Source organism: Oratosquilla oratoria, chromosome 4 (assembly GCF_046742065.1).
Source record: "Oratosquilla oratoria isolate Oo_2021 chromosome 4, ASM4674206v1, whole genome shotgun sequence".
NCBI lineage: Eukaryota > Metazoa > Arthropoda > Malacostraca > Stomatopoda > Squillidae > Oratosquilla > Oratosquilla oratoria.
The window spans coordinates 28,712,781-28,784,869 of NC_134780.1; the positions used below are offsets into that span (position 1 = coordinate 28,712,781).

A 72,089-nucleotide genomic window follows, 5' to 3' on the forward strand; every position below is an offset into this window, starting at 1 on the left:
TAGGCTGATTTTCTTTTTTAAAGTTAGTTTCTTTCTCTCGGCTCTGAAATTGAATTTAGCTGTGCAACCTACCATTCTATGATCACTACCTGTGTTGAATTTATTTATGACCGTAACATTGCTAACGTTCTTGCTCTCATCTCCTAATATGAAGTCTACTTCGTTCTTTGTTGTTTCATTTGGACTTCTCCAGGTCCATTTACGACCTACGCGCTTTTGGAAGAAAGTGTTCATTATCCTCATGTTGTAGTTCTCTTCAAAATTTACTAACATCTCGCCTCTGTCATTTCTTTCGCCTACTCCAAACTTACCAATGCACGTCTCGTCTCCCATCTTCATTCCAACTTTAGCATTAAAGTCGCCTATTACCAACGTGTACTTACTTTTTCTTGATCCATTACCTGACTTAAATCCTCATAGAAGGATTCAATTTCATCGTCTGTACTCTGTGAAGTTGGTGCATAAATCTGAACTATTTTTAGAGTGTATATTTTACATAGCCTAATCACAATCTAGGCTACCCTGTCTGATAAACTACTGAACTTGACTACGTGACCAGCAACTTCTTGGTTGATCAAGAATCCTACTCCACTAGATCTTTCTTTGTCCTTACCTCTATGTAGAACAGGTGGTGACCATCTTGTAATTGTGTCAGCTTTTCTTCCGTTCCTTGGACTTCGCTCAGTCCTACGATGTCCCACTTCATGTTGTCTAGTTCTTCTACTAGACTCTCCAGCCTGTGGTCTTCTGAGAGAGTTCTTATATTGTAAGTATAGATCTTCATTTTCTTCATGCTGTTTAATACCTAAGACTTGGATCTGCTTGGACAGTGCTTACTCACATTCGGTGGCACACTGTCCGTAAGCACATGAGGCAATGCGGTTGGACCTTTGGGAAACGATGATCCAACAGGAACGCCCGGTTTGTTTTCATGGTTGCTATGAAGGGCTTTTTTTTTTGCAGTATATATATACATACATATATATATATATATATATATATATATATATATATATATATATATATATATATATATATATTCAATAAGTTTATTGTTGATGTACAACAAAGGAGAGAGTTGGGTCTTGCCAACTAACCCCTATACATTTTATGTTTAATTTGTTTATTACAGTTTTATCAAAATAAATGTTTACATCAATTATATTACAATATCACAGTGTTGTATTTAACATTTGAAAGCAAACACACACACACACACACACACACCTCTCATGGCGCTGTGGTTAGAACTCTGGCCTGCCACTACGGAGGTCCGGGTTCGATCCTCGCCCGGGGCTGAAATAATATCAGTATCGCAGCGCTGAGGGGTGTTACTCCAACTCTCGTGGGCGGGGAGTTGGGGGTGTGTGTGTGTGCAAGGTCATACATAGCATTACCCATAGATCGGACCTACGAGCTCTGAGCTCTCTTCCAGGAGGGAAATAGCTGTCGATCACGAGTTGAACACGTGATCCAAAAGACCAAGTGAATACACACACACACACACACACATATATATATATATATATATATATATATATATATATCACAGGTGAGAAATGTAGTAACACATTTATAAATCACAACTAACACCACAGTCGGACGAAAGAAAGAGTTGCGTAAAAAAAGGAGTGTAGCTTCGGGACTTTTTCTCCGAGCCTTTAGGATTTGTAGCCCCCAATTTTTAGAACACGAATTAACTTCCATCAAGTCCCAATTAACAAAATTAGCCTACCCTCATTGGTTTCTGGATAAAGCCCTTAGTCAAGCCAGAGCAAGTTTTTTCAAACACCCTTCCACTAAGTTAAAGAAAGAGAGACAAAATCCCCTAGTCATCCCCTTCTCAGAGTCCATCAGTCAATTGTCCAAGTTTCTTCCCAAAGAGAAAGTAAATTTAATTCATAACTACCCTAACACTATTAATAAAAAAGTTGTTAATGTTCACCAGAGGTTGAAGGAAGAACATATCCCAGGTGTTTACTCCCTTCCATGTAAAGATTGTGACCTTTCATACATTGGCCAGACGGGAAGAGACCTACCGACAAGATTAAATGAACACAAAAGGTCGATTAGATATGGCCAAATAAATTCAGCAGTGTTTCAACACGTTGATAAATTTAATCACCGGATGGACTGGGAGAAATCTGATCTCATTTACAAATCGGGGTGTGGGTTCAGAAGGAAAATGGTGGAATCAACATTAATTGATTATCTGCCCACGATGAATATTTCCAAGGGTCAATGGACCCCAGACATCATTTCAGGACTATTCATCACCAAGAATATTGTCAACAAGCTTCCTCCCCCTCCCCCTGACCCGACCTCGTGTCAGCCTCAGGTCAACTAGGGCTGGGGCAGTGATGTTCTGTATTTTCTCGTGTTCCCTTTCTTTTGTAAGAGGTTGCTACTTAAGATAGCCTCCTCCCTGCCACTTTGTACTACTGAAGAGGATTGCAGGTAGCAATCGAAATATATAGTTCCGCTTACGCAACTCTTTCTTTCGTCCGACTGTGGTGTTAGTTGTGATATATATATATATATATACAATATATATATACATGTATATATATATATATATATACAATATATATATATATATACATGTATATATATATATATATATATATGTATAATATGTATATATACATATAATATATATATATATATATATATATATATATATATATATATATATATGTATATATATATATATATATATATATATATATAATAAACTGTAAATATATAATATATATATATATATATATGTAAGTATATATATATATATATATATATATATATATATGTATATATATATATATATATATATATATATATATATATATATAATCACAATATATAATTTTTGCTGTTTTTCATATACGATATCATTATTACTATTACTATTTTTTTTTTCTAACTCGAATTCTCAATTGAGCAGGTCCGACAACAACAACAGAAAACAGACGACAAGACACATGAGTGGATGGTTGCCATTTGCCACAGGTAGCAGAAACAAAGTTTGGTGGTGGTATATATTTTAAATAATTTAGGTAAGAAAAGACATCCAACTACTATGATAATATACTATAGGTCACATGAGACACATCTTTTATATTTTTTAGATGTGTCAAGCAGTTATATCTAATTAAATTGTGATGTAACCAATGGCTCCGAGCAAAGTAGAAAGATAACAGCCAACAGGTGAACATATTTTGAAACAGTAAACTGCATTTAATAACGTGGTCGATGGCAGAGAACAGTAAATATTGAATGAACGAATTGAATAATATGGAGTGGAATCATTGTTTATGTATCTTCAAATTTTATTTGAATTTTCATTTTTACACTCGTATTGCTGTTTTGATTAGACATGACCAACGTTCATAGATTCATTACAATGAAGCTAGTAGTAGTATAGGTTTATTCAACAATATTACTGTAAATATAAATAAAGAAAAAAATATAAGTTGTATAGAAATATTCTAGTTAATATTATTATTATACCAGGGCCTGGCAATTGGTATTCAAGAATCTTGAAGGAAATGAAAATACAAGATTGTAACATTGTTGTTTCATTAAAAATTATATAAAAAAATTGCGTGACTAACCTACTTAAATTCTACAACACAGTTATCTCAAATTATGACAAAAGAAAGAGTGTAGATTTACTATATCTGGGCTTTGTGAAGGCTTTTTTGATACTATACTGACCTGTACGAAAGACTACTTGCTAAATTTAAAATTAGCTTCTCACGGAATAAGTTGTAACTTATTCTGGACTAGTAATTGATTATACAGTTGTAAATAGAGAATTGTTCTAAATGGCAAAATTTCTAGATTGAAAAATATTATGAGTAGAGTTCATCAGGGTTTCATTCTTGAGCCACATCTATTCATATTACAATTAAATTATTATTATATGTAAGTGACCATGGACTGACATCTATTGTGTCCAAATTTGCTGATGAAACAAAGCTGTGTGGAATGGCAAATGGTCACTTAACCAATTAGATATTCAAGAAGATTTAGATGAACTATAGCAGTAGTCTGAAAAGTGGCTAATGAAATTTAACCCAAGCATTTACCTTGCATTCACCTAATTGTATTTATGTATTCTTTAATTCTAATATACCTAGACACCAAGTAAGTAGATGTAAGGTTATGCACATAGGTAGAAATAACAGTATGATTATAAGGTATTTGAAAATTCATTAACAAAAGTGGATAGTGAAAAGGATCTGAGCACAATTATCAGTAATGATTTGAAGTCATCTAAGCAGTGTATTTTCACCTCAGAGAAAGCAAACTAGATTCTAAGACTGTACAATCTTTTGAATTTAAAAATCCATCTGTCATTAACAAGCTATGTAAATCATTAGGATGTTCACATTTGGAATATACCACCATTTCCATACGGTCACTGAATCTCTTTAAAGACATTGGCAGATTGAAAAAAGTACAATGGTGAGCCACAAAACGGATTCCAAATATCAGAAATAAATCATGTGAAAATTTACCAAAAAATGTGAATCTATTTTCCTAAAAAAAAAAGCACAGACTTAGGGATGATTTGATACAGGTCTTGAAGAATCTAAAGGGAATTGACAATCAAAAGTGACAAAATTTTCATATTGAGTGTAAATCAGACAAGAAATCTCAAACTGTCAGGAAGTATATTTAATTTGGAAGTGGGTAGAAACAACTTTGCCAATTGAGCTTAGACTCTTCCAGAAGACTACTGTGAGATACTGTAAAAAGATTCATTCAGGTAAACACCTAAGCAATATACTGTAATCCCTGCCAGTAAGAGGAAGATGGGCAGAGTATTTTAGGGAGTTCCTAATGCAAAGGAGGATAGGGAGGGAAAGGTAGTTGCAGTGGGAAGCACTGATGAGTGAGGAAAATGGAGGAGAAATAAGGAAAGATGACATGAAGGCAGTTATTAAGATGATGAGAGCAGGTAAGGCACCTGGGTTTGATGGATGTCATGCAGAATATCTGAAAAAAGGAGGCACAGTGATGGTGGACTGGCTGGTGACGTTATTTAATGTTTGTTCGAGAGAGGGTAGAGTGTCAGAGGACTGGAGGAGTATGTGTATAGTTCTACTTTACAAGGGAAAAGGGGACAAATATGAATGTAGTAGTTTCAGAGGGATCGGCTTGTCAAGTGTAGTTGGGAAGGCTTATGGAAGGATCTTGATTGAGAGGAACAGAGGGAGTAATTGATGAGGAACAGTGTGGTTTTAGGACAGTTAGGGGTTGTGTGGATCAGATTTTTGTGGTAAGACACAGAGATGCCATTTTGTGGGAATTTTCCACAAATTCATGTGAGAAATTTGCTCACATGGGATGTTTTGTGAGCAAATTATACTGTATGTTGCAATGAATTTATTTGTGTATATAATAATTCTTTCTTTTCGTGGGAAAAAATGTCTCCAGATTTCCTTGTGGGAATTTTGTGGAAAAAATCTCGCTTGTTTGTGGGCACTGGCATAGATCACAGTGAGAAAGCTTTAGGAAAAGTTAAGGGTGTTTTTTGGGCTTTTATGGATTTGGTAAAGGCTTATGACAGGGTAGACAGGAAGGCACTATGGGAGGTATTGCAGATACATGAGATAGGAGGAAAGCTTTTAAGAGCATTCAAGAGTTTTTACGAGAGTAGTAGAGCTTGTGTTAGGATTAGAAATGGAGAGAGTGAGTGGTTTGAGGTAAAGGTGGGACTGTAAGGGATATGTTATGTCACCTTGACTGTTCAATTTATACATGGATGAGGAGGTGCAAGAGATAAATGCAAGGGTAGTGGGTCAGGGATTGGAGATGGTTAAAGAAAATGGAGAAAAGTGGGAGATAAGCAAGTTGTTGTTTGATGATGACACTGCACTTGTAGCAGGATCAGAGGAGGGATTAAGGAAGTCAGTGGCAGAGTTTGCGAAGGTGTGTGAAAGAAGGAAGTTGAAGATAAATGTGGGTAAAAGTAAGGTGATGAGATGTACAAGGGGAGAAAGTGGAGACTGTATGAAGGAGTCATTGTACCAACAGTACTGTATGGGGCAGAAACATGGAACATGAGAGAGAAGGAGTTTGAATGTGTTTGAGATGAGGTGCCTGAGAAGTATGGTATGAGTTATTAAGCTGGATAGAGTGAGAAACGAGGAGGTGAGGACGAGAATGGGGATGGAAAGGGAGTTGGGAGAAAGGGTTGATGAAAGAGTATTGGGATAGTTTGGACATATGGAAAGAATGAGTGAAGAAAGATTAGTAAAAGAGGTATGGAAAACAGAGGTGGAAGGAGTGAACATGCAGGACAACCTAGGATGAGATGGATGGATGGGGTAAAAGGGGTATTGGGAAAGATGGGAATACCTGTTGAGGGAGGATGGAAGATAGGGGTGAATGGAAAATGGTTGTGTATGGATGATACTGTGATGCATGAGGGGGAGTGGGTGGGGTATGAGGGAGTATGTGTGAAAAATAAATTGATGCAGCCTAAAGGGATTTCTCCCTGTCTTCTCCTTTTCTGTATGAGGGGATGGAGAGGGGGGGGTTGTCAATTTAATGAAGCTGCCTTTGCTGTGGATGTACTGTGCCTTGCTACACTGCTTCCGACCCAGGGCAGTGGGTGAGATGCGAGGATGACCCGTCATCCAGGAAGTGCCAAGATAAGAGGGAGTGAAGGGGGTAGATGGGAGTGGAGTATGTTTGGACAACAGAAGCAAACTTTAATTACAATTTTCAAACAGTTCATATGCATGGTTCCCAGGAATCACCAAAACCCACACCTAAAAACTAAAATCCTCCCACATGAAATATCATATGAAAGTGGGTACACTGTTTTATGCTAGAGTTCTCAACTTAAACCCACTAGTCTCATTATGTTACAAAGGCACCATCGGTTGAATGTGTGTGTTTGTATTTATGTATATATATATATATATGTATGTATATACAATTTATACATCCAGGGCTTCTTCCCTCTTTTAAGGGGATAGCCAAGTCATAGGCACACACCCATTCGTATCCACCACCCTTGTTTTCCTCTTATCTTAATTCCTTGTGGATGAAGGGTCATCCTTGTCTCCTGCCCACTGGCTGGGTCAGAAACAATACAGCAAGACACAGCACATACACAGCAGGGTTACTTCACTTATGTGGCAACCCCCTCCCTGTCTTCTCATATGGAAAATAGATAAGATGGGGAGAAATCCCTTTGAGCTGTGTCAAAATATCATCTGTACACAGCCATTTTCCACTTACCCCTATCCCCTTCCTAATTTATATACCTATACATATATATATATTTATATACGCACACACACCACGAGCATAGCTCCCCTTCCTGTAAAAATACAACTACAACTACTGGTAGGTAAATACACACACCATCCAGCCCAAAGACAATATCAAGGCAGGATAGGCCTGAACACAGGGTCGAATTGCCTTTAATGCAATCATCACACAGAAGACACTGAACATATCATACAGTGTCCTACTTTAACAATCCCAAGACAGCAATGCTGTACTGTATTTCTTTCCTGAGTGACCCATGGGCCAGCCTAACGGCCACTGCTTGCTACCTGGGAGTTGTGGTTCCCCTGCTAGAGAGACCTGAGGGCAATGAATTGATTGGTTGGTTGATTTTTTCTTATTGCTTACTTATTTTGTAATGTCTCAATTTAGTTGTTGTAGCTGTTCCTTCTCTTGTTCTATGAATTTCACATTTTTGGTTTGGGAAAATACTTGTACATATAGTCTCACTTATTCTTATCTTTTACAGAATGACCATTCTTCAGAAGATCCTTGGGTGTTCTCTCCAACGTCATCAATCCCTAGTGCCACTGGTCCGTAGGATGTGTTCCTCAGGTCCTGATGTATTATTAGAAGATATTGGAAACAAGGGGTTGATTACTTTAAATCGTCCCAAGGCTTTGAATGCTCTCAACCTTGGGATGGTTCGCACTATTTACCCCAAGCTGCAAGAATGGGAAAACAATAAATCACTGGTAATAATTAAAGGTAATTAGCAAGTTCCTAAACTACTGTATGTATTGATAAATTGTTTTAATAAGTAGGAGATGCTGGGAAGTTTCATTTTAGAGTTGAGGGTGTTGATATTGATCATACACTGTGGGGCTGTAGGTTTCCAGTCAGTGAAACTTAAGGCAACAGTTATTGTCATTCCAAGAATGAGACTAGCATGACTCCTGTCAGGCAGTGCACCCTTTGGTAAAACAACACCAATATAAAATTGGCCTAGCACCAGACGCCAAATGCCCAAGATACAACTGACACAGAACACTTAATACTATATTGTCCCTTACTCACACCCTACATAGAACAGTAAAAGAATTCCTCACTGAGTGACTTGCAGGCTGAATTAGTGGCCATAACCAGCTACCTAGGGACCATGGGTCTCCTACAAAAGAAGGGTAATGGATCAATTGATTATTTCTCAAGAATAAATACTCTGCATGGACAAGCACAGAGTGATTAATGTAATCTTTATTCTTCTTGACTTTCAGGTGTTGGAGAAAAGGCCTTTTGTGCTGGTGGTGATGTGCGTTCCATAACAGAAGGTGGGAAGAAAGGAGACCCAATAACCAAAGATTTCTTCCGGGAAGAATATTATTTGAATTGTCTCATTGGTACTCTGGAGATCCCATATATAGCATTACTTGATGGTAAGGAATGGAGAGTACCTGACTGAAAATACAATTTATTTGGATGATAATGGAGGTGTAATACATTAGCATTTATCAAAGTTAAAATTGAAGGATTAGCTACATGTCATGTTCAGGTAATTTCTTCAGAAATATAAGTTGAATGAAATTAGTGTTGTATTCTGGATGTAGACCTGCAATATGTAACATTTAGAAGTCAATAATATGCTGTCTCTGAATTTTTAACCTAGGTGTTTTAATTTTCTTGGATTATATATGAGTTTTAGATTGATAATTACCGATCTTTTCTGTTGCAATGTATATTTGATATTTAAGGATACTTTGTTATTACAGGCATAACAATGGGAGGTGGTGTTGGGTTATCCGTCCATGGTATGTTCAGAATCGCCACTGAACGATCATTGTTTGCCATGCCCGAAACTGCTATTGGCCTCTTCCCAGATGTTGGGGGATCACATTTCCTGCCAAGAATAGGGGGTAATTTGGGCATGTACTTGGCTCTAACAGGTCAGTAAATTTTATTGTCATTTTGGAATTTTGGAGGTTTATTTTGTAGAAATTTCATTCTGTCTAATTATATGATGAAACTAAAACCCGTCACATTTGTTTTTGTATGGTCTAAAAACCTTATTAACCCCTTCCATACGGTGCCGCACACGTAGGCGTCATGGACTTAGATCTCGGTGGCAGCAACCAATGCCAGCCGTACGACGTGTCGTAATAATACTCGCATCATAAAATATAGTCACCGCTTATATCGATCGTTCTCTCTTCACCTGTGAATTTTGATAACCATAGAAAATGCGATTACAAAAGAATTAGAAATAATGTCATTATGGAGGGGCGACTACAATAAATATAATCAAGACGCCGATATGGCAGCCTCACGAATACACTCGCTCCCCATGACGCCTACGTGTGCGGCACCGTATGGAAGGGGTTAAAGGTAATGACAGATTGGAAAATATTTAGCAAGGAAATCCTAATAGATACCAAATATTGGAAAGAAGTTGTAAGAAAACTCCCAAAAATATAATACCTGTAGTATATTTTCTGTAAAATGGGACAATTTACTCAAAAATTGATGTCACAAACTCCTTGCAAATAGGGTAATGATGCTACCTGATGGAGGGGTTTTTGAAAAGAAGAAATTAATGTAGTATGCCCTTATCACTTTCTATTAGTATCAGATTTTATACAGGTCTTGAATTTTTTTTTAGTAGATGATAATATCAGAATTGAGAATACTTTCATACAGGATGCAAACTAGACAAGAAACAAGGGCAGACATATACTAAAACATTTTTTCCCCCTTATAGTGGGGCTTGGCCAAGTTAAACCATATGACCACCCAACATTCATCCCACCCCCATCCATACTGTATATATATATATATATATATATATATATATATATATATATATATATATATATATATATACAGTGATGGTGGACTGGCTGGTGAGGTTATTTAATGTTTGCTGGAGAGAGGGTAGAGTGCTGGAGGACTGGAGGAGTGCCTGTATAGTTCCTCTTTACAAGGGAAAAGGGGACAAGTGTGAATGTAGTAGTTTCAGAGGGATTAGCTTGTTAAGTGTAGTTGGGAAGGCTTATGGGAGGATCTTGATTGAGAGGATTAGGAGAGGAACAGAAGGAGTAATTGGTGAGGAACAGTATGGATTTAGGACAGGTAGAGGTTGTGTAGATCAGATCTTTGTGGTAAGACAGATATGTGAGAAAGCTATAGGAAAGGGGAAGGATGTTTTTTGGGCTTTTATAGATCTGGAAAAGGCTTATGATAGGGTAGACAGGAAGGCACTGTGGGAGGTTATGCAGATATACGGGATAGGAGGAAAGCTTCTGGGAGCTGTCAAGAGTTTTTATGAGAGTAGTAGAGCTTGTGTCAGGATTGGAAATGGAGAGAGTGAGTGGTTCGAGGTAAAGGTGGGACTTCGTCAAGGATGCATTATGTTGCCCTGGCTGTTCAACTTATACATGGATGGGGTGGTGCGAGAGGTAAATGCAAGAGTAGTGGGCAAGGGATTGGAGATGGTTAAAGAAAATGGAGAAAAGTGGGAGGTGAGCCAGCTGTTGTTTGCGGACGACACTGCGCTTGTGGCAGGATCGGAGGAGGGATTGAGGAAGTTGGTGGCAGAGTTTGGGAGAGTATGTGATAGAAGAAAGCTAAAGATAAATGTGGGTAAAAGTAAGGTGATGAGATGTACAAAGGGTGAAAGTGGCAGTAGACTGGAAGTGAGCATTAAGGGAGAGCGACTGGAGGAAGTGGATAGTTTTAGATACTTGGGTGCAAATGTGGCAGGAAAAGGTGGAGGTAGAATGTAGATTGAGAGAAGTGAGTAAATGCCTTGGTGGATTAAAGTGTAATGAGAAATAGACATTTGGGAATGGATGCTAAGAGGAGACTGTATGAAGGAGTGATTGTGCCAACAGCACTGTATGGAGCAGAAACATGGAACATAAGAGAAGAAGAGAGAAGGAGTTTGAATGTGTTTGAGATGAGGTATCTGAGAAGTATGATGGGGGTTACTAGGCTAGATAGAGTGAGAAATGAGGAGGTGAGGAGGAGAACAGGGGTGGAAAAGGAGCTGGGAGATAGGGTTGATGAAAGAATATTAGGATGGTTTGGACACATGGAAAGAATGAGTGAAGAAAGACTAGTAAAAGAGGTATGGAAGGCAGATGTGGAGGGAGTGAACATGAGGGGACGTCCTAGGATGAGGTGGATGGATGGGGTGAAGGGGGCTTTGGGGAAGAGGGGAATGTCTGTTGAGGAAGGATGGGAGAGAACAGAAGACAGGGGTGAATGGTTGTATATGGATGATGTGATTGCATGAGGTGGAATGGGCGGGTGGATGGGGGGGTGAGGTAGTATGTGTGAGCAAAATTTGACACAGCTCGAAGGGATTTCTACCCATCCTCTCCTTTTATGCAATGGGGGGACGGAGAGGGGGGGTCGCCGATTTAATAAAGCGGCCTTGCTGTGGATGTGCTGTGTCTTGCGACACTGCTTCTGACCCAGGGCAGTGGACAAGGTGCAGGGATGACCTGTCATCCAGGAGGTGCTCAGATAAGAGGGAGGGTGGAGGGGTGTGGAGTGTATTCAGGGATGGAATGGGTGGAAATGATTTTATGCCTTTTCCTTTTTGGCTACCTCCCTTGTAAGGGGGAAAAAGCCTTGGTATATGTATGTATATATATGCCTCACAGCATCATCCATATACAACCATTCTCCATTCACTCCTCTCCCGTCCTTTCTCAACAGACATTCCCTCTTCCCCAATGCCCCTTTCACTCCATCCATCCATCTCATCCTAAGTTGCCCCCTCGTGTTCACTCCTTCCACACCTCTTTTACTAATCTTTCTTCATTCATTCTTTCCATGTGTCCAAACCATCCCAATACTCTTTCATCAACCCTATCTCCCAACTCCCTTTCCTCCCCTGTTCTTCTCCTCACCTCCTCATTTCTCACTCTATCCAGCCTAGTAACCCCCATCATACTTCTCAGACACCTCATCTCAAACACATTCAAACTCCTTCTCTCTTCCTCTCTTATGTTCCATGTTTCTGCTCCATACAGTGCTGTTGGCACAATCACTCCTTCATACAATCTCTTCTTAGCATCCTCTTAGCATTTACTCACTTCTCTCAATCTACATTCTACGTCCACCTCCACTCCTCCCTTTCCTGCCACATTCGCACCCAAGTATCTAAAACTATCCACTTTCTCCAGTCGCTCTCCCTTAATGCTCACTTCCAGTCTGCTGCCACTTTCACCCCTTGTACATCTCATCACCTTACATTTACCCACATTTATCTTCAACTTTCTTCTTTCACACACACTCCCAATCTCAGTCACTAACTTCCTCAATCCTGCTACAAGTGCAGTGTCGTCCACAAACAACAGCTTGGTCACCTCCCACTTTTCTCCATAACACATCCCACCTTTACCTCGAACCACTCACTCTCTCCATTTCTAATCCTGACACATGCTCTACTACTCTCATAAAAACTCCAGACAGCGCCTAAAAGCTTTCCTCCTATCCCGTATATCTGCAAAACCTCCCACAGTGCCTTTCTGTCTACCCTGTTATATATATATATATATATACATACATACATATACCAAGGCTTCTTTCCCCCTTACCAGGGGGGTAGCCAAAAAGGACAAGGCACAAAAACATTCCCACCCATTTCATCCCCGAAAACACTCCACACCCCTCCACCCTCCCTCCCATCTTAGCACCTCCTAGATGACGGGTCATCCCTGCACCCTGTCCACTGCCCTGGGTCAGAAGCAGTGTCGCAGGACACAGCACATCCACAGCAAGGCCGCTTCATTAAATCGGTGACCCCCCCTCTCCGTCCCCCCATATAAAGGAGAGGACGGGGAGAAATCCCTTCGGGCTGCGTCAAAAATTTTTGCTCACACACACTACCTCACCCCCTTTCCCCCGTCCAATCCACCTCATGCATCACAACATTTTCCATATACAACCATTCTCCATTCACCCCTGTCTTCTGTCCTCTCCCGTCCTTCCTCAACCGACATTCCCCTCTTCCCCAAAGCCCCCTTCACCCCATCCATCCATCTCATCCTAGGACGTCCCCTCATGTTCACTCCCTCCACATCTGCCTTCCATACCTCCTTTACTAGTCTTTCTTCACTCATTCTTTCCATGTGTCCAAACCATCCTAATACTCTTTCATCCACCCTATCTCCCAGCTCCCTTTCCACCCCTGTTCTCCTCCTCACTTCCTCATTTCTCACTCTATCTAGCCTAGTAACCCCCATCATACTTCTCAGACACTTCATCTCAAACACATTCAAGTTCCTTCTCTCTTCCTCTCTCATGTTCCATGTTTCTGCTCCATACAGTGCTGTTGGCACAATCACTCCTTCATACAGTCTCCTCTTAGCATCCATTCCCAGATTCCTATTCCTCATTACACTTTTTAAACCACCAAGGCATTTACTCGCTTCTCTCAATCTACATTCTACCTCCACCTTCACTCCACCCTTTCCTGCCACATATGCACCCAAATATCTAAAACTATCCACTTCCTCCAGTTGCTCTCCCTTAATGCTCACTTCCAGATTACTACCACTTTCACCCTTTGTACATCTCATCACCTTACTTTTACCCACATTTATCTTCAGCTTTCTTCTATCACACACTCTCTCAAACTCTGTCACCAGCTTCCTCAATGCCTCCTCCGATCCTGCCACAAGCGCAGTGTCGTCCGCAAACAACAGCTGGCTCACCTCCCACTTTTCTCCATATATATATATATATATGTGTGCTAATAAGAACACAGGTACGTGTGTTCACTTATGCAAAGTAGACCACTTGGAAAAAGTGGTCTACTTTTTCCAAGTTGTCTACTTTGCATATATAGATTATATTTAGATATGTGAAGTTGCTGTAAAATAAATTATTGTGTTTTTGGTTTCATTCCTGGAAGGGCACCGCCTTAAGGGTCGCGATGTTCTGAAGGCTGGGGTGGCTACACATGTATGTGATGCAGTCAAGTTGCCAGAACTTGAAGATACACTTCTGAAGTTAGAGAACCCCTACCCCGAGGATGTGTCAGAGGTCCTCAATGACTTCCACAATGCTGCCACTTTTGAAAAAGATAAAGACTTCTCCCTCAAGCCTTTCCTTCCACAGATTGAGGAATGTTTCTCAGCTGATTCTGTGGAAGGCATCATAGATCGCTTGCAGAAGGTGAGTCAGGATATATAAGTTAAAAGGGAAGTATGTTAAGATTAAAATTTTTAGACCATATATATATATATATATATATATACACGGTAGAAGCCCGATTTAACGAACTAATTCAGCCAAGGTCCAGTCCGCTAAAGTGAATTTTCCGTTAAATTGAGCGAGTGAGCGTTGGTGTAACAGTGTTGCCAGAGCGGATTGTAAAAATGATACTTACCTAAAAATTCCCTAGTGTACACACACACATACAGTATATATATTATTGTAAGTGAATTATAGGCAGCACAATCGTGAATTGCAAACGAACAGCAACATGCAGTAATTTGTTGCAACGTTTGTGTGTGTGTGTGTGTCATGTAACAGTGATATGAGCTGTCTGTGAATTTCGGGAAATATTAGTCATAGCTTCGTGTTTGGTTCGATGTACATAATTCTAGCAATTAATAGGAATGGGCAGTTGGCTTTTGGATAGTGAGCGTTATTGTTGTGTTGTTGCAGAAAACGTAGTTCGTTGTTATAGAAGTGTTTTTCGTGGTGATTACTCTCGCGTACTGATTTTGAATTTTCCCATCAACTTACTGTTTCATCATTTTGTTTTCCTATTATACCGTCTATTTCTACTTGAATATATTTCTGCTACAATTATACTTTATACATATACTGAATTATATATTATTGTATATATATTATAGATAGTATATACAGGTAAACGTCGACTTACGATGGTCGCGACTTACGATTGTTCGACTTTACGATGACGACGACGACGACGACGATATGATAATTTAACCCCTTCCATACGGTGCCGCACACGTAGGCGTCTTGATTATATTTATTGTAGTCGCCCCTGTGTTTTTACATTCTCTCAAATGATTCATTCTCTGTGGTTTTCAAAATTCGCGGGTGAAAGAGAGAACGATCGATATAAGCGGTGACTATATTTTATGATGCGAGTATTATTACGTCACGTCGTACGGCTGGCATTGGCTGCTGCCCGCGAGATTTAAGTCCGTACTGAAAATACATATTATAGTGTTTGAATATGGTAAAAAGGATAAAAATAATTAAATAAACTACTGTACATGTTTAATAGGCTATATTCAGTATCTCTGGTGGTTAATATACAGGTAGGCTAGGTACAGTGACCACGGAACAGAGTGGGGATCGACTTACGATGAGATCGTCTTACGATGGCTCTATCGAAACCTAATGCCATCGTAAGTCGACGTTTACCTGTATATATATATATTTATATACCTCCAAAATACTAAATTATAAATTTTTCCTTGACTCCACCACCACAATCTGGTAACATCTGGTAACATTGGACTCTGAGACACGCATGTGGCCAGTTGACGGAAAATGCTCAACTTAGCGGACCGTTCCCGCTAAATTGAGCTATTTCCGTAGACGCGCGTCTGGCCAGCTAGCGGAAAATGGTCAACTTAGCGGACCATTTCCGCTAAGTTGAGCATTTTCGTTATTGCTATTTGCAGTTTGCTAATTTGAGCTTCCACTAAATTGATATCCGTTAAATCGGGCTTCTACTGTATATATATATATATATATGTATATATATATATATATATTTATGTGTGTGTGTGCATGAGAAATCACATCAACTTATGATTCTAAATATGCAGAAAAACCAAGGAAAATAATAAATTGATGACAGAGTGCTTTCATATATTTAGACATCCTCAGGGTACATCAAGTACCTTGTAGGATGTCTAAATAGACAAAAGTGCTTGGTCATCAATTTATTATTTTCCCTGGTGGTTTTTCTTCATATATATATATATATATATATATATATAATATATATATATGTATATATATATATGTATATATATATATATGTATATATATATATATATATGTATATATATATATATATATGTATATATATATATATATATACAAACATACATATATATATATATACATATATATATATATATATATACTATAATAAAGTAGTAGCCTCTGTCTGTCTGTTTGTTCACGAACTCCTCCTAGGGTTTTGGAGATAGACCCCCATAACCATATATTCTGATATTTTATCACTCCAAGTACTTGGATAACTATATTTCATTTAAAAAAAAAAAAAATTATTTTGGTTAGGGTTAAGGGTTAAAGTTAGGTGTGGTATGGTGTGATAACACGCCACTACTGTAGTCTCCCCTTGACGCATGTAGCATTTTTGTGACAAAAATTAATATGATTAAACAAACCATTGTATGTATCCATATTATTTATATTTGTGAAACTAATGTTGCCACAAACCATGATAGGCTTTGTAAGGAGAAAGCATGTAAATATAAAATGATTGTATGATTTTACCAAATGTTGAAATATTGGTTATTTTGATTTGATTTTATCGCGGACGGAAATGCAATAAGCGATTCCAAAAATATATAAAGTTTGTTTCAATTCTTCTCTTACGGCCAAGTACCGTTCATCATGTAGTGTTAACAATCCACTACAATGGTTAGGTTAAAGATTATTCACAAACTCCTCCTAGGTTTTTGCAGATAAACCCCTATAACCATATATATTCTGAAACCTTATAACCCAAGGTACTTGGATAAGTGTAATGAGGAATAGGAATCTGGGAATGGATGCTATGAGGAGACTGTATGAAGGAGTGATTGTGCCAACAGCACTGTATGGAGCAGAAACATGGAACATGAGAGAGGAAGAGAGAAGGAACTTGAATGTGTTTGAGATGAAGTGTCTTGGAAGTATGATGGGGGTTACTAGGCTAGATAGAGTGAGAAATGAGGAAGTGAGGAGGAAAACAGGGGTGGAAAGGGAGCTGGAAGATAGGGTGGATGAAAGAGTATTAGGATGGTTTGGACACATGGAAAGAATGAGTGAAGAAAGACTAGTAAAGGAGGTATGGAAGGCAGATGTGGAGGGAGTGAACATGAGGGGACGTCCTAGGATGAGATGGATGGATGGGGTGAAGGGGGCTTTGGGGAAGAGGGGAATGTCGGTTGAGGAAGGATGGGAGAGGACAGAAGACAGGGGTGAATGGAGAATGGTTGTATATGGAAAATGTTGTGATGCATGAGGTGGATTGGACGGGGGAAAGGGGGTGAGGTAGTGTGTGTAAGCAAAAATTTTTGACACAGGCCGAAGGGATTTCTCCCCGTCCTCTCCTTTATATGGGGGGATGGAGAGGGGGGGTCGCCGATTTAATGAAGCGGCCTTGCTGTGGATGTGCTGTGTCCTGCGACACTGCTTCTGACCCAGGGCAGTGGACAGGGTGCAGGGATGACCCGTCATCTAGGAGGTGCTAAGATGGGAGGGAGGGTGGAGGGGTGTGGAGTGTTTTCGGGGATGAAATGGGTGGGAATGTTTTTGTGCCTTGTCCTTTTTGGCTACCCCCCCTGGTAAGGGGGAAAAAGCCTTGGTATATGTATGTATGTACTTGGATAACTATCATTCATTTGTCTGTTTGTTTGTGTGTTTACGAACTCCTAGAGTTTTGGAGACAGACCCCCATAACCATATATTCTGATACCCTATCACTACAGGTATATTTCATTTCCAAAAAAAAAAAAAAAAAAAAATTTGGTTAGTGTTAAGGGTTAAAGTTAGGTGGGGTATGGTTAGGTCAGGGATTATTCATGAACTCACAGAAATGCGTGGGTAATTTGGCTAGTATATATCTTTTTCCACCTTCCCATTGCTTAATCCCTTTTCTTCATCTTCCCTGGTCTCCCACTTCATCCTTCTTCCCTACTATCTGTCCTTTGTCTTCCCCTTTCTTCTCTTGTCTCACCCTCCAGTTATGTAATGCTATCCTCTATTCCTCTTGTTCCATTTCCCCTTCTCACTTTTTCCCTCTCTTACTCCCTTTTATTTACCTAAAACTTTTCCCTTTCCTTATCTCCTTCTTGAAGATTGATAGAATATTTTGAAGATGTTGAAAAGGAGTTTTTGGAGGAAATCAACAGCTGTAGATACAGTGTCACTGCATCTGAAGGGAAGTTTATGTATTTACAGGTGTTTGTTTATTTAGAGTTGGAAGGCAGAAAGGAGGAGCCTAAATTTGTGTGAGATTAAGTGATAAGAAGTTATGGGGTCACAGGGAAGGATAGAGTGAGAAATGCGGAAGTAATATGGAAAGTTGGAGGTGGAAAGAAAGCTGTCAGAGAAAGTTGATAAGAAAAAGGTCACAGGGAAGGATAGAGTGAGAAATGCGGAAGTAAGGTGGAAAGTTGGAGGTGGGAAGAAAGCTGTCAGATAAAGTTGATAAGGAAAAAAAAAAAGCTGAAACAAGTTGAGCATGTAGAAAGAATGGCCGAAGCCAAATGAGCAAAAATGTGGCAAGCAGAAAGAGGTAGGGAACTAAAATTGAAGCCCAAGAATGAGGAGGATGGACAAGGTGAAAGGATTTGATGCAGTAATAATGTCTGTTGAGTAAGGGAGAGAGATAGGAGTACATGGATTAGGATATGATGCATTCAAAGGTATGTTTTTCTTGTGTTCTTAAATTTCTCAAATGGATGAAGGGGGAAGGTTACCATGATGAAGTAGAGGGGATAACCCAGCTTCAGCTGTCAGGCCCTGATGTGGAAGTGCTGTGTCTTGCTACATTGCCTCTGACTAGTGGTGTTGTTAGGGACAGATGACCCTTCATCGATGAGGTACCAAGAAGAGGGAAAGTGAATGGGTTTTTTGATGTGTGTATAGGGTTGGTGCATGTGTTGATTTGGCTACCCCCTTGTAAGGAGGAAAATTACTTTCTTAAGATATTTATTTTTGTTTATTATTGTTTCTTTTATTAGGATGGATCGGAATGGGCCTTGAAGAATCTGTCAATCCTCAGTAAAATGTCACCCACATCCCTCAAAGTGACTCACGAGCAAATCACCCGAGGTGCTGACCTCACACTGCAGGAGTGTTTGGCCATGGAGTATCGTCTCACACAGAGGTGTTGTGAAGATCATGACTTTTATGAAGGTAAATGCTCTTGGCTCTTTACTTCATACTGGAAGTTAAAAAGTGGCCTAATCTAGATTTAATAGCATGTGGAATAGACATATAGGAAGTAGTTTTTAAAAATTTTATGTATTTAGTAAGACAATAGTATTGCGAGCTCATTAATACCAGCTGTCAATTCTGTTGTGGTGGTGTATTTTTTTTTATAGGCTTTGTTTTGACTAATACCAATTCATTGTATTTAGAGAAGGAACAGCACAAGGATAAAGGAGTTGATATTAAATTTTGTTTCTCCCAATCATTTTCTTATATAGACTTAAATAAGGAGCTGATATGAGAAGGAGGAAAGGGTGGTGGATGGGTCTGGAATAGATGAGAGTGGGTGTGTGCTTTTTGACTTGGCTACCTCCCCTAAAAAAGGAAAAAGCCCTTGGTATATAGATATTCTTTTTTGTTTATACTGTCTTGGGTTTGTATTACACAGCTGTTCATGTTCTAAGCCACTGGGTCCAGCCCTAGCTTTCAGGCCCTAACCTCTTTGGCTGTAAGAGAATCCTATAAAGATTACAAAAATAGCCCAGGAACTAAAATGAAAGGAAGAGTTAACAAAGTCAGAAGTGGCACAGTTGAACAATGTTAATTCTAGTAGTCACATTTTTATTCTGTTGCAGGAAACACCATCACCCAAAAGGTGCTTGTTTAGCTTGTTCAGAAATGGTGGCATATATTATTCTTGTCAATACCAAGTGATTCTGTTCATCCACAGGAAATGCCCTTTCAGAACTTAAGGACTTAAACAGGATAACATATGCAAACATATCAAAATGCCTTTTCTATTTAAGGGATATGGCTAAATCAAAGGACACATCCACTCTGCTTAAGATAGAACACCAGCACAATGGTTTACCTGTACCACCCAGTACATCCACACAAGGGCATATTTGCACCCAAATCACAAAACAAGCTTTTCAAGATTGAGCACTGTTCCCCTAACCATACCAGTGACATCATTCCCACAGAAAGATGCTTCCCAAGAGAAACAAGAACCACACTACACACATTGTTCAGGGCACCATCCATCACAAAGACATCCCAGCACAGAATAGGTCTGCACTAGATGCAACCATCACACAGAGGACACTGAATACTTCACCTTACCCTGCCCCATACTAATTATTCATAGATGATAACACAATATTTCTTCCTTGAGTGACCTATGGGCCTGTCCAGTGGCTGTTGCTGGGAGCATGAGAGACCTGGAGCAACAGATTAATAGATTGATTGAGATTGCTAACTTGATACTTGAAGAATGCAGAGATCATTTAGCAGACAAGATTCACAGTTTGTGAGTTCACTTATAGAAGCATTGCTGCACAGGTGGAAGAGGACTAACATAGTACTGATCTATAAAGGAGGAAGTAAAGAGAAACTACTGATTGATGTACTGCAAGAGAGAGAGGCCTGGGTTGATTGTGTGTACTTTCTAGAGAAGGCCTTTGATGAACTACTTCACAATCAACTACTATGGAAATTGGAACTTATTGATGGACTAAAGAGATAGACTTTTTGAATGGAGGGAAGGTTTCCTGAGGTCAGTAATAAAAAATAAGATGTCAGGATGGAAGAAAGTGACTAACAGGATCCCACAAAGGACAGTACTAACTCCTGTTATGTTTATTATCTATTTATATGACATGATGGAAGGTACATTAAGCTACACTAACATGTTTGCAAATGATGTGAAGATTACAAGAAAAGTTAGATACAATGAGGACTGTAGTTTGTTGCAAAAAATTTTAGATAACATGTATGCTTGTTGCCAAGAGTTGAAAGTTAATCTCACTGCTAGAGAATGCAAAACAAAGTAGTAATAGAAATGGGAAATAGCTAAAAAAAAAAAAAAAAAAAAAAAAAATCAGCATTGAATTCCATGGGAAGTGAGATCTTGGAGTATTGATAAGGGATAAGCTACCACCTAACAAACAAATTGCTAAGAATGTTACAGAGATGTATGGGTTGGTGTGGAATATAAAATGGTGAAAAAATCTGAAACTCTAATCCAGCCTAGATTGGAATATACAGCAGTGGTATAGTCCCTTACAAAGTGGTAGATATAAGCCAGATTGAGAAATTACAGAGAGCAACAACAAAAATGACAAGAAACGGTTAACAAATTTCTTAGCTGGTAGAATACAGAGTATCCAAAAACAACCAACTATCAGGAACCAAAAGATTGTACAATAGAGTTCAATAAGATGCAATACATGAATTTGAGGCTAGGTATGATAAATTGGAGAGGACTGGATCCAACTAACATTGCTCCTTTCCTGTATACAGTACTACAATTAGGTAAATACCGTCACATGCATTGTTTAACCTCTTCACGAGTGACCCCCCTTCTTCATATCCAGAGAATAACTTCAAAGCTACTACATACGCAGTAGTAGCACAGTACAGTTACTATAAAACAGCTCCAATCATATCTGAAGAATATAAAAGTGCCTGATACAGAAGAGAAAACCAGCCTCCCCTTAGAAATCATCAGTGACATTACTTGCCTCAGATTATCATGAACCAAAGAATCGTTTAATAGTTATATTGAATGGCAAGCTTATACTATTGGGTAAAAGCCCTAATATTGTGGATCGCATATTTGATGCACATATTCTTCGGTTAGTACTCATACGTCAAGAACATAACAGTAGACATCAACAAGAAAATAAACATACCAAGATTAATAGTAAGCATAGGGTTTGGCTGTCAAGAAGAATTGCTTATTAGTACACAAACTGCTCCTAAAAGCATCATTCAACTATCTCCACAGCATGGTTCCTTACAGTAAGAAAAGATATCATACAAACAACACAAAAAAAAACCATTAAGATGCACTAAAACCACCCCAATAAAACATCTTCATTCAGAAAACTTATCCTGATAGTGGAATACATGAAAATGAATGGCACAAGATTCTACTCAAAAGCCTTCAATCCCACCCATCCCTCTCACAACATAATGCTAACACAATAAAAAAAAGCAAGACACTACTTAAACATTGATGTATAAACAAGAACTTGTACTTCGAAATACACAAAGTATATGCACAGATCACAAAACAAGCACTTCAAGACTGATCCTCAAATTGTACTGCATTGGACTTTCCCAGACATAAGTCCACCTGAGAAATCCTTCCTATGACAAGCAAAAACCACACTGGCATGACTGCAATTAGGCCACCCCATCCAGCATTAAAACATTTCCAACACAGAATAAAGTTACTCACAGACTCAGACTGCCCCAGATGTAATCATCACACAAAAAACACAGTAGGGCAATGTAAGATGTGTTCTATTACCATATTTAGACAACACAGTATCTATTCCATAAGTGACTCATGGGCCATTCCAGTGCCTGTTACTATCTGGGAGTTCTGGGTCACCTTTATGAGAGAGCTGGGAGATTGATTGAGCAGTGTCATGGTTTGACACATATCAAATTAAATGTAGATATGCATTATGTTCATTTATGATGCTTCATTCAGGAGGTGCTAAGATAAGAGGGAGGGTGGAGGGGTGTGGAGTGTATTCAGGGATGGAATGGGTGAGAGTGATTTTGTGCCTTTTTCTTTTTGGCTACCCCCCTTGTAAGGGGGAAAAAGCCATGGTATATGTATATGTATGTTGCTTCAGAAATTGGTCAGTTATATCCACAAGGTGTAAAGTGAATGAGCTTTGTATCTTATAGCATTACCACATAACTACATGAAATGGTTTCACAATAATATATAAATTTCTTTCAGTGTAATGATTTTCATGAATGTATTTTTTGGTCATGAACTGTCATTTACGTGATGACTGTTAATCCTTTAAAGGTGTGAGGGCCACTCTCATAGATAAGGACAATTCTCCTCACTGGCAGCCAGCAATCTTGGCAGATGTGACAAAAGAGAAGCTGGCACATTACTTCTCACCACTAGCTGCAGACAGAGAATTAACTTTATGAAAGTAGTTTGATATCTGTTGGACCTCTTAGAGGTAAAATGTGACCATCAGATTTGCACTTGAAGTCTGGCTTGATATCAATGTTGCTAAGTTGTGGTTGCATAATGGCATTTAGCTTGCAGATTGTACTGACCATGAAATTGCTTTTGGTATCTACACACTGCTAACAAAATCTTTCCTATTAACATACAAGTTTTCAAATTGTATGGCGTCATTACCAGCAGCATTTACTCAAGAGATAATAAAAATATCTTGCTGCATTGCTTCTGACCTGAGCAGTGGGTGGGCAGGAGCCAGGGATGACCCTCCATCCATGAGGAGCTAAGATAAAGAGGGAAATAAGCTTGGATGCCTTCACTTGGTTACTCTCCTTATAAGAGGGGAAGAAGTTCATGGTATATAATGATAGCGACTGTTCCCTTTGAGTTTCACTGGCTGGAAACCCTGTACAGGGTATTGACTGCATAACTTTAGTGCAGTCAATATTTTAGGGGTATTAAGGACATCCCCTATGGACCAGAGTCATGCAGCATTCCTTTATGGTTGGAGACTCCACCCAAAAAAGAATGCTACACTTTTTGTTTCTACTGCCCTTCTTAAATCTCTCCTTTACCATCTCTTTGGTACAATATTGTGCTCAAGGATAGAAGTACTGATTATTGACCATAAATTACCAAATACCACTGACTGGAAACCTGCATTCCCAATAGTCTTTCAGTCCTCTATTAGGTCTTTCTTTGGAGAAACATTGGTGTGTTGTTAGTGTTGGACTGTTTATGTTACTTCCTTTTAATAGTAGGAGATGGAGCAGTCACCAGCTGTCTGCTATGTGTACGAAAAGTAAGACAAGATACAGTCAAATTTATTAAAAAATCATGGATCCAGTCCAGAGACAGAATAGCCTTCCTTTAGGCCTCCACCTCCAGTTGGAGGAGAAGGTGTTGATGGACTTTGAAGATAGGCAGCGGGGAGATGATTTCTCCATGTATATGGCATTGCTACTTGCAACAGAGGTTGAGGTGACAGTGGTGTAAACCTTGCCATGAGTGGATTAGACCAAGAGCATGTTTAAATTAATTCTGCATTACAAAGTCCTCTGTTAGGGGCACCATCCTAGCCTCCTGATATGGGAGTTCATGACATTAAATGGAATCATCATCTGTCTCACAGTACCATTACATGCTTGTACAAATTGTTATTTTTATGTACATTTAAATGAATATGCAATATGGTATTTTTTTTTTTTAATAACCAGTACCTCCATCCCTGGCAATGATATGACTACAAAAAAGTGGAGCCATAGAGGTGGTAAAGTATAGGTCTCCAAATATACTGAACAAGGTGGCAGAGAGGTGTAGTTATGGTCACACACACTCATAGCAAGCTTGGTAAAGTATGAAATACAGCTAAATGCCAAAGTAATTAATGTATTATTAATACTAATACTGAAGCAAACAAGTGAAGAATACAGGGACGAGGGAAATATTCCTGTACCAGGATGTTGACTGGATAGTCAATACTTCTTTTTTACAGAACCAATATTTGTGAAACCTAATCAGTACAACATTGAGTTTCAGACAATATCAAATATTTGTTTTTAATTCCCACACTCGCAGTTCCTATTTTTAGAATTTTATAGACTACTAAATGGTATTTTAGTTCGCTGCACTCGCATTCAAATGCTTGTACTACCTACTTAACATTGCGAGGCCAAAAATAAGAATTATATCTTGCCTAATTTTTACATAAGATTGAAGATTACAATTTTACAGCCCAGAAAATGTATTCATGTCAAAGTATCACTAATAGAAAATAATCTCAATCCTTTTCTAATTATGCCTATTCTTCACTATGTTCAATTGTACTTTTATTGTTATAGTACTAACACTCGTTCCAACCAGTTGATTTTGAGGTAGGTCTGTCTCATCAACCAGCCAGAATCTAGTTCTTATAGGACAATTTAGAGGAATGTTACATAAGAGGTGCCATGTACTACAAGACCTCTACTTTGTAAACTTTAGGAGTGTGTGCTTTACAAAGAGACAGTCCACCCTCATGGAATCCAAAGTCATTACCAGAAGTCACAGCAGAGAAATTGCTGTATTATTTCTCACCTTTACCCATAGAGGAAGAACTAACATTGTAGACTCTAATGTGCTTCCTGTTGAGGTATTAGTGGTAGTTTTGATGGAGTTGTTCGAGTGAACCATTCTGTATCGTCATTGTTTCGTGATTGTCTAATGATGATTGGTATGTTTTGTGTGCATTTTTTACAATTAAGACATTGAAAACTGGAGTTTTTTCTTTTCTGTTCTTCCCAATAAGACCAAGAATTTTTTATTATTTCATCCTTGGACTTATCATCAGAGCTTGATAAAGATCATTAACTTGATGTGCAAGTTCTCAGTTTGTTTCTATTAACATTAACTAAATAGTTCCTTGTCCTATGCTTTATGAATACTAAAGGCATGATAAGACAGACATTATTAGACATTTCCACAGTTTCTACTTTGTTTACAGTTGTTTATACTTTTCAGGGGTTAGAGCTGTACTTGTTGACAAGGATCAGAAACCATCCTGGAACCCTGCAAACCTTGAAGGTGTTGATACCAAGACGATCGAGAGATATTTTTCACCTTTACCTCCTGATATGGAACTTAAATTTTAATTAGAGTTTCTTTTAGTATTGTAAAGGCAGGTGTGTTGTTCTCAAGCATGTAAAATATTTTTGATATTTGAATGGATTCATGAAGAGATGTAAATATGTATAGTGACCCCTTTTATAAGAATGGGTACATTTTATTTATATAAATAATGACAAGCTATTTCATGCATCTGTGTAGTACCCAATCAGAAGTGAAGGAGGCAGACCTCCCTCACATAGCACTTTCCATATGGAAGGATGTCATTTCATTCTGGCAAATGCTAAAAAAAAATTTTGACCTCGGTGACATCCCTTTGGGAGCGTAGCGGCTCACCAGCTTCAGGTTGATTCCCAACAGTGTAAGGGTGGTCTATTAACTTAAAGGAAATGGGAAGATGGACATAATCAAAGCTGGTGTACAGCTCTGAAAAAAATAGAGTCTGAAGTGGAGTAGACTACTAAAGCAGGAATGCCAGAAGGTTGATTTATGAAAATTTTGGCTTGAAGGCCAAGCGCCGGACCCGGTAGGCCATTCAGTGCAGGAATGCGAGAAGGGAAGTGGTGATGGTGGGCAGTATTAAAGATTTTTCTAGTGGAGGTTGTTGACACACCATAGCAAGTTATCCTATTGTTACTGGTATCTGGTGTTATATTTTCTCTGTCTTCGTCTGTCTCATGCTATGTCTGTTCATCTCGCTATATATGCCTGTCTATCTCTCTTCCTCCTCTGTCTGTTTCTTTCTCTCTATGTCTCGGTCTCTTTCCTTGCTACAGTTGACTCATGCTGTCAAAGTACATAGCTCAAATGTGATGGCTTTGGCCTACAGCCAAGTACCTGTAATTCTCACTCTTAAAACAAATGGGGCTGTTCTTAAAAAAAAAAAAAAAAAAATTAGGTACCTTCCAATTTTGCTAGAGTTTGTTTATTAAATTTTACTGTTAATCATGGCAATGGAAATTTCTAACACCCAAAACTACTTGTTCAATAATTTTGTCTGATTGATATTCAACAAAATTAATATATATTTGAATTTTACTAATTTCAAATGGGGGTTTTGAAATTAAATAGTAATGTAGTTTTTTAAAATGGGAATGATTCTTATTAAATGAAAAGATGTTTTTTATAGGACTTGCAATAAAGACTTTCAATCAGTTTTGCATTTAATTTTCCTTGGCTAATGGCAGCAAATTGGAGTAGAGTAAAGAGACAGGAGGAATTGGATAGCTTTAGAGATTTGGGTGCGAATGTGGCGGGAAAGGGAGGAATGGACCTGGAATGTTGATTAAGAGAACCAAGTACGGCCCCTTTCACACTAGGCAATTAGTTACTGTCACTAGTTGCCTAGTGTGAAAGTCTCGGGCAACTGCAAGCAACCAGTGACTGTCACCGAGTTGTGGAATCCTCTCTCATTATCTAATTAGTTGAAAGAATGGCATCAATGGAGGTGGTGTTTCTGTTGGCTTTGCAACTCCCAGTGACTGTCACTGGTTACCGGAGCGGGCAGCAGCCATAGCCTGTTGCACAACTGGGCAACCGCAGTGAAGTAGTGCGAAAGGCTCAATTTAAAATAATGGTAGGCAACTAGTGACAGTCAGTAGTTGCTTAGTGTGAAAGGGCCCTAAATGCCTTGGGTGATTAAAAAGTATAAAGAGAAAAACTTTTGGGAATGAATGTTTAGGAGATTGCATGAAGGATTGTGCCAACAGCACTGTATGGGGCAGAAACATAGAACATAAGAGAGGAGGAGTTTGAACAAGTTTGAGATGAGGTGCCTGAGAAGTACGATAGGGGTTACCAGGCTGGATAGAGCAAGAAACATTACAAACCAACCTACAGCCTTCCACCCTCAAATTATGATTTTTATATCCATTGACCTATCTCCAGCTCCACAAAAACTAGACTATGGTCAATAGTACCATACCTACAATAGCCACCATAAGCATGGACGCGATAATGCAGACATCAATACTTAGGCTACAAATTGGAAGTCCCTCGCCCTCAATATCCCAAGCGAACCAGAGATTTTTTTTTGTATGCTTGGCAGTGAGACCAAGGTTGGCTACCACCAGGTCATGCAGGGTTTCCAGGCTCTGTGCCGTTTGAATTTCAACAGGGGGAGGATCACTTTCTTGGAGCTCCACACTTTGCCTTCGATTTTACAAATTCTCAGTGGTTTGGCATATGTGTTGCTGGCTATGGGTAGTGGACGTGAAATCGAATGTGACAAGATTGCTGCTGTAGTGACCCTGTTTAAGCCAAGACATTCTGTGAAGAAAATCTCTAAAAATTCAGGAGTTTCAGTGCAACGCTGGTTGTTTCAAGGATGGTGGGGGGGGGGGGCTTCACCACCTACCTCGCATTATCGCTGTGGCAGACCCAGGAAACTTGCACCAAGTACTTTAAATATTAACCCCTTCCATACGGTGCCGCGATATGGCAGCCTCGCGAATACACTCGCTCCCCATGACGCCTACGTGTGCGGCACCGTATGGAAGGGGTTAAGTGTGAGATAGACATGCCTCCTCATAAATTTGCTAAAATTCAGCAGGAAAACCCAGGGTTATTAGGTGGTGTGCATCTTCACACAGTGCAACGCTGCTCCCCCCACCTTCCTAGAAATACAACGGCCTGCACCTCAGCTGACCACGTGACTGAACAAATAGATCACTGAGGAACATACTCCGTCTTCACGAGTCACCAGCATCAGAACGTTTTGCCTCCTACTTCCCACACAGCACACTTGACCTCACGGCAATTAGGAGCATGGGTCATGACCTGTCCATGTATACAAGAAGCTGAATGGATGCTAAAGATGTAAAACACCTTGGAGAAGCATACACTACTTGAAACAGTCTTCACTTCCTATCCTCTCGTTCTTCCCCCACCCACACCCACTGGCGTCCAACATTTCATTGTAATAAAACTATCTCCACCAGAGTTTGCCTTTAACCAGCCTAACTGGCTGCCCAACATGGGGCAGACTACCAGCCATTGATGGACCAACGTGGACAGACCATTGGCCTAACATTTGATGGCCCAATGTGGGCCATAGACCACCAGCCTAATGCCACGTCCACATGGTCAATCACTGTCCGCTGGGCACGAGGGCTTTGCTCGACAACAGGCAATTTCAGCGGGCAAACCATCAAACTGTCTGTTCCCGGCGCCATTTGCGGGCAGTGGATGGAGGGCTGACATCGCTGCCAAACGCACGAGGAGGTGCGGGCAAAGTTAGCAAACCCGCTCAGTACCAAGTTAGTCTCTAAACATGAGACATGGCTTTGCTTCATACCATGAGTCATTTCAAGGCAACAAGACAATTTACATAATGTACAAGCCATAAATATGGCAAAACCAACAACTCCAAGGTTATAGCTACCATTACCTTTGCATGATATTACAGGGGTGTAAATTTAAAACTCAGTTTTATAGCCAATACAGTATTTGGGGAAGAAAAAAAACTGACAAATTGTTTTGCATCTTTCTTTAGGTCACAGGTGGAAAAACTAATAGTAATAAGATTACAACCTTTTGGTACATTTATACTGAAACAAACCACTGTCCACAATTTTATAAAAGTTTTCATAGTACCATTAAGGAAGCCATCTGACATTGTCATTGCAGTTGTCCTGTGTATACAATACGACAATCGCATCCTGCACCGAAGTTGAAAATCCTTTAATGGCTTAAATTACAATTTCACAAAAAATACAAGAGAATTAAGAAATTATAGTAATAATCATATTTGATGAAATGAGAATGACATTTTATAATAGGGGTAATCAAATCAAAGGTTACACCCACACTTTACCTATTCCACACCCATCCAATAACCCATTTGTTGTTCCTTATTCCTTGTGGATGAGTGTCATCCATCACCCACCCACAGCTCAGGTTGTAGGCAATGCAACAAGATGGCACCTCCACAGCAAGACCCAATAGCTGAAGCTGGTTTACTCATTCTTCAATACATGGTGATGATCACCCTCCCCTCTGCCTCATGTGTGCAGGGAGGAGGGCATGCACACTCATACACGAGAATGACAAACATTAAATTTCTTCAGGCTGCATCATTTCCCTGTCCATTCCCAATCACTTGCCACTTGTATCTATCTCTTGCCCTCTCCCTTCCCTGCTCAACAAACATTCCTCTTCTATCCAATGCCCTTAAATCTATTCATCTTTCTTACTCTATATTCTAAAATTCATTCCACTCACCTGCCTTCCACGTTTATGCTAGTTTTATTTCACAATCTTCCCCTATACCCAAAACATCACAATTTCTTTTTACCAACCTTATCTGCTATCTTTCCACCCCCTACTCTCTGCCTCACCTAGAAAATCTTCACTATGCAAGTCCCATAATATTCTATATTTCCCCCCCCCTCAAATTCAAGCTTTGTTCCATACAATGTCCTAGATACTTGTTTCTCATACACTTCATTCCCTCCAGACTCACTATCTTCCCATGTGACACTAATTACTTAAAAATCTTAACTTGCTCCAACCTCTCACCCTTGGAACTTGTCAACCAACTGCCACCCTCACCCCTTATGCATCTTGGTACTTTACTTCTCAAACACTGCCACCAATTGCTTCAGTCTCTCCTACAAGTACAGTGTCATGTCCAAATAACTGGTTCACCTCCCACTTTCTTCATCTCCCACCAGTTTAAAACACTTATCCAGCACCCTAATGTTTATCTTACACCACCCAATTCATATACATGTTTAACAACTATGGCGACATTACACAACCCTGGTGCAGCCCCACCTTATCCTCAAATCATTCACTCTCTCCATACCATACTGGGGTGCTAACTGATGGATAATACTCGAGGGACAGCTTTTGTGGCACCTCTATGGAACAGAGCCACACATTCATCTTAGTTAAAATCACTACTTGTAAATGAAGATGACTTTTGTACTACTGTCCCTCATTTATGTTCTCTTAAGCCTATTCTTTACCACTTCCATAACTACATTTTCTTTATCTGATCCTCCTGTGGTGGAGGAAACGACACTGCTGTTCTCATTAATATCACAGGTAATTAAATAGGGAGAAGTGAATGGACTAGGGATCTCCCATTATTTTCCTATGAAAAGTAAAGGCATAATCACAATCTAAATCACGACCATACAAGGATACAGTTAATTGCCTACAGTTTCACAGACTGGAAACAAAGCTGAAGAGTAGCTGTTAAACCCTTGGGCCCTCCCACATCCCTGGGAGGAACTTTAGATTGTTGCATATGTGTAGGATTGTTGGTCACCCGCTGAAAGTAGGAAGAAGCAATTGGCAGCTGCAGGTTGCAAGTTCTCCACGTTTTCAAGATTTAAGAAATTAAACTGAAGTTCATAGAAAGATCATGGGGCCCAATTCAGGGACAGTGTCAGCCCCTCAGGGTTGCACCTCCTAGAATGAGAGGATTGAGACATTTTGAAACTGTATCTTGTCTATCTTGCTTCATCACTACAAGCATACACACACATGGGGGGACGGAGAGGGGGGGTCGCCGATTTAATGAAGCGGCCTTGCTGTGGATGTGCTGTGTCTGGCGACACTGCTTCTGACCCAGGGCAGTGGACAAGGGCCGGGATGACCAGTCATCCAGGAGGTGCTAAGATAAAAGGGAGGGTGGAAGGGTGTGGAGTGTATTCAGGGATGGAATGGGTGGGAATGATTCTATGCCTTTTCCTTTTTTGCTACCTCCCTTGTAAGGGGGAAAAAGCCTTGGTATATGTATGTATGTATTACCACAGCCAGCCAGCCAGTACAACCAAAAACCTGCGAGTTATAATAATGATAAATGTTGATTACTAAATGATAACTAATGATTATAATGATTAATAATACAACCAAATGCCACTTCCCCTTATGGAGATGGCCTGGTCAAGACACACCTACTCTTCACACATCACACACTTGCCCAACACCCCCTTGTCTCTTATATCTCAGCTTTTTGTGGAAATGATTTCAAAAGCAAGCCATAGTAGAATAGATTTTCAATTACACTGTTCATGAAGGGACTGTTGTCAGTGGTAAGAATGAGCAACCATATCGAGTCCACACTGCAAATGTTAACATTACATTCACAGCTTCTAGCTTGTCAGCAACCATGGGTACCTATGTAATTTTGTTGCATCAATTTTTCACATAAAAATTACATCACTCAAACATACCAAACAGGATTTGGCCCCACCACATCCCGTTTCAGTAATGTGCAGCAGGGCCAAACTTTCTTACATTTCTCTTGATTCATCTAATTCCATCATGAAAATTAGATAGGAAGGTGTTGTTAGTTGGCACAGAAGACCCAAGAGGCAAAAGGGTCCAGATGAGTAGTAGGAGTAATTAGGTCTTTGTCATGATGGAACTGGCTAGCTTCCAAACCTTGAAGGGGTTTGGAGACAGATGCAGTGAAGGGGTTAGGCAGGCACTGTGGTGCATTAAGAGAATCTGGAAGGGACTGGAAGATACTGAATGGGCCTGGAGGGAATATGTGCCAAAAGGGTCAGGAGGGGATCAAAAGGACATGTTAAAAGGAGCTGGTGGTGAACAATCAAATGAAAAAGTTCTGACAGGTACTGACAACTCTTACAGATCAAACGTGGTTTCCTCTACACCTGGGTCTGGAGGTCAAGAAAAAATAAAGGACCCCTGCTTGTGAAGAATCCAAAAGGGCAGATGGATGGAGGGCAGTGTCGAGAGGTGTTGTTTCTGCTGCTGTGATCACTTGGAGACTGTCCCACTGTCCGAGTTTAGTCATCTTAGCTGACAGAAAGTAGAAATTCTTGCTCCGAGAAACTGGAAGGGGAGCCCTGGATGCTGCAGGATAGAGGTCTACCAATGCGCCTAGGGATGTCCCGGGCAGCCGAAAACCCTTGCCCCTTCAACCCATGGCCAAGCTGTGTGATCAAACAAGTCTGCTAGCTAAACAGCATCTATCCTTAAATAATAACTGGCTTTAAGTATATTCTTGAATCATATTATGCAATTTACACAATGTTCTTTTAAGGCACCATGAAGAAAGCCCAATTGTCACTGTTACGTATAGTTAGATCAGGAGACAGGAAGAGAAAAACACAGAAGGAAAGAGAAAGATGGACATCCTGACAAAGATAGAGACAGAAAGAGACAAAGTGAGACAGACAGACACAGACAAAGTGAGAGACACAGTCACAAAGAGAGAGAGAGAGAAAGAAAGACAGATACAAAGAGAAAGACAGCCAGCCAAAGAGACTGAGAAAGACAAGGACAAAGAAAGAAAGAAATAGAAAGAGAAAGATTAAGAGAAAGAAATCGCCATGACCTTATTTGGTCTCTAGAATAACTGTTAGTATAGGCAAAATATTTAAGGAAATGGAGGTCTTACTTCTAGACTAGTTTCAGCTTCTCATGACTAGCAAAAGTAAAGCACACCTATCAACCCAACTTAAGGTTAAAAGGAAATTTAATACATCTTCCAATTACAATCTTAAGGTACAGATATACTCCAACTTCACTTTCATGCCACCTAGCCATCACGATTGTACCCAACCCCCTAACAATGTGGGGCAAATTTCTCCCTTTCACCAATTACCAAATGTACATACTGAACAAGAAAACTATCAACTACAAAAGGCTTAAAATACTTCTAGTATCTTTTGCTAGAAATAGCATGGGAGTAGGGGGTTGGGGTATAGTAACAATTATAGTAATGGTATCTAGTTTATAATACTGAAACTACATTATACTACAAACATCAAATCTAAAGGTACTTGTTACATATTGGAAACACTTGTTGCTTAATCTGTTCATAATTTTACAATTTCATCTAAAATCAAGTTACACAAACCTCCTGTTAATTCTATCTATTCAAGTCGCAATCTAATAACTGCCGCTCCCACTGCTGCCACAGTCTGGTGCTGTCTTTGAATGCTGTTACACTAATGGGAAGGGCATCACCAATACCACTACTACCTTGCCAACTTATTTTGCTGCTGCCAGGAACCATTTACCCTCTTAAATTATATTACTTACCAAGCGTTGTACGTTAAGAACACCCTTTAAAGTTTTGTCATGGATGGTCTCCTTATCACTGTCTTTATGGGGTGTAGAACTAGTTGAATGCGTGCGTGAAGAATGGACATCCTGCTCAAAGTTGCAGGCTTTGTCCAGGTCACTCTGAAGCATCTGGCTGGATTGATAACCTGCATTTGGTTTTTACATTAGTACTTTACAACACTGACTAAAAGATATTCTAAAAATTAAATACCCATAATCTGCATCAATTTATACACAAGAAACATGGTAGTGTTAATTTCAAGCATTTCTACATACTATTACTTTTGCTGCCTGAAGACCCTAAATGTGCCCTGATGGGAATAGATGTGCTCCAGCTTGAGGGTGTAGTGTGTGCTTGGTTGCAGCTTCCAGTGCCAAATTTATCTTCAACAGCTGGACTCATCTAGATGCATTTAAATATTTGCCAAAGAAAGGAATCAGCAGTATCAAATTTTTATTCTATCAGAAATGCACTTAAACCTTTAAGCATCCCACACAGATCTACCAAGATACTAATTATCCTATTTCCACAATATTGCCGCTTCAATTTTCACTGAATAAACCTACAAGCCCACAATGCCTAGCAAGTCTTCTGTCCCCATGGGTATAATCAGACTACTGTGTATTGTATTAGTGAGGGGTAGTAGTTCACTGGCTTATGCTACGAGAGCAATCACCAGTTATAAGCTCTTCTTTCACTGAGGTAAATACATAATGTTTTGATAGTCTTGGCTCTGTATTGAGAATGCATCAGCACCTCAGGGTGACACCTCCAGATGGACTGTGGGTGTTGACAGGTTACAGATTAAAGAGTGGCTTTAGGAGACTACTTTGATTTTAATCTTGCATAACTATTTACAGGTACCAGTTGTTGGTCCTGTTGGTAGAACTTTGTATGTTTCTAGAGTTGGTGCTTAACTTGAGCACTGTGTGTATAGTTTCACTTCAGTCTGGCTTTGATGCTTGGTAACAGCAGGGGAAAATTTTGAGTAAAATGGGTTATACACCAAATATCCTGTGTGCATGTAGGTTAAACTTGGGCAATCTTGGAAATTTAGACATTTGATATAACCACTTTCAGATAGTTAAATTTGCTGCAGTGTACAGAAGGTAAAACAAGAATCAGGTGTGAACAAGTTTTGTAACTTATCAAATCTTCCCAAGTTCACAAGCTCATGTTGGAGAGGGAGGGAGGGAGGGAGGGGAGGGGAGGGAGGGGGAGGGGGAGAGAGAGAGAGAGAGAGAGAGAGAGAGAGAGAGAGAGAGAGAGAGAGAGAGAGAGAGAGAGAGAGAGAGAGAGAGAGAGAGAGAGAGAGAGAGAGAGGGAGGGAGAGAGGGAGAGAGAGAGAGAGAGAGAGAGAGAGAGAGGGAGGGAGAGAGGGAGAGAGAGGAGGGAGAGGGAGAAAGTAAAGTAGCCAGGAAAATGTTGGGGAAGGAAAAAGATATGGGCTAAATATCTTCAAAATCAACCAAATGTTAAGAGTTAATTATCTGTTCAGGCTAATACTGATGCATCCCATACAATATAGATGACTGCATTTATTTGCGGGAAAAAAATATACAACCCATATGACCTGGGGTGGGGTGGTTACAATACATCCAGGCTGGGGCAAGATGGGGGACATCAATACATCTGGGCTGGGGGAGGTTACAACTGGGGAGGTGGGAGGTCTGGGAATACAGCCCAACAATGGATACATGCAACCCATGGGGGGGGGGTTAAGCCTTTCATCAGGTAATAGATTCCCATGGTCACTTACCATAACCTGTGCTGGAACTCCCTCATGCCCAACAATTTCATTGTTCTTTTGACTCTTCTTCCACCCCTCGTAGGCCAGGTTGAAGGCCTGGGCAATAGTCAGCGTGACAGTTTGGGCCTAGTGTCACATGGGAAGAAAGAATACATTACACCAAGTTGTTATTTGTACTGATGAGTTATGTATTCTGCATCATTCTTCAATTACCCTTTCATGTCCAGTGACTACTTGTCAGACTTCTCAAAAGAAAGGCACAACCTAAGCCAGACCTTTGACTGGATAGAACATTATGATTCAGATATTTTGGGGTATAACATTATCCTACTCAGGAGGCTGCATTTCTGGGGAGATAGGGAAGGGTCCATGAAAATTCACCACAAAATGCAAATCTGACATTTCTCTCCACTTTTTTCATTTAATACAATTTTTGTATTCCATAACTGAATGCGAATTAATGGGTACAAAGGTGAACAGAATTAATACATGCAACTCACGAGTCCATCCTTCATTTGTTCTTGTCTCATGCACTCTTTTTTCCACAAGACCTGGGACTCCACTGAATAAAAGTTTGGTGGACATCTCAATTACTTCAAATGACAACTGGACAAGAGCTAATTAGGTTTGTCCTATGCTTTTGGCCAGGTCATTTCAGTAACTTTTTTTACACGAAGTTCCCAGTCTCCATTGGGACTATCAAGTCAACCCCCCACCCAGCTAAATAACCCAACAGACTATGGTACACTAGACTTGACTTAACACTACTTCATTTCCCTCAAAGACTGGTAACAACTTACCATTTTCTTCTTAGGACAAAGGAAGGCATGACACACGCAATGGTCCTCATCGTCACTGGCGATGAAAGCAAAGACATGGTCGTGGTGGACATCTGTCGAACAGTATGATATTCTGCAACAGAACACAATGTCAGCTCCTTGTATGAAGGGAGCAAGGAGAGTTAGAAAACTGAAGTCAAAGTAATCTCACAGTACAATACCAAAGTTACATCAGGTTCGTATACACATTTTCTATGGCAGAGCATACATTTCTTTCTACATTAACTGTTACATTGCCTGAATTGGTGAGGAGCCAACTCCAGGAGGCACTGAGTAGCTACGGCCGAAGCCGCCACCTTTGCCCTATGCACACTGTTGGGGCTGATAACAGTCACTGCTGGGAATTCAAGGGAAGTGCAGGATTTGGACCCACAACTAAGTGAACAAGAGACCTGCATGCTTCCCATTATGCCATCAGGGTTCAAATCCTGTGCTCTAATTTGAGTAGTGATCCAAGAATCCAATTGCATGGAGCAAAGGGGACTTCTTCGGGCACAGCTACATGCCTCCTGACCACCAAGTGGCTTGAAACTGAATCAACACAATAGTGCAAACTTTATACAATTCCAAACTGTAGAAATCTCAAAGTTATAGCACACACAAGTTCCTGAAAATATACATAGTGAATTATGTTTGAAAAAGGAGATTCTGCTAAATAGCACTAAGTGTACTTGTTTGACTATGGGCTTTTCACAGTCTTTCCACACTTCTTAAAGGGTCACTCCACCAGCATACTTATTAACAAAACACGAGTGAAGGAGGGTTGAGGCAGTTGCCAAGGACAGAGACTCAGGAACAGAGGGAGGAATCTCCCACCATCTTTCCCATCATGACAGACGGCCTCAGGACTGAGGTAGCTATCTCCAGCACAGAGACTTCGCCAAAGACAGCCATAGTCTTCTCCTCCCACCCCTCTCCCTGCCTGAAGCGAGCATAGTGTGAATAGTGTCTCCCGTTTATATTTCTTATGGCACACCTTGCGTGAATAGTGTATTATCATTAATGTATGTTATAGACGCATGTTGTAAATGTATTTCATATGTACGTTACAAAGTAAACCACTGCGCAATACCCGTCTATAGGGGCGCACTTCGAAATACGTTCTGTTAGATGACGCCAAGCGAAAGTACGTTCTTCTTTCCCACTGATTTTTGGATAGACTACCTACTTTAGATACATTTCGGCATCCAGGAAACTGAATCACCGATTCCTGGGCTATATTAAGGAGAACTAAAGACTGAACAGAGAAGCAGAGAATCAAGCAGAGAGGAAGACGAGAAAAGCAGACACCCACGGCTCGTCTAAATCTAGATAGAACGATCGCGCGAGAGACTAAACGAACGAGCGAGACCAAACGAACGAGCGAGACCAAACGAACGAGCGAGACCAAACGAACGAACGAGACCAAACGAACGAACGAGCGAGACCAAACAAACGAACGAGCGAGCCCAAACGAACGAACGAGACCAAACGAACGAGCGAGCCCAAACGAACGAACGAGACCAAACGAACGAACAAGCGAGCGAGCCCAAACGAACAAGCGAGCGAGCCCAAACAAACGAACGAGCGAGCTAGCGAACGAAATCGAACGAACGAACAAACAAGCGAACGAGACGGAACGAACGAACGAACGAACGAACAAGCGAGACCAAACGAACGAGCGGGGGGGTGTATGCGGAGCGGGGTAAAGGGGAAAGGGTGTATGCGGAAAGGGGAAACCGAGGAGCGAGTGGAGGGGGTAAGGGTGGCCAAGGTTAGAAAACTTTTAATTGTTAGTTGGAAGAATTAAATTATTTTGGGAGAGAAGCATGACAATTATACTGTCTGTCCCTTCTTCACACTGCGTCAGCTCCCACATGAGTTACCTCAGCTAACAGTTAACTCAGTTACCCGAGTTACCTCAGGGGTACCAACTAAAGGCTACAGTTGGAATTTTGCTTTATAACCAAGAATGGTTTAAAGTGTTAGTCGAGGCATTTGGGCCGAGGAGTTTCCGGTGAATCTTGGGAGACTATCAGATTTTTCTACGTGATCGCGTTTTCAATTTCTACATTCTCCCTCACACATCTTTGGAAAATCGGGAGTACCAGTTTAGTTTGATTTTACGCATTTTCTCGAGTTTAATTCTGCACTGCCGTTTTGGTGATGGATCTTCTCTTTGGTTTGCTCTAACTGCTTAATGGATATAGAGTGGGTTCATTTAAGTTTTTAACCATCTCTTCGGCTGACCAAAATTACCTGGTGGCTGATAGAATAAACTTTCAATTGTATAGCAGTGGTGTTAACGGGTTTTTGTCGTCGGCAGACATCCCCAACCCCATCCGCCAATCGTACTGCGTCACTCACGTCTTTAACAAATTTTACAGACATATGGCAATATCTACGCACCCACACAATTACTCCTTGATGTGTTGTAAAATACAAACCTAGCAATTTGCAAATTATCAGATCTAACCACGTGGAACATGTATACAAAAAACGTATGCAACGAAAACAAACTAGCCGTTCTATTAATCAACAGAACAAGAAGTTTGCTTCACGTTTCCCTAATTTGTAAGGCCGCAGAAGCAAACGAACTGAAGCGTGCAATCATTTCATCGATTATGTTGGGAATCAAGTCTCCATCAATACAGACTACATTATAGAAGGGAATTCGTAAGTATACGTCGTGTACCCACATTTCCCCCATATCACTGCGTGACCATTACTGCCGAGCACACGAGTTTCACTAGACTACCTGCAAACGAATTATCTTGAATTTTGTAGAAGTTACATTTACTCAGATTCAGGCAAGAAAAGGACTTCCAAAATGCGTGTGCACTTACACCGGAATAGTAGCACACGCACATTCTTGGGCAAAGGAATCCCCGTCGTTTAACAAAATCGCCCACACCTGACCTGTATATGGACGTTTCGAGCATGACTCCGCCGCTGACAGCGTCGCTCATGTGGATGCCCTGCTGGCCGACGCGGAGACCGACGCGGTCCGGCTTCCGCGCCTCCCTCGTCGCCGTCAGCATGATCTTTTCGATGGCGCTGGCGGTGTTATCCGCGCCCTTGGGTTCGGTGATAGCGGTGTTCCCGAGGTACTTGCAGTAGTAGGTCACGCCTTCCATGACGGACTCACGTGTACTAGCCCCGTCTTCGGAGAGTTCTGCCGGGATAAATAAATAAACAAAAGGTCCATGACGAATATCAGATAACTTATTTGATAAACAATGCAATGTACAAAATATTTTATATAACTTCATATTTCTCGAGTTTACTGCAGACAAGTGGCTTAATTTACTATGTAGGAATATTTGTTTAATTATAACTGATACGTATGGAAGAATTAGTGCAAGCATTAAGAAACAAGTATACCACTTATGACCATCTAGTAATTGGGCCAGACGAGTAGGGGTGATGGGTCACACCACACTCGTACATACGAGTTGCATAATACTAATTCACTTGTCACTCACCATTACAATCTTTTCTATTATTATAATTTCTAATTCAGATTGTGAAACAAAGATCCACGAGTCAGTATGTAATAATGACTAATCTTATACGAGATGTTTGACGAAGTGGATAATCTTAAGTACAAGGTCACACAAAACATGGAATAGAAGGCTGAGGGTGGAGGTAAACTAGCGAGGAAGATTTCTAGGAGGGTTGTGAAAGTGTCATGAGAAATAGGTACCTAGGGATGGATGCAAAGATTATACGAAGCGTGTGGTTGTGGCTACAATGTATGGGGGCGGAGACTGAGAAAAGACGAGATCAAAACTACGAGATGAAGCGTTTGGGAAGTATTGTGTGGGTGGATCGAGAGAGGAGGCGGGGGTGGAAAGTGAGCTGGCAGACGGGACCGACAAAAGAATACCGAAGTTGTTTGGGAATATGGAAATAATACACGAAGAAATACTAGCAAAAAGTGTGTGGAAGGCAGAGGAGGGTACAGTGAACTTGAGAAGATAACGAGAAAAATGGTTAGTGGAAAATTGTTGTGAATTGACCAAATTGACATGACCCGAAGGATTTCTCCTCGTCTTTATTTTCGTACGAACGGACAAGGAGGAAGGATCTATGTAAACGAAGCTGTTGGACCCTGATGTGAATGTGCCGTGTCTTGCTACAACGCAGTGGTCGAGAAACGAGCACCACCATCTCCGAAACGCTTAAACAAGGAAATAAACGTGTGATGGACTTAAATGGGATAGGTGTTTGTGGGTGCATGCCTTAGCTGGCTGCCTCTCTTGTATGGGGGGGGGAGCCTTCTGGTATACAGACAGAACCTATAAAGTCTGAATTCAGAATTTCAAACATACGAGAACCTAAACAAATCCACCTCCTTGGCAGATGATCAGTCTAAGCAGTGTTACCAACGTAAACATTTCTAACAAGACTTTTTCCAAACAGGTCGTCCTAAAATGCCGCCAGTATCTTGAGGCATCCAATCTCAAAATCACTATCCATGGTGTTGAAATCAATTTCGAAGTGCATATATACTGCCGACATTTTTTTCGCACGTTTCATGGGCTTTGGGCAATTAACAGTGAATTTATCTACACGTGAATTTCATATTCAGATGGTGAAGGAGCTAGAAAATATGATTTAAACATAGCCTCCCCAAACTTAACTATGCTGGAGAAACACCCACAACATAGTCACCCATAATGCAGTGTCAAGAATGAAAATACAGGGAGGGAGCAGCAGCACTCCGCCCGCCTCCAAGTCAGAGACTGCTGTATAAACTCCACCCCAGAAACGCCAACAAATCATTCTCTTTATTAAAAACAAAGATAAATCTCTCCACGTTCACAGTATTCACTACTGCCTCAACATTAAATGTAAAAGCTGAAATTCGTCCATTTCCAGTACTATCCACACCCACCCACACCCACAAGCCAGTCTTCCATTGGAGCTATTTGCCAAAACAAAATTCGGTCAATTTAGTTTCACGCAATATCACACATACTACTAGACTTCCAAATTCACACAGCACCCTGCAGTAACTACCTATTGTCATTTATCCCCAACAACACTACCAACTTTTGTGCGACAAAACATCAATGCCTTCATCACCACCACCCCTGGCCAAACTTCCAACAGAAAAATAGGATTTTTTTTTTCTTTTTTTTTTTTTTTTACCGATTTCGCTTCCTCGCTTGGCCAGGGTTGTCTGGAACCGTTGCAAGAAATACGCAGCAGATTCGCGCACTAGGCTACAACGCGGTCCAAAGCATACCAACAAAATTCAAGATAATGCATAGCAGTAGCGCGAGATTGGCCACAAGAACAGAAGGACTTAAATGCAATCCCAAAAACAATTTTCGACGGGAGAAAAGACGTACGAGCTGCAAGACCTAGAATCGGGATTTGTAGTAGGCAAGCTAAACCTTACTTGCTCCCTTGAGGTCCTGGGAGCGATACCCCGCTTAGTTAAACACCACACTAGAGAGTCGGGGGAAGGGAGGAGGCGAGTTCCACGGCAAGGTAACAGGTGTACAGGCATGTCCAAGGCAAAGTCCCCGGGTAATCAACACTCACACAAAGTTGTCCGATGGGGCATTGAATCTTCACCCTTGCTAGGTTACGTGCATCTCTTGGGTTAAGCTGGGGCCATACTTTCAACCGCTTATTTGAATGATTAGGTTGTTCGTTTACATCGACAATCTCTTGTTTTGCTCGTTCCACCGAGCCAATCGTGGCGGAGTCACCGGGGTGTTAATACCAAACTTGTGATTTCCAGTCGAAAGAAAAAATGGCATAACACAAGTTTGAAAAATAGGTTTTCACAACTAAATTATAGTCGGGAAATTTCTTTCAAACACTACAATGTCCTTTTGATTTTGTATTTACCCCACATTCAAAGGACGCTCTCTACAGGCAACTTGTTACTTGATACAATTGTTAGACATTTCCAAGGCTGTTATAATCCCTACACCTGACCTAACTTCCAGTTGTCAGTTTTGTCAACAGCTTTGATCACAAGGAACCTTAAACAAATTCGGCGATTTGTCTTTAATATCAACGCTTTCTTTATATTTTTGTGGTGCAGGTATCGTCTGGTCCTGAAAGTATACCTCCTCCAACACAATCGCCCCTCCCTCCAACTCAACCGATCTTTGCAATTAACGCATGACACAACGACACTGGAATACTTACTCCTATGTTTGCTGTTACCGTGGAAGAGGGATCGGAAAAATGAAGACATGTTTGTAGTTTTAAGTACCTTTCACCGAAACTAGGAACAGTCTGTGATCACACCTTGTGTACTTCCTTCTGTTTGGAACTTCTGATGGTGACTGCTGTCTGATCCGACAAACGCTTTCATTTAACAACCCGAAAAATGCTGTACTCGAGTGGCCAACGTGGAATTATTTTTGGCACAATTGTAACCTATCCAAAATTATATCGTACATGTTTATATAGGATATCTTTACGTCTACAAATATATATTTATTATGAATAATATTCTATTGTTTCTGAGCTATATCAACATGTACAAGTTCATAAAAACCGCTGGTATTTATTTATTTATTGTAGGAACGTGTTAGAGCGCACAGACAACCGACTGTGGTGACCAATAACAATGAGGATACCTTTTCGCCTTATTTCTGACTTGTCAATTAAAAATGTACCAGTGTTGAATCATTTACTATTCATGTGAATTTGTAATGGAGAAAAAGCAAATAATTACATTTCCTCGTAATATGTTAAACAGCCTTAATTCACTGTATCTCTGTTGGAAAGATACTGTAGATATAATTTGCATAGTATGACCTTTGGTATATTAACAATCGTGTGGCAAACTGTTTTGTCTCTATATTTTGTTTACAATTGAAACAGCATTTGGATAACCCTATCAGGATGGGGCCAGTAAACCGAATGCAGACTACAGGAAAATAAATTTTAATTCCAGCTTTATTACATATACTGTATATGCATGCGCCTTTGCCTGAAATTCCATTTACTGCACCTGATAGAAAGTCGTTTACTAACCCACCTGACACGAATTTCCTGGACAGTGGAAGGGGGTGATGGATGTACGGGCGTGGGAAATACGTACCTTAGTGAGATGAAAGGGGGGTGTGATAGCTTACAGTGGGCAGCCGAGGTCCAGGAGATACGTATCACCGACCGGGACCACGCAAGCACTCTCCACGGCGAGCGTGTAGGCAAATCAAAGAGGGGGAGGGGGGGGGGACAACGTCCTAGGCTAATGAAACCCAGAACTCCTATTGTGAGTTTTAATGGATTAATTAATTCTATGATTAGACACTAGAATTATGCTACTCGTCATTAAACAATGTGGGTTAACAGTTAACTGGATTTCACACATACATCCAAACTATTCTATCTCCCTGCGCGCCTATCTAAGGGTCCTATCTAGTAAATACCCATCGTTACTTGCTATAATCCTTAGAGTGTCTCTGCTGGGTGTGGGGATGGCTTCCACGGGGCGCTAGTCCCTCGTTCTGGCAGGATGCGTTGGCTATTGAAGGATAGCGATGTCGTTGATCACGGCGGGAACCCGGGTCATCTTTGTGGTTAGCCTCTTGGTGGAGCCGCGGGTTTGATCTCGTGTGTTCACTGGAGGCTGGACGCCCCAAGACACTATTCAAATCCCCACGATGGTCGGGATGTCACACACTGCGCTTCAACTGATAAGTTTCGGGAGGGGTTTGTCCCGGAATCTATGTTTGATGTCCCGTGGTACGCAATCGTCGATAGCCACATGAGGGAGGATAGGGCACGATTGAATTTCCGAGCGTATGAGCGGCCCGACCTCCCTGCTTGACCCTAATACGAAGACTGACCTGCGTCCCGCGGCATGTGAGGTCAAAAATGCCCGCCAGCCAGCATCCAACATTGCCAATATTTCTACGTCTCCGTCACTAGTTTTGAAGGGAACTACGAACAATGTTTATGTGGAAGATGACACAGTTCCAATTGTTCCTTGAGGGTAGACACTATTCACGAGCGTGTAAGATACGATCCTAACTATTCTAACTTTAACTAGCCTAGTTAATTATGTGACAAGCACGCAGGGGGGGGGAGATCGTTATAACTAAATCGTAATGGTAACACTTGAGTGGAAAACTTTCAGTCTAATCATAGAGTAGCAACTTACAAATGCAATGAGAAACAGTAAACTTGAGAATTTGTGGAATCCCACACTTAATATTAACATTCGTGAATTGCACATAGGCCTACGGAAACACATGAATCTAAAGGGTGGGGGAGGTTTCCCTAAATAATTAGAAGTCTCTCTCAACCTCGTTAAGGCACTGTAATTGATTGCCAAATTGGTACAACAGGTAATGAGGATAAGGAGAAGGAATAATATCAAGAAATAGTTACTAGGGGTCTTAACCCCTTCCATACGGTGCCGCACACGTAGGCGTCATGAGGAGCAAGTGGATTCGCGACGCTGCCATATCGGCGTCTTGATTATATTTATTGTAGTCGCCCCTGTGTTTTTACATTCTCCCAAATGCGCCCTGAATCCCATTCTCTGTGGTTTTCAAAATTCGCGGGTGAAAGAGAGAACGATCGAAGTAAGCGGTGACTATATTTTATGATGCGAATATTATTACGTTACGTCATACGGCTGGCATTGGCTGCTGCCCGCGAGATTTAAGTCCCGTACTGAAGTGGTAGAATTCCAGTAATTCCCAAGAGGGGAGGGAATTGCTGTCCGAAAAAGATTGAAAGGATACGAATGACTATGGAACCCGCGTCGGCTAGGCTCATGAGCGAAAGTGATTGGTAGCTGGGGTTTTGAAAGCGGACGAAAGAAAATGAGAAGGGATGATAGCGAGCCGTGTGTCACAATCCGAAAATTGTGACACCACCAGTCGACAAGGAGAATGCGTCCAGAATACCCACGCAGAGGCCTTACATGCATAAGTGTCGCCCCGGAGCAAAGGTTTCAGTGACCGTGACGCCCCCAGAGCTGCCTTTGTCACTGATGGATGTACCTACGCCAGGAAAGTCAGCGACTCCGCGTCCTCTCTTCAAGCCGAGGTCGTAGCGATGCAGGGGGCCCTAGAACACCGCCCTCGTTTCTGTGGTTATCCACACCGACTCTCTGAATCTGATAAGCTGCTTGAAACACGCACAGCCCGAAGACAATGTCCACCTACTCACCAATATTGCGCTCCTGCACAAATTACACCGCGATGGACGAAACGTCATTATCAACTGGGTGCCAATTCACGTCGGTGTCCATGGCAACGACCTCATCCAGGTCCCTCCTAGTAGGAGTCAGATCAAACTTCGAACCAGGGCATTAGCATGCACACAGTGGCACCTCCAACAGAGTCTGGAGGCAGGGCATATGAACCTCTAGTACTTCCCCGCTCCACTCCCAGACAGGTAGAAAAGCTGATCTTTAGATTGCGTCTCGAGGATCGTCGCTTCTGGTAGCTGAATCCCAGGTGCACCACGGAAGACCGCCGATGCAACCGACCTCTTGCACTACCTAAGCGACTGTCCCGCCACCTCTTTCCTCAGACGGCGACCACCGGCGCCCCCTGAAGGTCTTGTGAGTCGCCTCAAAGTCCCTATGAGCTCCGTCAGCTACTAGAGCGTCCACCGCCGCTCTAACGGCTGTAGCCTCTCTTTTCCACTGCTCCCCACCTCCATGCTCCTCTGACTAGCTACACCATCCCACTTCCTCTCTGCAAGGTGTCTTCTATAAACAACACCACTGCACGGGCTCAAAGCCCGTGGGAGTGACATTTCACTCAATTTTTTTTTTATTGTTAGTTGGAAAGATGGTGACAGAATATACTGTCAGTTTGCTTCCTTACTCGTGGTGCTATCTAGAGGCAGCACTTGGAGTTGGTGATGTAACAGTTGGTTTCCCCTCCTGTTCCTTAATCCCATTATAAGAATGGGATTTATAGTCAGTAAAGGAATTCTAACCCCAACAGAAACTATAATCTGTACTGCATTTGCCAGTAGACATGTCTCTGCTGTATTCTTTGGTTTGAGAAAAAGTAGGTGGCAGCCTTGAAATGGAGGATCCTCCATAAACTTTACCTACTAGGATTTCAAGAAGCTAAGCCCACCTTCATATCCCAATTCCTAACCCATAGTATTCAAAATATGCATAGGAACAATCCAGTGCCACATACCCAAGAAGTAGTTTTCCATGGAAATGCCTTCAGCATTCTTTTCACTATAGCTACTGATGACATACAAGACAAATCCCCTCCATTCCCCTAGCCCTGTTCTTTGTTGGAACTCTGTTCATTTCAGTCACCATCTCAAAAAAGCTCTAAGCCAAGTTCACCAATGGATTCTGACACTTGAACTCAAAATCAATCCTCATGCACTTCTGTAGACATGTAGCTGCATATTACATCAATACAGCTAAGAAACTCTACCTTCTCAGTATTAGAACAAACCTAATTTCTGGATTTGATCCTCAATAGTAAACTCTCCTTGACTGCCCACCATAAACAACTAAAAATATCCTGCCTCCAAGCTTGTGATCTGAAACTATTATTGCACAAAAGATTGGGGGCAGATACTATAACCTATCCCTAACCCTCGTACAGAGCAAACTCTGTTACTGATATCAGGCCTATTCCTCTGCTACACTGACAGCTTTTTGTATACAAGAACCTATATCCTCCCTCAACCTATGCCACAGCAAAGGTGCCTTTTGCAGTACACTAATGCAAAGTAAGGTGAAAACACCTGCTTGGTACTCACCATACTTGTATAAACAAGGTGAGGGGCCTATGCCAAGAGGTGCATAGCAGCAGCCAAAGCCATAACCTTTACCTTATGCCTTTGGCCTGTTGGAGTAGGTAACAGTCTGTTGGGAATTGGAATGGAGTGTGGATTTTGAACCCAGAATCAAGTGAAAGAGAGCATGCTTCAGATTATGCCACCAACACATATGTATACCATACTTGAATATCATTAAAATATCTTTACCAGGGTTGGCACTTCTGCCAACCATATCTTCCACACCATGAAAATATCTACACCTTGTTAAGAATTCGACAGATATCCACATAATGCCCACCCATATGGTAAAAGAATGGTAGACCTGCTATCTGCACTTCTCCCAATACAACCTGCCTCACCTGTCTCCTTAACAGTAAACCAAATGCCAACTGAATTTATCCAAAAAGAAAACTTCCACCTACCCACCTATTCAACAGGAGTCAACATATATAATGCCAACTCCTCCACAAACTATGGAGTAATTTATGCTGCAGTGTCCCCAAATGATACAAGACCTGGAGCCCCGCTCTAGATTATCTTAGTCCTCACTGCTGAACTTTTTACCAAACTTGTTGCCCTGTATATACCTCTCCCCTCCTGCTGCATCCTACATAATTATCAGATTCATGAACTGGCCTAGAAGCACTTTCCACCCTCAAATCCTGGTACTAATCCACAAAATCCATTTATGGATGATCCAAATCTCCATGTTTTAAATCTGTATCCTTCTGCTGTATACCATCTCATGTAGGCATTCCTGTCAATGAAGAAGCTGACATAGTTGCTTGAAGGGTGGCATCCACCACTTTCAATACCTCCATTCCACTGCCAGTAACAGACTATAACCCAGACCTCCAATCCATAATACCGTGTGGCAAAGACACTGATAACATACAACAAACTACCAAAACACAATCAAACACCATTTATATCTATGACTATCCTCACACCAATATAACTGGTGTTTTGAAACTGTACTAGTATGTCTAAGAACAGGAAATTTCTGCCATAAACATGGCCACCTCATGAAAAAGGAACAATCCTCCCACCAGATGAATATTAGTCAAAACACAAGCTGTTGTAGGACAATTAAGTTCTGCACAGCATTCAAAATGCATAGTAGTCTTTAGTATGAAACATGTTCACTAATAGAACAAAACTGTTATAGAGGGGAAAAAAAAAATTAACTTACTCTTTCAGCCAAAACGATTGGCAACATTTATTTCCAGTATCACATTTGATGGACTAACAATACAACAAATATTGTTCATGCATAATCCTATTCAATAGCATCTCCAATTCCATAAAAGTACAAAAATAACTAAGAATTCAGTAACCCTTGTATGCCTTCAGATGGCATCATTGTTACCTAAGGAAAGGAACCTATTCCAAATGGAATGTTTTCCATCATTAGTTTACTGAGAAGTTTGTACATCTGATATTTGTGTGCTGTTGGGCCAAGGGTCTCCAACATTATAAGTTTGATGGGATGATCAGCACATGTTATTGCATATTGAAGGAAATGGAACAAATAATATTATTTCAAATATACCAAGCGAAGCCACTGGTTAAACATTTGACTTTTAACTTTGAGGAGAGGAGAAAAATAATACTTGTACTAATAATAATAGCTTTTGCTTCAATTTTCATATTACTTTAGTATATTCTTAAATTTTTTATTACTGTGCAGGTCTCCTGCAATAGAACTGAGGCAACCAATTTATTTATTAATCTGTAAGCTCAAATTTAACCAAATATTTCTCTTCCATGCCTTAAAAACAAGAAATTAATGTGTAATCTCATTCAGGGACAAGTCATCGAATAGCAGTAATACTATGCCTCCATTAATAAGTACTGTACACTCAATTACACAGCTGTGTGAACAGTGGCTATGGAACGTGAACTGTGCAAAACAAATCCATTGTGTGCTGAGAATGAATCCAGAGCCCTTTTACTTCTAAAATGAAAGCTTCATTATGTGAGCTGTATAGTCCCTATGGAATTTGTAAATGGAAATCAAAATCCCATCTAATGGAATTTGGGCAAGATCACAAGAACTAGACCAATTGAAAACATGTTAAATAATATTTTACAGTGAATGCACTTCGGTATTGCACATCTGAACAAACAAAACACAATGTAATCAGACAGGGTATAAGTTCACAAAAGACTAGGCCTGTCTTGGAAAGAGAGAGGGGGAGATAGATTGATATATCCTATGGATTCATCTAACCTTAATATCATCCTCTGTTACAGAAAGTGAGAGCACCCTAAAAATTTCAGGTATTCACCTGGGAAGACATTAGGATGTTTAAAATCAAATGCATTCAGTTAAATACAGCCCTCAAAGCTTCTTGATGGTGCAAGCTTGAGTCACACTACATGCAAGATTGTACAGCACTTACCCTTGAGAAAATATATTGATATGTGGCCTTCCATACTAATGGGAAGAGTACCTTTCTAATTTAGTCACAGATATCATAACACTGGGCACATGAAGCTGCTTGAATGGTCCACATAGTTGCCAATTATTTAAAGGTGAGTTGCTAGAAACCTTTTAAATTTTATCCATACTTCCAGAATCCGTATTTGAAACAGTATGGCATTAAATCTAAGTGCAACTACACCAGTATGAATTTTTGATGAGATATGGCTAAAAGATGGTGCTTTGCAATTCATGTAATGGTGATGTTTGTGAATATTTGAGAGAGAGAGAGAGAGAGAGAGAGAGAGAGAGAGAGAGAGAGAGAGAGAGAGAGAGAGAATGAAGTGATGATGTATAAAATCTATCATGGAGATGAAATATGTATAGAAAGGTGACTGGACTTAAGACTTGCACTAAGTACTGTACAATAAAATGATGGCACATCTTTTACTCTTGTGTTATAGTCTTAATGTGGGAAGACTGGGAATGCATGAAATAAATGAATAAATAAAAATTAAACCATATCAAAACCACATTATAATATATACAAGAATTGTCATATAGCATAGATTCATAACAAGAAACTCGTTTAAGTGTCAAGTTGATAAAATGTCAATAAAATAAAATCTCTCAAAACAACAAATCTGATTCTCACTACCTTTGTTAACATATGCAAATAACATGGACAACAAAAATGGTGCAGTTCTTTGCCTACCAATTTATAAATTTCACACGGATAGCAAATCTGTTTAACATAACTCCTATGGTGAGAAATATAGTAACATATTTGTAAATCACAACTAATACCACAGTTGGACGAAAGAAAGAGTTGAGTAAACGAAACTATATATTTCGATTGCTAACTGCAATCCCCTTCTGAAGAAGATTGCAGTTAGCAATCAAAATATATAGTTTCGCTTACTCAACTTTCTTTTGTCCAACTGTGGTGTTAGTTGTAATAACTCCTATGCTTTTCTACCATAATCACTCCTCCCCGCTACATTTTAGCCAAAAGGCATGAGAACTACAGGCCAAAATAAACGCAATCATTCCCTGAATAGCAGATCTGCTGCTTCCATGTAAGCCATACTGGAACAGGCACTTTTTTAAAATGTTGTACACTTTTGAAACAGAACTAATACTATGATGTACTTATGTCTGTCACCACATTAATTTGTTCAGATTCACTTTTACAATTTACTAATTTGAGGGCTTTAGGCCCAAATTTGTACACAAAGTTACGTTCAGATACAGGACTCATTGCTCCTGTTCCATAGTGATACCGTAGACCTCTAGCAAAATTTTCATAAGATAAATTATCACCGGAATTTTTGCATGTTCGCCTGCCCCATCTCTGTGCTATAGATTCAGGCTGAATCAAACGGAAAATACCTGCCTCTTTGTTCTCCCATCTAATAAGCCATGGATTACACTCTGGATCTTGTAATAGCCGCAAGAGAAATTCCCATGACTTAGGGCCTCTTACTCTCTTCTTCCGGCTTGTGGGTATTTTTTCCAGCAGAGGATCTGTGTTAATGGAAACAGGAGAATGGTCACTTCCATTATCAGTATGACCATTTGTATCCCTGTCCCTATCTACATCCATGGGTGGGCTTTCACGTCTTTGAAGGTGCACAGAGAACCCTTCTCCTTGAGTATTAGGTACTATAGTTGGGGTATAATAAGTTGAGAAGACAGAATGCTGTGATGGAGGAGGTGGTGGAGGTGGTGGTGGTGGTGGGGGTGGTGGTTGCAATGAAGGTTGCAATGAAGCTGAGGTGGTAGGTGGTAGCACTGGCCGAGAAGTAGGTCCAACTGGGCTGCTGTGAAAGAGAGGTGGGCGATGGGATGGGACAGGCTGTACCAGCAAGTGACTCTTCAGTGTTCTAGGTGGAGTTGTAACAATTTGCTTATCTTTATTATGAGCATCATAATGATGTGGCTGCTTGCTGGATAGGAGCTCCCCCTGGAAGTAGATAAAAAAGTAACATAAGAAAGAAGAATGTGTAAATCCTAATACAGTACATGGTGTGAAATCAATCAATAAATCAGTCAAGCTGTTGCCCCACATGTCTCTTGTAGGAAACCCACAGCTCCTAGGTAACTGGTAACAGCTGCTGGATTGGCTGTGATTCATGGAAGGGAGTGGGTGGGGGATGGAGGAGGTGAGGGAGTATGAATGAATGATATTTTGATGCAGTCCGAAGGGATTTCTCCGTCTTCTCTTTTTCTACATAAGGGGATCCCTGCATCTCACCCACTGCCCCGATTCTGAAGCAATGCAACAAGACACGGTGCATCCACAGCAAGGCCACTTCACTTAATCGGCAACCCTCTCCTCTCCATCCCCTTATGCATAAAAAGAGAAGACAGAGAGAAATACCTTCAGGTGGCATCAAAACATCATTTACACATACTCCCTTACCCCATCCCTCATCACAGCACCATCCATACACAACCATTCTCCACTCACTCCTATCTCCTGTCTTCTCCCTTCCTCAACAGACATTCCCCTCTTTTCAAAGGCCCCTTCTACCACATCCATCTATCTCATCCTTGGGCACCCCCTCATGTTCACCACCTCTGCCTTCTTCACCTCTTTTACTAATCTTTCTTCACTCATTCTTTCCATGTGTCCAAACAATCCCAATACTCTTTCATCGACCCTATCTCCCAACTCCTTTTCCACCCCTGCTCTTCTCCTCACCTCCTCATTTTTCACTATCCAGCCTAGTATCCCTTATCATTCTCAGACATTTCCTCTCAAACACACTTAAACTCTTTCTTTCCTACCATCTTATGTTCCATATTTCTGCCTCATACAGTGCTGTTGGCCCAATCATTCCTTCATACAATCTTCTCTTAGCATCCATTCCCAAATGTCTATTTCTCATTTCATTTTGTAATGCCCCAAGGCAGTTACTTGCTTCTCTCAATCTACACTCTACCTCCACCTCTAGCCCTCCCTTTCCCACCACATTTGCCCCAAGTATCTACAGCTATCCACTTCCTCCAGTCTCTCTCACTTAATACACACTTCCAATTTGCTGCCATCCTCTCCCCTTGTACATCTCTTCACCTTACTTTTACTCACATTTATCTTCAACTTCCTTCTGTTGCAAATTTCCTAAACTCCATCACAAATTTCCTTAATGCCTCCTCTGATCCTGCTATAGGTGCAGTGTTGTCAGCAAACAACAACTGGCTTATCTCCCATTTTCTCCACTTTCTTTAACCATCCCCAATCCCCAGCCCATTACCCTTGCATTTACCTGTTGCACCACCCTATCCATGTATACACTGAATAGCTATGGCAACATGACACATCCCTGGTGAAGTCCCACCTTTACTTCAAACTACTCACTCTCTCCATTTCTAATTCTAACACAGGCTCACTACTCCCATAAAAACTCTTGATTATTCTTAACAGCATTCCTCCTATCCCATATATCCTCAATACCTTAGCAACACCCTAAAATACTCTGCCCATCTTCCTTTTATTGCCACCTCTTCCATTATCATCTCTCCATCTGCAATTTTTAATTTTTCTTCTCTACTTGATTCACCTCCCTTTCCTCTCTTAATTTCCTTACCAAACATCTTTTTATTACTTTCAAATTTTTCCATCATACTCTTCCCCATTTCACATCTGCTCTCCTTTATCTTATGCTTTACTTCTATTCTTTTTTTTGTACCTTTCATATGATTCTCTCGTCCTATTTTGCAACTAGTCTGTGACCGTTTCTTTCTGCAACATTCTTTGCTTCATCATCCCACTACTCAATACTCTTCGTCCTATTTCCTCCCATCCTCCTTGTTCCACACACCATCTTTGCATACCTTGTGACTCTCTCCTTGCAACATCCCTATTCCTCCTCCACTCCTAGTTCTACTCTATCCTTCACTCTCTCCCACTCTTCTATCAGCTTCTTATACTCCTCTTTTTCTTTCTCATTAAAGCAGTTTACTCTAAGCACCTCCATACCTTATGTCCTTTTCCTGTTTTTCCATCTACCCTCCACTATCAACTTACCTTCAACCAGAAATGATCTGATATTCCCCCCACTCTCTCCCCTAAGAACATGTACATCCAAAACTCTTCCTACTCTTCTCCTGGTTACCACTTTATAGTCCATTAAAAGCCTTGGAAGATAGGGTTGATGAAAGAGTATTAGGATGGTTTGGACACATGGAAAGAATGAGTGAAGAAAGACTAGTAAAAGAGGTATGGAAGGCAGATGTAGAGGGAGTGAACATGAGGGGACGTCCTAGGATGAGGTGGATGGATGGGGTGAAGGGGGCTTTGGGGAAGAGGGGAATGTCTGTTGAGGAAGGAAGGGAGAGGACGGAAGACAGAGGTGAGTGGAGAATGGTTGTATTTACCTAGTTGTGTTTACCTAGTTGTATTTTGCGGGAAGGGGAGCTATGCTCGTGTTGTCCCGCCTTTGTATCTTGCAGTGTCTAGTTTGTTTTTAAACTCATGAATGGTTTTTGCGCATACTATTTCATTGTCCAGTTTGTTCCAAGTGTCCAAAACTCTATGAGGAAAACTGTTTTTCTTCAGTTCTCTTCTATAGCTATGTTTTTTTTATTTTCTTTCCATGTCCTCTTGTGTTTCTTTTGTCCCAGTTAAGTAAGTTCTCACTATCGAGTACCTCTGTGCCTTTCATGATTCTGTAGATGGTCAATAGGTCACCTCTCTCTCTTCTTTGCTCCAGTGTCGGTAACTCCAGTTTAGCCAATCTCTCTTCGTATGATAGGTTTGCAAGTGCAGGTGCCATTTTTGTAGCTGCTCTTTGGATTCTTTCTATTTTCTTTATATTCTTTTTGGTACTGGGGGACCACAATGTCGCTGCATACTCTAATCTAGGCCTTATCAATGTAACCAATATTTTTTTCATCATGTCTTCGTCCAAGTATGTAAACGCCATGAACGCCATCTTAAGGTATATGGATGATGTTGTGACTGCATGAGGAGGAATGGGCGGGGGGGTGGGGGGTGGGGTAGTATGTGTGAGTAAATTTTGATGCAGCCCGAAGGGATTTCTCCCCGTCCTCTCCTTATATGCAAAGGGGGACGGAGAGGGGGGGTTGCCGATTAAATGAAGCGGCCTTGCTGTGGATGTACTGTGTCTTGCGACACTGCTTCTGACCCAGGGCGGTGGGCAGGGTGCAGGGATGACCCGTCATCCAGGAGGTGCTCAGATGAGAGGGAGGGTGGGAGGGGTGTGGAGTGTATTTAGGGATGAAATGGGTGGGAGTGTTTTTATGCCTTTCCCTTTTTGGCTACCTCCCTAGGAAGGGGGAAAAAGCCTTGGTATATGTATGTATGTATGTATGTACCACCCTTCCATCCATGACCCTCTCCCATGTGTGCTTATATTTGACTTTTTTCCTAAACACTGTGTTAGCTATCATCAACTCTAGACACATCTCCACCATCAACTCTCCACTATTATTTTTTCCTGGCACTCCACACTTCCCAACCACTCTGTCTATTGGTTTATCTCCTACCCTAGCATTGAGATCTCCCAATACCACTTCATTAACATTTCTTTCTAAACCCTCTATGCACTCATTTAAATCTATCCAAAAAGCCTCCCCTTCTTCTACACTCTTCTCACTACAAGGCCCATATGCATTTACAGACCCACATCTCCCTTCCCAGTTTTAGCTTCATCCACATGTTTACCTATCATATCACTTACTAATATAGCTACCACATCTCTCCCTTATCCTCTCTATATACTTGACACCCTCCCCACTACACTCCCGAACTCAAACTTACTCCTCCCTTTCAACTTATTTTTACTAAATGCCAAGACCTCCATCTTCTCACAAATGTACAGCCTATCTCTTCCCTTTTACTCTCATCTGCACCACACCCACACACATTAAAAGACCCAAACCTTACAGTTCTGGTTTGAAAACTCCTCCCAGACCCTCTTATGTATTTGGGTTTTTAGAAATGTCCCCTTTGGGAATACAGAGAGTAGGATGTCTAGTCCTATCCCTGGCCCAAATTTGTTGCTTTTTATGACTCAAGTGGAAACACTCCATGGTAGTATTCTTTCTCCCCTCCCACACATATAAATGAAATAAATATCAAGTCTCACCAAAAGATGTGGAATATTGGGAGTAGGAGGAGATGACGAGTCCCTAATCTTCTCAAGGGGGGGCATTTTCTTTATTGGTCGAGGAGCCATCAATTCCTCCTCCTTCCTTTTATGCCCTCGTAAGTCTTCTGGTACTGAGTCTGAGGCACTGTAGTTCAAGCTACCTTGAAGGGAACTTCGAAGTACTTCTGCATGAGAAGGTGTAGAACCTGGAGGACTGCATGAAGAACTTCGCCTGTTCTCCGAAGGTACTGGACTAATGGAAGGGTTACTGGAATTATGAAGTTGTGAAGAGGGCATTTCTGACACAGAAATCTGCTCAACCATTCGTGGTGAGTTTGGATTTGGAGTTTCTTGTGCATGGTGTTGTCTGTGGTGTGTAATATTGTCTGCTCCAGAATTAGTCAATTCTTGACTAACTACACATACAGAGTCTTCTTTCTGGAAAAAGATAATTTTACATTAACACACTTAACTATGTTCTTGAAATTAAAACTATGAAGAAAAACTGAACCACAATTCACCGAACAGTAGGTCAAACAATAATTACCAAATGCTTGTCTTATCAGTGCAAACTTAATGAAAATATGAATATTAAGATACTATATACTTATATCTGATACGGACAATAGATTTTCATAACATATTTCAGTTTACCATAGTGCAATAATTCAAAACCAAAAGCCTAATGATACCATAAATGCAGAGTAATAAAGATAATGACTGATTACAATAACTCACCTCTTTCCAAGAACCTCTGAGGTAGGCTGGATGTGAAGTAACAGGTGGTGGTGGTGGGCGTGAGTGAGCAGGAATATTACAAGGAATGCTTGAGGCTTGTGGTGGCGGGGAATTTTTTACTTCTACAAAATCTTTTCCTGCAACCAGTTTCTGATGACATCCAATGTCATAGAGGCCATCTTCATATCCAGGGTCCTCGACTTTGATGGCATCATCCGAGTCAATCTGCCAATAATTTGTTATTCAGTAATACTATTACATTTCTTCATGATTCCTTGTGCCATGTAATACAATCTGGAGTTAAGCAAACTCTCCTTTCATATTATTATATTCTACACATATCTATTAACTTTAAAATAACACACATGAAATATATTAGTTTTCTTTCCATTTACCATTAACACAAGTTCAGTAAAAAAAAAAAAATAATAATAATAATAAATAAATAAAATCATACATCCACAGAACTGGTGCCTTGCTACTACTTGTTAACTTACCAGTTGTTTGAATTGTGGAGATGAAGCTGTCTGGATAACACACTTCCTGCGAACACCTGACATGCTTCTAACCAACATTTTCTCTGTGGCATGTGCTGGGTCTTGTTTTTCTTGGTGTTCCTGTATGTTGGGTCGAATCACCAGGCACTGGGCTCTTTCTTGCACATGTTCGTTTGTCTCTTCCAATTTCCTTATTTTGTGAGGAGGTTTACTATCATTTCTAATGATGCGGTAAGGAGACACATTTGTTGGTTCATAAGATGTTCTTTCCTCATCAAAGTCATGGTAGGCAATGATGTGAATTTGGAGAGTTGCTGCTGTTTGCAGCAGACCATGAACTTGGTCTCGTTCCACTTCCACACTTCCACCATATATACATTCCAGAAGAGCTTCTACTTCTTGTTGCTGGATGCCAGCCAGAACAACAACAGGATGTTGACATGGTGTGGTGCGAAACATGTGCTCAAAATAGTCACTGCAGATGGAGAGGACTAATTTGTGCACAAGATACATTTTGCCTTCACATACGAGGGTTGCATCACAGCATTTTTCCTGTGAGGAGAGAGATGGCATGTTGATTATGCAACAATCGAAAATAATTTATTCTGCAGTATCATATTCATCCATAATAACCTACTCTCAATACCCTACAATACATCCATACAAAATCACATATCATAAAGTAAACACACTCTCAATACTCCCCCCCAGAATTAACCCAAGAAAACTTAAATTGCTAATTCAGCAAACTGAGTTGGAGTCTTACTCAGGACTGAATATTTCAGTATTGTTGCATTGTGGGTTGGCACTCCAACTCTGGTGGGCATGGAGTTGTGTGTGTGTATTTACCTAATTGTAGTATACAGGAAAGGAGCAACACTTGTTGGGTCCCATCTCATATTCTCTAGTTTTGAAATAAACTTAAACTCAAATTCATGTACAGTTCCATCTTAATCTATATCTTTGATTTCCAATTATCATATTTAGATTTGTACTCATGTATTGTTTGGGCTTGGGCTATTCCATAGTGTGTATTTACCTAGTTGTATTTTGCGGGAAGGGGAGCTATGCTCGTGTTGTCCCGCCATTGTATCTCTCAGTGTCTAGTTTGCTTTTAAACTCGTGAATGGTTTTTGCGCTTACTATTTCATTATCCAGTTTGTTCCAAGTGTCTAAAACTCTATGTGGAAAACTGTTTTTCTTCAGTTCTCTTCTATAGCTATGTTTTCTTAATTTCCTTCCATGTCCTCTTGTGTTTCTCTTGTCCCAGTTTAGTAATTCTTCTCTATCAAGTATCTCTGTGCCTTTCATGATTCTGTAGATGGTCAGTAGGTCTCCTCTCTCTCTTCTTTGCTCCAGTGTCGGTAGCTCCAGTTTAGCCAATCTCTCCTCGTATGATAGGTTTGCAAGTGCAGGTGCCATTTTTGTAGCTGCTTTTTGGATTCTTTCTATTTTCTTTATGTTCTTTTTGGTACTGGGGGACCACAATGTTGCCGCATACTCTAGTCTAGGCCTTATCAATGTAACCAATATTTTTTTTATCATGTCTTCGTCCAGGTAAGCAAAACCCACTTTTATTGATCTTAGCAAGTTGTAAGTCTCCCCGACAATTTTGTTAATCTATGCATCATAGGACAGGTCGTTTGTGATAATAACTACCAAGTCTTTTTCGGATCCTACTTTCTTTACTTCCTTGGTTCCAATTGTATATTTTCTTGATATTCTGTTTTTGCTTTTTCCAAACTCCATTATGCTACACTTCTTAGTATTAAAATCCACTTCCCATTTCTGACTCCAGTTCCATACCCTATTCAGATCTTCTTGCAGTGCTTCACAGTCCTTATCAGTTTCTACTTTCCTTAACAGTTTGGCGTCATCAGCAAAGAAGCTCATGTAACAGTTCATGCCCTCGTCCATATCATTCATATAGATAGCAAACATTATTGGAGCCAGTACAGATCCTTGCGGTACTCCACTGATCACCTCTTTCCAATCTGAATATTTTTCTCTGAGTACTACTCTCATCTTTCTTCCAGTCAGGAAGTCCTCCATCCATTTTAGTTGGTTCCCTCGTATTCCTCCTATGTGTTCCAGTTTTTTTTAGTAGTTTTCTGTGTGGTACTTTGTCAAATGCTTTTTGCAAGTCTAGGAATGCACAATCAGCCCATCCGTTTCTTGCACTATGTCTATTAGTCTTGAGTAGAAGCATATCAAGTTTGTGGTGCATGATCTACCTTGTCTGAACCCGAATTGTCTTGGGTTTAATATGTTGTTATCTTCCAGGTGTTTTACCCATCTATTCTTGATGATTTTCTCACAAATTTTGGCTATAGCGCTTGTTAGTGATACTGGTCTATAGTTGGTGGGTTCTTCCTTGTTTCCTCCTTTATATATTGGTACAATGTTAGCATTTTTCCAGTCATTAGGTATTTTTCCTTCCTTGAGTGAGCTATTTATTATGATGTGTATTTTGTCTGTTAGCTCTTCTTTGCATTCTTTTAGAATCCAATTTGCAATTCCATCCGGGCCATGTGATTTTCTGACGTCCAATTTTGATAGATGTTCTGATATTTCTTTTTGTGATGTTGTAAATTTACTCATGTGGGGAGAACGTTTGTTATTATCTACGTCCCAATTTTCTATTTTCTCTCTGGTGAAGACAGATTTAAAGTGGTTGTTCATGATTTCGGCCATCTCTAGTTCTTCTGTGTATTCTATGTTACCTTGGCATAGTTTCACTAGTTCCTGTTTGGTTTTAAGTTTACCATTTACATACCGGTAGAATAGCTTGGGCTGATCTTTGCATTTATCTATAATATCCTTCTCATGGTTCCTTTTCTCCTCTCTTCTCACATTAACATACTCATTTCTATAGTTTATATAAATTTGCCTTTTCCAAGCTTTGTCCCTTCTGTCTTTTGCCTCACTGCATCTTTTGTTGAACCAACATTTAATGTACTCTCTCTCTCGCTTTTGTCTTGGTACATGCCTGTTTACCCCTTCATTGTAATTATCCAACAGTATGTTCCATTTCTCTTCCACTGTTGTCTCTTCCATATAGAATTTTTCCCAGTTTGCATTCTGGAAGAACGTCTTTAGTTTTGCAAAGTCTGTTTTGTTGGTGTGTGTGTGTGTGTGTGTGTGTGTGTATTTACCTAGTTGTATTTTACGGGAAGGGGAGCTAATCTCGTGGTGTGTGTGTGTGTGTGTGTGATTAACCATGGTCTAGGATCACATGATGGACTTGTGATCGACAGCTCCCGGATGAGAGCTCAGAGCTCATATATGACCGATCTATGGGTAATGCTGTGACCTTACACGCACACAAACACCCAACTCACTGACCACGAGAGTTGGAGTAACGACTCGCAGCGCAGCGATACTGAAATTATTTCAGCCCTGGGCAGGATTCGAACCCAGACCGCTGTAGTAGCAGTTGCAAATGTTACCACTGCACCGTCGTGTGTGTGTGTGTATGTGAGTAGATGTACCATACGTGTAAGGTCACAACATTTCCCAATAGATCGCGCTATGTATGAGCTCTGAGCTCTCATCTGGGAGGGTAATAATTGTCAATCATGAATTCTAACACATAATCCAAGACTGTGGTGGATCACTCACACGCACTCAGGAGGGTTTTAGGTCATGAGAAAAAATTAAGAAAGACTACATGTATAAAGGACGTGAAGGATGTTTTCTATATAGATGCATAAGTACTTGAAATAGTTTAGAAGGTGATACAGCCAAGCTGGAACAATACCTGTCAAATCTAAGTATGATATTGGGAAAATACAGATAAAGAACAAGTTAATACTATACATGAATTTAGGGTAAATTGGAGAGTAAGGGCTGGGACCCCACGAGTGTTACTCTTTTCCTGCATACTACAGTTAGGTAGATATACACACAGACAGACACGACACACACACATACAGGTATAATAAATTGGAAAGTAGGAGACAGGACCTCAGAGCATTGCTCCTTTACTGTACGCTACAATTAGGTAGATACACACATGCACACACACTGCAAGAGAGAGGACCTACCTGCTGGCGGAATCTTGTGAGCATTGTGAAGAAAGAGCACGGGCTACTACACTTAATCTTGATATGACTTGCCATGGCCTGCAACAGAAAAGAATACATTAAATCAGGAGTTCATCTGTGATGGTTAGAATATATAAAGAATACACTGTACTGAATAGCGAAGTTTCTTCATGAAGATGTCATACAGTTCCCAGCTGGGCAGGGCACCCTCTCCATCCTCAATTTAGCAAATTGGTTTTCAAAGTATAATACAGGTCAATATGACTTTTCTTCCACAATAATGGAAACCCACGTATCTAACTCTCCTAATAAGCACGTTTGGCTGGGTGTTCGTTAAACGTCAGAAAATATGTATATGTGTGTGTGTTTACCTAGTTGTATTTTACGGGACGAGAGCTATGCTCGTACTGACCCGTTTTCGTATCTCTCCACATCTAGTTTGTTCTTAAAATCGCGCGCGCGCGCGCGTGTGTGTGTATTTACCTAGTAGTATTATACGGGAAGGGGAGCTATGCTCGTAGTGACCGTTTTTGTATCTCGCAAAATCAAATTTGTTCTTAAATTCTTGTATTGTGTTTGCACACACTATTTCCTCATCTAATTTGTTCCATATACTGTATCTATCACTCTGTGTGGGAAGCTGTTCTTTTTCAGGTCTCTTCTGTAGTTATCCTTTTTGAGTTTCATTGCATGTCCTCTTGTTTTTCCTGTGTGTATGTGTGTGTATTCACTTGGTCTTTTGGATCACGTGTTCGACTCGTGATCGACAGCTATTTCCCTCCTGGAAGAGAGCTTAGAGTGTGTGTGTGTGACGCGCGCAACTTTCATCACAAAACTAGAATACTGTTGTCAATACAAAATTATGTGGGACGGCATATTATCACTTGGAACTTTAAGATGTGCAAGATTTTGAGAAGCTGGCACATTGGCCTGAAAACTGGTAGAAAATAAATCGATCAGCACTGGCCGATCGCACTCGGACACGAATGCCTGGAGGTGGGTGGGAATACGTAAGTGGTAAAGGCATGCCTAGAAATTTCGGAAAACGGACCACGAAGAAAAATATAATAAATTAATAATGATAATAATAACGATGGCATATTAATAATAATAATTAATAAATGAATAAAAATAGCTCAGAGGGAACAACCTCAGACGCCAGCAGTACTGACTAAAGACACAAGGTCCGGCCCATATCAATACAAAAGTTAAGAAGCTACTAGTTAGAAAAATAAACTTTAATGCCTAGAACATTAAGCTGAAGATATTAACTCAATTATAAATGGAGTAGTTTTCAACATTCTACAACAAACGACAAAAATAAATAAATAAATAAATAAATAAATAAACGAAAGCTGTTCTTCAATTTTTTTCTTTATGTTCCCTTGTGGATTGTGAGTTTGTTTTGCTTATGTCCAAACCCGGTTATGGTCAACCAATGACAAATTCTGGACCCTTTAAGATTAAAAACAAATGCGCCCTGTTAATGTAACGAGTTTTTGCCGACATTTACACATTTGTCATAACTAACGAGCATTACAAAAATTCACAACAAAATTAGTAAAGTAGCAACTGTTAGAAAAAACTCGTTAATGTTAACGAGCTTGAGTTTCCCACGAGGGTTCTCAAACCTTAATGAGTAACACTGACGTGACTTCAAAATTCCGTGCTTAACCAACAAACTATATCACAGGTACAATATCAGTCAATTTTTTGGAATATATGATAAACTAATCCGATATATATATATATATATATATATATATATATATATATATATATATATATATATATATATATATATGAATCACCGCAAATTCGATGAATGAAGCGTATGACGTCATGACGCCCTTCCAAACGCATTGTTTTCCGCCCATGTGAGAATGTGTATGTAAAGCTTTGGGACTATACAGCCGGACTGAGGTGCTATGCGTAAGAGTTTTCACGCTGGTTGAGTGCTACCATTAGGCTACAATTGCTAGTATAGGCTTTACCAACTACAGGAATATCCAAACTTATGAATTGGAAGTGAGGTACTTCACTTTCTTCCTAACCTAGTCATATAGATATGTCTCCACGTTGCGAAGCCAGATCTCTGAGTATGTACTAAACATGAATATATATTTATAAATAAATATATATATATACATATATATATATATATATATATATATATACATATATATATATATATATATATATATATATATATATATATAATGATGCACAAACACCTGCAATAATTATTCTAAGGATTATAATTTTTTCAAGTAGAATTTTTTTCTGTAGAAATCTTAAGAAAAAAATATACATTGGGCTTCCACTGTTCTCCAAAATTGTCAGTTTCTCAAAACTTGATTAATGAATTCGTTCCTTGATATCAGTTCTCAAATTGATCAAATTCGTTCGAAGGAGTAAGTCACTGTTCCTCTGGTTTCTGAGCACAAGACATAGAATTTTGTACATTTATACTATTTTTATGATGTCTGGTCTCCCCCATAGGGTAATAAATTCCCAGAAAACTTGATGTCTCTGTCCACAAGTGGGCCACTGCATGAGCCAAAATATAGCCTTTTTTCCCAGCTCCTTTACTTGACTTCAAATCTCTTCTCTCTCTCTGTTTGAGGGTCTTGCATCCGTCCGGACCTCAACCTTGCGAAAGTCCGGAACAGTTACAAAATAAACTCAAGAAATGGCGTCCGAGTTATGTCATCGTTGGAAGTGACGATACCCAGAGATCGGGAAGGGAGAGCACCCCTCGACCCTAGTCCCTAGACAGCAAACCCAGTGTGGTTGTCTACTTGTCATCTTCATTATCGGATTAAGTTAGGTTGACTGGTTGGAAGGATTAGGTGAGGAGGGGGGAGGACGAACAGGTGGTCTATTCCACTACTATCTCTTGTGCTCGTGTGTCCTTAGTAGCTGCTGTTGTGTAGGGCTTCGCTGTCCTTGGTCGTGGAGTCTGGGAGTGGGCTGTCCTTGTCTAGAGTGCTCTCCATCTGAGCAGGTCAAGCAGCTGGTGCTAGAACTGGCTGTGCAGTTTCTTAGGTATTCTGGTTGCTCTCCGTTTGCGCCGAACGAGTGGCCGGGGGCTCGGATGGTTGTGCAGGTTTTTGTGTCCAGGGGTCGACGGAGGTAACCTGCGGGAGCTCCTTTCTACGGGGCAGTCTTGCACCATCCCTTCTGTTTTCTTGATGGGACGAATCGCCTTGAGAAGGAGAGCTGGAGGATGGAGTGGCTTCGTAATTCTGTCCAGGAAATTACCCACAACTGCACTCGTCAATTCTGCTGCAAAGGGGAAGTGACAGCCCAAGAAATTTACTACTGATGCATCAACAAACAAATGCATTAGTTCTAGTAAGAGTTCTCTGGCGAGCAGTTGAAGGAGGGGCGGGAGGCTGCCGGTTCGAGCGCATGGGGAGGAAACTTGGAACTCGCCCCATGTCATGGTACTGTGCCCCGTAGCTCCGCCAGCACTAGCTCGACGCCATCCTGTCTCGACCTGAGTACCGGGTGGCATTACCCTGTCGAGGGGGGAACTCCACGGGGTACCCCTCGAAGGATTCTTTACCAGCTCCTCCGATGGAAGAAGATGAATGCCACAGTTTCCCCCCACTGAGGGGTTTACTTGTTGGTTTCTGTGAGCATCTTGGACAGATCTGAAACGTGATTTTGGCATTCCTTGTTTGAAAATTCTCTTGTCATCACCACCTCGCCCGAGGCGGGGTGGGGGCTGGGGATCATGACTGTTCTGTGGATGGCTGTTGGATTTGAGGTCAAACCTGGAGTCGCGGCCACCGTGGCAGAAGGGAGTTACGTGGAGAAGGCGTGGGGGGTTTCCCTGAGAGACTTTCTGCGGGGGCAAAATCATCAAGGGGAAAGTAGGATGCACATGAGGCAGCTGAGCCTGTAGGGGGTGGGGGTGGGTGGCCGGTCTCCTGGGGGCCCGTTGGGGTGGGGTGTTCAACGCATTCGTTAACGAAGAGTAAGATCCCAGGTAACTTTGGCTAAGGCGATTTTTTTTTTCCACGAGCTTCCTCCTCCTCTTCCACGTTTCTTCCCGGTGTATACGCCCGATAACGTTTTATTTCGTGATCACTGGTGTCTCAAACCATAAATGCGTGGAACTGCAATCTTACATACAAGTACATGTGGGGAGAAGGAACTTCTACTCTTGGTACGGGAAAGTGGGGTAGCGGTACGGAGATGTAAACACCAGGCCTCATGAAACGTCCAGGATCAGTATTGTTGAATAAAAATGCGTCAATACGTCAAAAATGTGTTATTTAACAGTACAACCACAATGGAAATAAGCGTAGATGCTTTTTGTGTTATCCTCGGCAATTTGCAATTATTATTCCGAACTATGTGTTCTTGTCATTATTTGCACTTCATGTACATTGATTCATTGCCAAATAAAGTCTATCTATCTATCTACATGGGATCCTAAACCTATAATACAACTGGCAGAGCAGAGTGGAAACGCACTCATTAAGGTTGATAAAAGAAACACATGTACTTAACATAAGAGAATGTTAACAACGACGTTGGCATTGTTCAGCTTGTACTTATACATTTCCTTTTCTAATAACCCGTTTTGGGAAAGGCGTAAGGTTGTTCATTAGAAATCCGAAAGACATTTTGAACGCAAGGTAGTGGGTATAATTACATAACGGTCACGCAACTGGGTGAGGTCATGTAACAAAAGATATGATCCCCAAATGTGTGTACCCAAAAGTATCAAATGTTAGTTGGATCACAAATTATATTTTTCCCGGTTGATGTGGTTTCGGCTACTGCTTTGTAGTGTTCTTAGGGGGATGAGTTGAGTGTTCACATACGGGTTCTCCCAGCCACAGACTGATTTTTGGTTGTTAGTTGGAACAATGAAGTTATTGTTAGTGGGAGAAAATATTGCTGTTTCACTTTCGGCATCAACTCTCGGGCGGTGATAACCGAACCCGGGGCCACTACTTGGAGGTGGTGATGCAGCAATGTTTTTCCTTCACGACCTCTATCGATTCCCGTTAACACTGCCTCTCTCTTCTTGGGCAGGAGACAAGATGGAGAAGCATGCAAGACCCTGGAAAGAGTCCCTTTCCCTACGAAGTGATCGGAGAAGGAGTTCGATGGGTCACAATGATTTTATTTCTGCACCTCAAACCGGCGTTTGTGCGACCACACCAAGCCCTACTATAGTCAGCGCAAGGAGAAATGACCGATAAGGCGGGGCTAGGAGATTTCCCGGTGTTGCCACACATGGGCATCCATGGCGAGAACGTGCGTGTGGATGCAATGTTTTCTGAATGCAGTGTGAGGGGGGCGGGGCCAGAGATTAGATGTAGCGGCAACGTCGCTCTCTCTTTTCCATATGCCATGTCTACACTCGAAGAAACGAAACCTTTGTATTGAAAACATTGCTTTGATTTTTACCTCAGTGGTGGTGTGTGACAAAAATTATAATATAATCATATGTGGCAACATTATAAAATCATAAAATAGAATGATAAAATAAAATAAAATTATGAAATAATTAGATGTGGCACCACAGGGGAACTCCCAGTGCTCCGCCCTAACGGCCAGTTCTCAGTGCAACGGGTATAATCGTCCCACTCACTCTAATTTACTGTGATCTCTACATGAACGACTTACGAAGCTTCATTTTTTTTCCTGGGCTGCAATATGGGCAGCATGTCCTTGATAAATTATAATATTTGTCTTTCTTTCCTTCCATTAGGTGGCTCTGAAATTCACTTCAATTATGGAGTTTTATGACACTTTCCCCTACACCTGTAGCTGAATTAGATTTCGTTATTTTTCCATTGTAGATAGGGCCTCTGCAAGAATATTTTTCTTTTACACAAACACGTTGTTCTCTGCAGAAAGTCAATTGCAGATGCAGACTTCTCGTCAACATTTCCAAGGGTTTGTACAAACAGCAAACGAAAAATTACGATAAACTGTGGACACGATATAGAGAAAATGACAAAACGCTTCACGAATCAAAAAAATACGTTGTGGAGATGGTGTGGATAGCTGCAAACAAGGACACGACCACGCGCATCTGCCGTCACTCTTCTACTTATACCGAGAATACTGACCATTACGAGGACGCTTCCAACTGCCGTGACGAAGCTGCAGTTTGAATAATGGTCTGCATTCAACGCATGACTCCGCAACCCTCCGTGCGTGGCTCGTCAGCAACTAGCTCATCCCACTATCGGGTGGCGTTGCCAACAAAACTTATATTTTCGGCGGTCGACTGCGCACATCTCGTGGTAATGAATATTGCATGCACGATTTTATTCGTCTAAGGACAAAACTCATGGCTGCTCGACGTCTTGATTCCTTCTATGGACCCAGGAAAGGTCAGCATATCAACGGAACATCGCCTGACATCTATTGCATCAAACTAAAACCGGTACGAGCGCGGCTACACAGATTCACATGAACAAAGCGTCTCACAAGTCGACGGATCTTAGACCGAGTTCAAAAGTGTAAAATTCTATTTCGACACAACTGAATGATACAAATTCGAAAGGGAAATCACATTTGCTTACTTAAATGCATATCGTGTATGAGCTTTTCATTTAATCTTATTCTATTCGTATTTTTCTGCCAATTTTCCTTTGTTATAGCCTCGGGGTAAACTCAGCAATAGATCCGCCAACTACGGTTGCCTTGGAACGCTTTATTTATGCGCATTGATGTTACATTTGTGCGCAAACTATATTGTGCGCGTACTGAAGGACACCCTTTGACCTAACTTGGATATACACAATTTTCCGACAAATAATTATATTTCTAAGCTGTAGGAGTTCAAACATCACGTTAATCTAATAATTTTAACGGAAATGCACAGTAAGCGAAATTTTCCTAAGGAAAATCCGATGAGTGCGTCAGTGCGCCTGCACACGTCATGCCCCGACCCTTGTGGAACGGGTACGAGGAAAAGCGACGGCGAAAATGTAGGCCACGGGCCCCTTGCCTACATGCTCCTGCTGCTTCCAAACCAGTTCCACAGCCTTCATCGAAGACAGCCTACACCGCCCAGCCAAGTTAATCTAAAGTAGGATATTATCGTCTCTAGCCAGTTCCAGTTTACGAGAAGAAAGTCTATTCAAGAATGAAAACGTCGAAGTTATACCCGTAAACAGCCCGCTTATACACTCGCGATTACAAATTCGATCCAAATTCACAAACGACGCTGGGATCATAGAACAGTCGTCCACTTTTAAATACATAAACAACAATCGTCAACTCTGAAATACATAAAAATTTGGCTCCAATTTCTGAATACACAAAAAAGTTAGTCAAGATGGTGAGGTAAAGAGGCAATGACCACGCTTCCAGCTACACCTGTTACACCTTACAACTCATCTGTCTTCTTTACTACGTGGAAAAGCAATCCCAATCCCATTAATAGCCCATCATCAAGGTTGCATACCATGAACCACTGCGTAATATTCTATAGATATCTAGTAAGACACAACGGCGAACTGTTTTGAAAAATGACCCTGGCTTCAAGCCGGCGCGCTGAGCATGCATGGTAGACCATGGCCACGAACCTGCACAGGAAGGCCTGGATTTTGTTTTAAGAAAGATGGGCACATACTTAAGGCCTCAGTGGAAGAGAGGTCCCACAATCTTTTCCAGTGTTGGATACTGGACTATGGCGGTGCAAATGGTGCAGCTGAACCAGGACCCCCCCCCCCATAAAAATCCCAATATAAAATAAAATAAAAATTGGGCACCGTGCTGTTTTCTGTGCAAAGCTTTGTCTTTTCCCCGTTCAGATCCAAGCCTTAGTCAAGTCTTAACTCTCATCTCTGAATAATGTCATGAGGATAAAATGACTTTTAATCCTCGATGCAGACTGGGCTGGTAGCCTACATGGATCCACTCACTTGGGGGAGAGCGGGAGTTGGGGGGAGGGGGATTCTCCACATGTTGCGTAATGAATAATAACCCGACTAACACATTTATCTATCTTTTTTTAATTACTGGACTTGTTAGTTGTTAATTATATTTTTTACAAGAAATAATAGGGTGTGGATGAAACGACCACTTACAAAACGGGTGTGGTGTTAATTCTGGCCGGAATGTATAGGGTTAATTAAAATAGCTTAACGGTAGATACCACGTATGGATAAATATCTATGCACGTATTCACCTTGGTCCTTGGATCACGTGTTGGACTCGTGATCGACAGCTATTTCCCACCCAGACGAGAGCTCAGAGCTCGTGGGTCCGATCTATGGGTAATGCCATGACCTTTCACACACACACACACACCCAACTCCCCGCCCACGAGAGTCAGAGTAACGACTCGAAGCGCAGCGGTACCGAAATAATTTCGGCCCTGGGCAGGATTCGAACCTAGAACTGCGCGCCTTTATCGTGGCAATTCAGTGCTCTACCAACTGCGCCACCGAGTCGTGTACGTGCGAGCATGAGTCGTGTGCGTGCGTGCATGAGTGAATGTGAATGTGTGAGTGAGTGAGTGAGTGTTTGTGTTTGTGTGTGTGTGTTTGTATGTGTGTGTGTGTGTTTGTATGAGTGTGTGTGTGTGTGTGTATGTTTACCTAGTTGTATTATACGGGAAGGGAGCTATGCTCGTCTTTGTATCTTTCAGCATCAAGCTTTTTCTTAAAACCTTGAACTGTGTGTGTGTGTGTGTGAGCGCGCGAGCACATCATAAACTTTGTAAATGCGCGATTCGACTGCAATTCCCCACCACTCCAGATTCACTGGCGATAAACCTGGGAGGGTAGAAGCCGCAATGTCAACATGGGAACAGCCTCCAACAGGGATGGACAGGGGCAAGGGGTAGATGACAATTACGGTGAAGCATCCCCGGAAATCCCTTTTACTAAGCAGGTCATGACCATCGCAGGCTCTCGTAAAAAATGCAGAGCCGAAACAACATTTTGCCAACTTTGGGGTTGTCGAACTTGGTACCCTTGGCTACGTCGCTCAGTCGGTTGGGGTGCGATCATATGCACTCCCCGACGCAAGGCTCGGTCAAGGACACCCTTGGCACGCACGTACGCGCGCGCGCACACACACACACACTCACAAAAAAAAAAAGGGGGGGGGGGGCATAAGTTATCCTGCCAAATACCTACAGACACATTAGGTTTCATTTTTTTTTTTGGGGGGGGGGTGTTGGAGAAAGGGTAGGTAATGCTCCTAACATTTTTAAAGAAACCTCACCAAATTGGTCCAACAACCGAGGTAAAATATATATATGGTGACAAAATAATAATGAAAATTGGTTTACGATATGTTGATTTGAATTTTGCGCATGTAGATGTTTGGTAAGAATTTCTCTCGTGCATCTATATTGTATATTTCAAATAAATTATATCATAATCAGAAGACCCTGCAGACGGCTGGACGTAGCAGAGACGCAGCATCCGTGGACGGCATGTAAATCATTGGGAACTGCTGCAATATGACCAGAAATAGCTATTTATGAATCCCACCCTCTGCCATACCGCATTCAAAAACCAATCCCACAGTTTCGCTGCGATACATTCACCATCCCAAACGACAATAAAAAACCGAAGTACGGAAACAAATCCACCCACTCCTCGATGAACTACCTCTATTACACATGAACGGAAGCTTGCCCCGAGGTGCACATACAGAGTGAACCTTCCGGGTAGCGAACAAGTCTAAGACAGTGTAGCTGTCGCACACATACACAAACACACATACCCGGACCTGCCTTCTAACCCCCCCCCCCTCCCCATCCACCCTAAACCCGGAACTTCTCGAGTCGGTCTGGTCCTCACTCTTCTACCTTCTTCTCGCCGTCTACTCAAACCTCCTCCTCCTCCTCCTCCTCCTCTCCATGCAAGTCACATTTTTCGCCTCTTTGAAGTTTCCTTATTATCACGACACTTTCCCCCATCATATTTCCTTTCCCCACCGCTTTCCACTTCAGAGCTTATTCGCAATGCTGACCTATGACTTATTTGGATTAAGTGAACCTTCCCAATGCGCAGCTAAATGGTAAAAACGTTACTACTATTGTGTCTCAACCAGCATCGTCTTATCTAACCCACCCATGTAAGTCACCTTCACGAGATTCTTCCTGTCAATTACAGTTCATTGGAGAATTTACAGTAGACGATAACTAATCCCACCATCGCCACGAGGTCTTACAGTAATGTCATTGATGAAGATGATAAAGATAGTGGTGGTGAGTGGTGGTGTTGGTGGTGATGATGATGACGACGACGCAAGATTTTGTGATGGCGATGGGGCATTTCTGATTGGTGATTGTAACGGTGGTAGAAATAAGGCAGAAAAAAGGGAGGGAGGGAACACGGAAATAGAAGAAACTGTATAGATATTATGGTGCAGAAAAATACGATGGGGAAACAAGGAGGAGGATGGTTAGTGCAACGGTGACGGGTGTGGTCGAGACTGAGGTAAAATGTATGTGTTATCGTGTTTGCGATGAAAGGTAGCAGTAGTGTTGGAGAAGGTAGAAGAGTAAAAGTCGAAGAATTTATAATGTCAACAAAGACGACTGAGCTGAAGGGTGGCTAGTGTTTCCATATGCACAGCGGCATTACGATTCAAATAAAACGGATATTTTTTAACGGAAATATCGCACGACTGACCGTTGAAAGGGAGGCATTGTACATTTCATCCCCGATAGTTATAGACACATGGTATGGTTGATAACACGGAATTGCTTGAATAAATAAACAAATAAAACGAGAGGAATCGTTACCATTCAGACAGGATATGAAGAAATGTAGTTCGGCATTTCGTGTTAACTGAAATATACAATTATATAAGAGCAGAAAATACCTTGTGCAATACATGCTAATGGGACAGCATAAAAATAA

The 72,089-nt window shown here is 40.9% G+C and overlaps 3 protein-coding genes across 8 annotated transcripts in view; 1 reads left to right on the forward strand and 2 right to left on the reverse strand.

Annotated features, from left to right (window-relative positions):
- Positions 1-2,939: 2,939 nt before the first annotated feature.
- Hibch (3-hydroxyisobutyryl-CoA hydrolase) lies at positions 2,940-28,291 on the forward strand. Of its 4 annotated transcripts, none has more exons than XM_076183790.1 (8): positions 2,940-3,006; positions 7,778-8,016; positions 8,523-8,681; positions 9,015-9,188; positions 14,168-14,430; positions 19,227-19,401; positions 23,249-23,411; positions 25,916-26,053. In XM_076183790.1, the coding sequence occupies exons 1-7, from the start codon at positions 2,987-2,989 to the stop codon at positions 23,377-23,379; spliced, it is 1,161 nt and encodes a 386-aa protein (XP_076039905.1). In that variant the 5' UTR covers positions 2,940-2,986; the 3' UTR covers positions 23,380-23,411; positions 25,916-26,053. The 4 variants fall into 4 exon arrangements, with proteins under 4 accessions (XP_076039905.1, XP_076039907.1, XP_076039906.1 ...); XM_076183792.1 differs by lacking the exon at positions 23,249-23,411 and adding an exon at positions 25,400-25,547 and having other exon boundaries at positions 25,916-26,050; XM_076183793.1 differs by having other exon boundaries at positions 2,945-3,053.
- A 1,201-nt stretch (positions 28,292-29,492) lies between these two features.
- LOC143024721 (ankyrin repeat and sterile alpha motif domain-containing protein 1B-like) lies at positions 29,493-42,975 on the reverse strand. The gene is made up of 7 exons (XM_076183794.1): positions 42,813-42,975; positions 39,558-39,813; positions 36,621-36,732; positions 35,830-35,946; positions 34,346-34,472; positions 34,046-34,215; positions 29,493-32,931 (listed from the first exon to the last, which is right to left on the reverse strand). Exons 1-7 carry the CDS (start codon positions 42,859-42,861, stop codon positions 32,794-32,796), a joined length of 969 nt encoding a protein of 322 aa, XP_076039909.1. The 5' UTR covers positions 42,862-42,975; the 3' UTR covers positions 29,493-32,793.
- A 7,112-nt stretch (positions 42,976-50,087) lies between these two features.
- LOC143024722 (uncharacterized) overlaps positions 50,088-72,089 on the reverse strand; it is a 41,051-nt gene continuing 19,049 nt past the window's right edge. The window contains exons 1-6 of one of the 3 annotated variants that reach the window (XM_076183797.1): positions 61,705-61,729; positions 61,222-61,299; positions 57,176-57,727; positions 56,679-56,903; positions 55,938-56,378; positions 50,088-51,787 (exon numbers count right to left, since the gene is read on the reverse strand). In XM_076183797.1, the coding sequence (XP_076039912.1) occupies positions 50,963-51,787; positions 55,938-56,378; positions 56,679-56,903; positions 57,176-57,727; positions 61,222-61,296 (2,118 nt within the window). In that variant the 5' untranslated portion in view covers positions 61,297-61,299; positions 61,705-61,729 and the 3' untranslated portion in view covers positions 50,088-50,962. Of the gene's footprint in view, positions 51,788-55,937; positions 56,379-56,678; positions 56,904-57,175; positions 57,728-61,221; positions 61,300-61,592; positions 61,619-61,704; positions 61,730-72,089 lie in introns of those variants that run through there. The other 2 variants (XM_076183796.1, XM_076183795.1) reach the window with 2 other exon arrangements.

Excerpts from the sequence above, each read along its gene's own strand:
- Hibch (XM_076183791.1), top strand. The coding sequence starts at position 2,987 with ATGGTTGCCATTTGCCACAG. Across the intron at positions 8,017-8,522 it reads ATCACTGGTAATAATTAAAG|GTGTTGGAGAAAAGGCCTTT; the intron begins GTAATTAGCAAG and ends CTTGACTTTCAG. Across the intron at positions 19,402-25,915 it reads AGATCATGACTTTTATGAAG|GGGTTAGAGCTGTACTTGTT; the intron begins GTAAATGCTCTT and ends TATACTTTTCAG.
- LOC143024721 (XM_076183794.1), bottom strand. The coding sequence starts at position 42,861 with ATGTCTTCATTTTTCCGATCCCTCTTCCACGGTAACAGCAAACATAGG. Across the intron at positions 35,947-36,620 it reads TTTGTCCTAAGAAGAAAATG|GCCCAAACTGTCACGCTGAC; the intron begins GTAAGTTGTTAC and ends ATGTGACACTAG. Across the intron at positions 34,216-34,345 it reads TTCAGGCAGCAAAAGTAATA|GTTATCAATCCAGCCAGATG; the intron begins GTATGTAGAAAT and ends AACCAAATGCAG.